General features: G+C 40.6%; 2 protein-coding genes across 6 annotated transcripts; one reads left to right on the top strand and one right to left on the bottom strand.

Annotated features, from left to right (window-relative positions):
• Positions 1–12053: 12053 nt before the first annotated feature.
• Positions 12054–39845, bottom strand: LOC111748125 (HLA class II histocompatibility antigen, DP beta 1 chain-like). Of its 4 annotated transcripts, none has more exons than XM_064284372.1 (6): positions 39665–39839; positions 34549–34812; positions 30292–30573; positions 29638–29748; positions 29278–29302; positions 12085–12314 (listed from the first exon to the last, which is right to left on the bottom strand). In XM_064284372.1, the coding sequence occupies exons 1-5, from the start codon at positions 39762–39764 to the stop codon at positions 29283–29285; spliced, it is 777 nt and encodes a 258-aa protein (XP_064140442.1). In that variant the 5' UTR covers positions 39765–39839; the 3' UTR covers positions 12085–12314; positions 29278–29282. The 4 variants fall into 4 exon arrangements, with proteins under 4 accessions (XP_064140457.1, XP_064140442.1, XP_064140462.1 ...); XM_064284392.1 differs by lacking the exon at positions 12085–12314 and adding an exon at positions 28250–28952 and having other exon boundaries at positions 39665–39836; XM_064284387.1 differs by lacking the exon at positions 29638–29748 and having other exon boundaries at positions 12054–12314; positions 39665–39845.
• Positions 39846–42264: 2419 nt separating this feature from the next.
• LOC100671798 (HLA class II histocompatibility antigen, DP alpha 1 chain) lies at positions 42265–53050 on the top strand. 2 transcript variants are annotated; one of them, XM_023540206.2, is made up of 5 exons: positions 42266–42440; positions 46541–46786; positions 47105–47395; positions 47615–47765; positions 52716–53050. In XM_023540206.2, the coding sequence occupies exons 1-5, from the start codon at positions 42359–42361 to the stop codon at positions 52717–52719; spliced, it is 774 nt and encodes a 257-aa protein (XP_023395974.2). In that variant the 5' UTR covers positions 42266–42358; the 3' UTR covers positions 52720–53050. The 2 variants fall into 2 exon arrangements, with proteins under 2 accessions (XP_064140474.1, XP_023395974.2); XM_064284404.1 differs by lacking the exon at positions 47615–47765 and having other exon boundaries at positions 42265–42440.
• The last annotated feature ends 15436 nt before the right edge of the window (positions 53051–68486 follow it).

The following is a 68486-nucleotide window of genomic DNA, read 5'->3' as shown; positions in this document are numbered from 1 at the left end:
GGCTGTGTAGTAGGTTTCGAGGTCAGGTAGTGTGAGGCTTCCTACTTTGTCCTTTTTCTTCAATAATGCTTTACTTATCCAGGGCCTCTTTCTTTTCAACATAAAGTTGGTGATTAGTTTCTCCATCTTGGTAAAGAATGCTGTTGATATTTGGATTGGGATTGCATTGTATCTGTTGATTGCTTTGGGTAGGATTGACATTTCACAGTGTTGAGACTTCCTATCCGTGTGCGTGGTATGTTTTTCCACTTATGTAGGTCTCTTTTGGTTTCTTGCAATAGTGTTTTGTAGTTTTCTTTGTGTAAGTCTTTTATGTCCCTGGTTAGATTTTTCATAAGTATTTTATCTTTTTGGGGGCTATTATGAATAGTATTTTCTTGATTTTCTTTTTGAAGTTCTCTTCATTGGGGCATAGGAATTCAACTGATTTTTTAGGTTAATCTTATATCCTGCTACTCTGCTAAGTTTTCCTATTATTTCCAATAGTTTTCTGGTGGAATCTTGGAGTTCTCCATGTATAGGATCATATTATCTGCAAATAAGAAGAGTTTTGCTTCTTCCTTTCCTATTTTGATGCCCTTTATTTCTTTTTCTTGTCTTATTGCTCTAGGTAGGACTTCCAGCAAAATGTTAAATAGGAATGGTGTTAAAAGACATCCTTGTCTTATTCCTGTTGTCAGGGGGAATGCTTTCATTCATTAAGTATGATGATAACTGTTGGTTTTATATAGATACCCTTTATCATGTTGAGGAATCTCCTTTCTATTCTTATTTTATTGAAAATTTTTATCAGGAGTGGTGTCAGACTTTATCAAATGGCCTTTCTGTGTTGATCGAGATGATCATGTGATTCTTTTCTTCTGTTCTATTATGTGGCGGATTACATTGATTGATTTTTCTAATATTGAATCATCCTTGCTCACCTGGTATGAACCCCACTTGATCATGGTGTATTATTATTATGTTTTTAATATGATGTTTAATTCTATTGGGCAGAATTTTGTTGAGAAGTTTTGCATCTATATTCACAAGAGATAATGGTCTGTAATTTTCTCTTTTTGAGGAATCTTTTCCTGGCTTTGGTATCAGGGTTATGCTGGCTTCATAGAATAAATCCGGAAGTATCCCTTCCTTTTCTATCCTCTGAAATAGTTTGAGTAGTACTAGGGTGAACTCTTCTCTGAATGTTTGGTGGAATTCTCTAGTGAAGCCATCTGGGCCATGGCTGTTTTTCTGTTTCTTTCCTTTTTTTTTTTAATTGCCTGTTCAATCTCTTCTCTTGTCATGGACCTGTTCAGATTTTCTATCTCAATTTGTGTTAGTTTAAGTAGTGTGTTTCTAGAAACAGTCATTTCCTATGGTATTTTCTAATTTTTTTCATAGTATTCTGTTATGATCCTTTTTATTTCATTTGGGTCTGTTTTGATACTGCCTATCTCATTTCTTATTCAGGATATTTGCTTCCTTTCCTGTTTTTCTTTTGTGAGTTTGGCCAGTGGTTTGTCAATTTTCTTGATCTTTTCAAAGAACCAACTTTAGGTCTTGTTGATTCTATTGTTTTTCTCTTCTCTATTTCATTTATTTCTGCTCTGATCTTTAATATTTCCTTTCTTCTGGTGGTGGTGGGTTTCTTTTACTGTTTCTGTTTGAGTTGCAGGGCTAACATTTTGATTATGGCTCTTTTTTTTTATGTATGCATTTATTACCATAAATTGACCTCTTAACGCTGCTTTTGCTGCGTCCCAAAGGTTTTGGTATGTTGTGTTTTCATTCTCATTTAATTCGAGGAATTTTTTATTTACTTTTTGATTTCTTCTATTACTGAGGGTTGCTTTGTGGCCTAAAATGGGGTCTATTGTAGAGGATGTTCCATGTGAATTGGAAAAGAATGTATATTTTGCTGCTGTTGGGTGGAGGGTTCTATATATGCCTGTCTTAGTTATCTAGTGCTGCTATAACAGAAATAGCACAAGTGAAGAATAAACAGAAATTTATTCTCTCACAGTCTAGGAGTTTAGAAGTCTGAATTCAGAGGGGATCCAGGGGAAGGTTTTCGCTCCCTATCAGTTCTGGGGAAGGATCCCTGTCATGCATCTTCCCCTGGTCTAGGAGCTTTTCAGCACAGGAACCCTGAGTCCAAAGGACACGCTCTGCTTCCGGTGGTGCTTTCTTATTGGTATGAGTTTCCTGTTTCTCTACTCCTTCTCTCAAATCTCAAAAGAAATTGACTCAAGATACAAATATGTAGATTGAGTCCTGCCTCATTAAAATAACTGCCTTTAATCCAGCCTCATTAACATCACAGAGGTAGGATTAACAACACACAGGAAAATCACGTCAGATGACAAAATGGTGGACAATCACCCAATCCTGGGAATCGTGGCCTAGCCAAGCTGACACACATATTTGAGGGACACAATTCAACCCATAACAATGCCCATGATGTCAAGTTGGTTGATTTTGGAATTTAGATCTTCCGTATCTTTATTTATTTTCTTTCTAAATGTTCTGTCCCTTACTGAGAGTGGTGTGTTGAAGTCTTCTGTAATTATCTTGAACTGTCTATTTCTCTTTTTAGTGCTGTTAGAGTTTGTTTTATGTATTTTGGAGCCCTGTCATTGGGTGTGTAGATAATTATAAAGGTTATGTCTTCTTGCTAGATTGTCCCTTTAATCATTATATAATGTCCTTTCTAGTCTTTTTTGGTTTATTTTGCCTTAAAGTCTATTTTATCTGAGACTAGTATTGCCACTTCTGCCCTTTTTTGTTTGCTGTTTGCTTGACTTATATTTTCCATCCTTTGATTCTTAATATATCTATGTGTTTGTTTCCAAGGTGTGCCTCTTTTAGACAGCTTATTGATGGGTTGTGCTTTTTCATCCATTCTGCCATTCTTTGTCTCTTTACAGATGCATTTAAGCCATTTACATTCAGTGTGATTATTGATACATAAACGTGTGAGTCTATTGCTGTCCTATTGTTGTGCTTTCTTTCATTTTTTTTTTTTTTGTAGTGCTAACATTTTTATTTGTTGTTACTTTCCTGTGCTGAGCTCCTTTTTTTTTTTTTTTTTGTGGACTTTCTTTTCTCTCATTACTATAGATTTTGTGTTTACTGAGACTTTGTTTTTCTTCTTTTTTATTCTAATGAGTAGGTTTGCTGGCTTTCTTTGGGGTTACCTTGAAATTCACCGTTATCTTCCTAAGTTTGAACCAGTCTTTTATTACTCGATATCACCTTGACGTCCTCATCAATTGAAAGCACTATACTTACACTATTTATTCCCACTTGTACTGTTTTGATGTTGTCATCATTTACAGATGGATGTCTTTTTTTCCCCTATTTTAATTAATTTAGCTGTCTTTTATTATTTAGAGTTCTTTACCTTGGCTGGTATCTGGCTGATGCTGTTCTGTGTTTTAGATTCCAGTTGTTGTCCTATGTTGTTGGTTCTCTAACTGAAGAACTCCCTTTAATATTTCCTGTAATTTAAAAAAATGAATTCCCTTCATTTCTGTTTATCTGTAAATTTCTTTGTTTGCCATTGTGTCTGAGACAGAATTTTGCAGGATCTATTATTCTTGGTTGGCAGTTTTTTTTCTTTGAAGGTTTTATATATGTCATCCTATAGCCTTCTTGCCTGCATAGTTTCTGCTGAGTAATCAGAACTTAGTCTTATTGTTCCCCCTTTATAAGTGACTCTTTGTTTTTCTCAGGCTTCTTTGTTTGTCTTTGATTTTAGCAAGTGTGGTTACGACATGTCTTGGTACCTTCATTTTGGGGTCTACCCTAAATGGGGTTGGTTGAGCTTCTTGGATGGTCAGCTTTTCTTCTTTCATAATATTTGGGAAGTTTTCTGCCTGCAAATCTTCAACCATCTTCTCTGTGTTTTCCATTTTCTCTCCTGGTTCTGGAACTCTAATCATGCAGAAATTTTTGCTCTTGATTGTGATGCACATAATTCTTAGGTTTTCTTCATTCCTTTCTCTGATTTTTTTGCAAAGTGGCATCCATGGATTTGTCTTCAATCACACTGATTCTGTCTTTCATTATTTCAGATTTGCTCCTAAAAGTTTCAATAGAGTTGTCCACTTCTGAAATTTTGTCATTTACCTTTTGGATTTTTAGTTGCTGTTTTTGTATGATTTCTAATTGTTTATTTATTCTGACAATCTGTTCTTGTATTATTTTCCTGAATTCTAATGTTGCTTTGTCTGTGTGTTTCTTGATTTTGGCTGTGTTTTCCACGATTTTGTCTATTTTTTTTCTTGGTTTTATCTGTTTTCCTTGACCTCTTTGCTAGTCTCTTGGAAAGCCCTAAACATTAGTCTTTTGAATTCCACATCAGGTAGCTCCACTGCCTTTTATTCTACCAGAAGGCCATCTGATTCTTTATTTTTGTCACTTGCTGGAGCCGTCTTGTCCTGCTTTTTTCCTGTATTTCTTTAGTCAGTCTAGCCAATGGTTTATCAATTTTGTTATTTTTTTCAAAGAACCAGCTTTTGGCTTTGTTAATTCTTTCAATTGTTTTTCTGTTCTCTAATTCATTTAGTTCAGCTCTAATTTTTAGTATTTGTTTTCTTCTGGTGCCTGGTGGATTCTTTTGTTGCTCAGTTTCTATTTGTTCAAGTTGTAGGGACAGTTCTCTGATTTTGGCTCTTTCTTCTTTTTGTATGTGTGCATTTATTGATATAAATTGGCCTCTGAGCACTGCTTTTGCTGTATCCCAGAGGTTTTGATAGGAAGTATTTTCATTCTCGTTGCTTTCTATGAATTTCCTTATTCCCTCCTTGATGTCTTCTATAACCCAGTCTTTTTTCAGGAGGGTATTGTTCAGTTCCCAAGTATTTGATTTCTTTTCCCTAGTTTTTCTGTTATTGATCTCTAGTTTTATTGCCTTGTGGTCTGAGAAGATGCTTTGTAATATTTTGATGTTTTGGACTCTGCAAAGGTTTGTTTTATGACCTAATATGTGGTCTATTCTAGAGAATGTTCCATGTGCGCTAGAAAAAAAAGTATATTTTGCAGCAGTTGGGTGGAGAGTTCTGTATAAGTCAATGAGGTCAAGTTGGTTGATTGTTGTAATTAGATCTTCCGTGTCTCTGTTGAGCTTCTTACTGGATGTCCTGTCCTTCTCCGAAAGTGGTGTGTTGAAGTCTCCTACTATAATTGTGGAGGTATCTATCTCGCTTTTCAATTCTGTTAAAATTTGATTTATGTATCTTGCAGCCCTGTAATTGGGTGCATAAATATTTAATATAGTTATGTCTTCCTGATCAATTGTCCCTTTTATCATTATATAGTGTCCTTCTTTATCCTTTGTGGTGGATTTAAGTCTAAAGTCTATTTTGTCAGAAATTAATATTGCTACTCCTCTTCTTTTTTGCTTATTGTTTGCTTGATATACTTTTTTCCATCCTTTGAGTTTTAGTTTGTTTGTGTCTCTAAGTCTAAGGTGTGTCTCTTGTAGGCAGCATATAGATGGATCGTGTTTCTTTATCCAGTCTGTGACTCTCTGTCTCTTTATTGGTGCATTTAGTCCATTTACATTCAGGGTAATTATAGATAAATAAGTTTTTAGTGCTGTCATTTTGATGCCTTTTTATGTATGTTGTTGACAATTTCATTTTTCCACATACTTTTTTGTACTGAGGCGTTTTTCTTAGTAAATTGTGAGATCCTCATTTTCATAGTGCTTGACTTTATGTTAGTTGAGTCGTTACGTTTTTCTTGGTTTTTATCTTGAGTTATACAGTTGTTATACCTTTTTGTGGTTACCTTATTGTTTACCCCTATTTTTCTAAGTAAAAACCTAACTTGTATTGTTCTATATCGCCTTGTATCACTCTCCATATGGCAGTTGAATGCCTCCTGTATTTAGTCCCTCTTTTTGATTATTGTGATCTTTTACCTATTGACTTCCATGATTCCCTGTTATGTGTATTTTTTTTTTTTAATTAATCTTAATTTGTTTTTGTGATTTCCCTATTTGCGTTGATATCAGGACGTTCTGTTTTGTGACCTTGTGTTGTGCTGATATCTGATATTATTGGTTCTCTGACCAAACAATATCCTTTAGTATTTCTTGTAGCTTTGGTTTGGTTTTTGCAAATTCTCTAAACTTGTGTTTGTCTGTAAATATCTTAATTTCGCCTTCATATTTCAGAGAGAGTTTTGCTGGATATATGATCCTTGGCTGGCAGTTTTTTTCCTTCAGTGTTCTGTATATGTCGTCCCATTCCCTTCTTGCCTGCATGGTTTCTGCTGAGTAGTCAGAACATATTCTTACTGATTCTCCCTTGAAGGAAACCTTTCTTTTCTCCCTGGCTGCTTTTAAAATTTTCTGTTTATCTTTGGTTTTGGTGAGTTTGATGATAATATGTCTTGGTGTTTTTCTTTTTGTATCAATCTTAAATGGGGTTCGATGAGCATCTTGGATAGATATCCTTTCGTCTTTCATGATGTCAGGGAAGTTTTGTGTCAGGAGTTCTTCAACTATTTTCTCTGTGTTTTCTGTCCCCCCTCCCTGTTCTGGGACTCCAATCACCCGCAGGTTATCCTTCTTGATAGAGTCCCACATAATTCTTAGGGTTTCTTCATTTTTTTAAATTCTTTTATCTGATTTTTTTTCAGCTATGTTGGTGTCGATTCCCTGGTCCTCCAGATGTCCCAGTCTACATTCTAATTGCTCGAGTCTGCTCCTCTGACTTCCTAGTGCATTGTCTAATTCTGTTATTTTATTGTTAATCTTTTGGATTTCTACATGTTGTCTCTCTATGGATTCTTGCAACTTATTAATTTTTCCAGTATGTTCTTGAATAATCTTTTTGAGTTCTTCAACAGTTTTATCAGTGTGTTCCTTGGCTTTTTCTGCAGTTATCCTAATTTCATTTGTGATATCATTAAGCATTCTGTAAATTAGTTTTTTATATTCTGTATCTGATAATTCCAAGATTGTATCTTCATTTCGGAAAGATTTTGATTCTTTTGTTTGGGGGGTTGGAGAAGCTGTCATGGTCTGCTTCTTTAAGTGGTTTGATATGGATTGTTGTCTCCGAGCCATCACTGGGAAACTAGTTTTTCCAGAAAATCTGCTAAAAAAAAATGCAGTCAGATCCCTATCAGAGTTCTCCCTCTGGCTCAGGCTATTCAGATGTTAATGAAGCTGCCTGGGGAGGGTGGGGGAGGGAACAGAGAGATAGGAGAGTAGCACCTCAGAATATAGCCAGAGTTGCTTGTCTTGCTTGGAATGACTATTATATCTGAGACTCCCGCGGGGCGCGTCGCCTATGTGTGCTGGCTGTGTGGAGATTGCCCCCGGGGGGTCTGGCCCGCTGGAGTCATGGTCAGATCCTCTGCTTCCAGCCCCACGCCCAGCGTCAAGGCTCCCCTACTGGGACGGTGCACTCTCGACTCCAAAATCAGTCGCTGCCTCCCGGGGACTTCTCGTCCCTCCAGCCGTGTGGCTGTGCCACCCCCGAGAACCAGTTGGGCCTCCTCCCGGGGTTAGTTCAGATGGGTGGAGCAGGTCCCCGTGCTTGTGCTGTGACCGAGTGCCCGGCTGGGACGCTGTTCTCCCTGCTCCAATACCAGTCGCTGCCTCCCGGGGACTTCTCCTACCGGCTGCGTCCCACGCCGCCCGTGGAACCGGCTGGTTCCCCTCCCGGGGTTAGTTCAGGGGGGTGGAGCCGCTCTCTGTGCTTGTGCCGTACCTGACTGGTACGCTGGCTCCATGCTCTGGAAACAATCGCTGCTTCCCCGTATTAGTTCGTTCTCCGTCTCTAAATCTGTGTTTGTTGTTCAGGGTTCGTAGGTTGTTATGTATGTGATCGATTCACTTGTTTTTCCGTGTCTTTGTTGTAAGAGGGATCCGAGGTAGCGTCTGCCTAGTCCGCCATCTTGGCTCCGCCCTTGTCCTGCTTTTTTATATGTTTTGATATTGTCTGCTGTCTCTGAGACATTAAGGTATTATTTTCTGTACTCATTGACTGTGTGTTCATATGTTTCATCCTGCTTCTTTGTTTTGTTTGATATGTTATGGTGGGTAGGCCAGGTATGCTTTGCTGCTTGCTCATCTGTGGGTATGGTAGCTCTCACCACCTTGTCCAGGTGGGCAGGGCAGCAGCAAGTTGGGTGAGCTTGCTTTGGTGTACACTAGTTTGGTAAATTGGTTGACGGTGACAAGGTGGGCACTGTCTCGCTTCTGATGTTGGTCCAGTGGTGTGGGAGCCTTCACAGCCCGTCACCAGATAGGTGGGGATGTTGGATAGAGACTGGCATGGGGTTGTTTCCCTCTGTTCAGTAACTGGTCAAGTGGAGAGGAGGGGCAGTTTAGGCCCAGTGTGGTGATAAGACTGAGCCAAAGATGGTCTAGCGATGGTGACACAAAGAAGGCTGGTGGGAAGCGGGAGTGGCATATGGGGCTGGTGCTCTGACTTCTGTTGGGAGAGCCGAGAAGTTATCTTCCTATACTCCCTGTCTGTTGCTGGCTGTGCTTCAAGATGGTGATACTGTGCCATGTTAGTTGGCAGGGAACCTCCACTCCATTTCTCTCTTCATTCTCTGTTTTCCGTCAGTTTCTTCATCCATTCAGTGTTTGATGTTGTTCTTTATTTCTTGATTTGAAGCTTATGGTTCCAGGATTGTCGTTTGTATCTGTTATACTTAATTTTTTGGGTCTTAGTTGCAGAGGGATGGCATGATGTGTCTGTCTAGGGAACCATGTTGGCTTTGCCTTGTAGGAAATGTCACTGGACAACAAAGAAATGATGAGTCTTTTTGGAAGGAATTCCTCTTATGTCTTTTTAAAGGCAACTCCCACAAGTTCAGTCCTGAAACCCAAAATCTTTCTCATCCATCTCTGTTAAACTTAATTCCATTTTGGAAAGGCATTACAGCTTTTACACTGAGGCATTTTAAGAAAGAAGAATGAAGGACTGTGGAAATCCACATCCCTTCATGGACCTTTTTATCAGCCAATGGGGATAGAGAATGAAGCAGCATCACTTGTCTCCAGCAGACATATCTATTAAGAAGGTCTGACCCCAGGACTTGGGGAGGAGGTGGTGGATCCATGGGATGATTAACATGTGGTAAGATGAACATCTGACAACCTCCTTTCATGTAAGGAAACAGATATGGTTGTGTGGAGCGCTAGAAGACCACATTTTGCAGTTGTGAAACAGATTAGGGAGTGAGGATCTAAGTATTTAGCGTTTGAGGGGAGGTACTCGAAATTTTTAATGCATCTTTGGGAGGTCCCTGGTCAGTTTTCAAAGAGCAGGAAATGGCTTTAACTCTAGACTCTCCCTGCTAGCGATGCACGAGTACCTGTAGCGGGAGGGTGGACATGGTGAAAAAGTTCATGATCTCATCTCCTGATTCTCACAGGACAATTTGAGAGAAAATCATATCATCATGTACTGATTTTTTTTCTCTCACCAGGCAAGACTTCCAGATTTAGAGTCTCATTTAACCATAATGAACTTGCATTTTTCTTAATTACTAAATCTTTAGCACCTAGAACAGTTAGAGGCACTCAGTAAAATTTGTCAAATTAATTAATAAATAGATAGGAGACTAATAAGTAGTGCTTTTAAGTGGCCCAAGGTAGTAATTATTAGCATATGTATTAGCATTAAATCCTAGTTATGCCTAAATCCAAAGCCCAGGAATTAAAAACATAAGTTTATCTGAGATTAGCAGAATACCTAGAATAAAGTTGAGTGAACCTTCATTCTATGAATTCCACATGCTTGAATTTACTGTTTTCCCTTCCAACACCCCCCAATATAAAACAATATTTCACTTTATCATATGTACTCTGAATCTCAGTTAATGGATATAGTTATGTGGTAGAGAGGAAAGAGCATTGTGTTCAGAGCCATGAGACACTTGCTCCATGGCTTGGTCAAATGATTTACTCTTTTGAGCTTCTCTTTCCTCAACCCTAGAATGAAGGGCTACATTACATAATCACTCACATTATCAACTAGTTGAGTTGCTGGAACATGATAAATGCTAGGAAATATTTACTTTTTCTTCCAATGTCATGGATATTTCAGTAGCTGGAAATAATTTAAAAATGGGAAGAGAATGATCTGAAAACTAACTGCAACAACAGAAAAAGAAAGATACATTTTTTTTTTTTTATCATACCAGAGGAAATTTCTTCCTAATAAAAATAATAGTCCTTTTTGGATTCTTATATAATCATTCCTTAGAGGCAAGACAAGGACATTATTTGTTGAAATTATTCTTGGAGTAACTGCACTCATTGGAATTTCGGAATTAGCCAGCACACTGTTAGTACTTTTTGCCATTTAATGTAGAATTAAGGGTGTAAAATGCAAGTCTCACCAATAGACAAGAAACTTTATAGCTTAGGTGCCATGGATTGATTTGTGTCCCCCCAGAATATGTGTCAACTTGGTTAGGCCACGAATCCCAATATTGTGTGGTTGTCCTCCATTTTGTGATTTTCCTATGTGTTAAAAAAATTTTTTTTTTTTTTTTATGTGTTACACATCATAATCTCTGCTTGTGGTTAAAGAGGATTAGGGTGGGACATAACACCCTTGCTCAAGTCACATCCTTGACTCAATGTAAAGGGAGTTTCCCTGGGGTTTGGCCTGTACCACCGTTTATAAGATAAAAGGAAAGGGAAGCAAGCAGAGAGTTGAGGACATCACACCACCAAGATAGCAGTGCTAGGAGCAAAGTGGGTCCTTTGGGCCTGGGGTTCCTGCTCAGAGAAGCTCCTAGTCCAGGGGAAGACTGATGACAAGGACCTTTCTCCAGAGCGGACAGAGACAGAAAGACTTCCCCTGTAGCCGGTGCCCTGAATTCGGACTTGTAGACTACTGGACTGTGAGAGAATAAACTTCTGTTTGTTAAAGCCATCCACTTGTGGTATTTCTGTTATAGCAGCACTAGATGACTAAGACATTAGGTTTCGTCATTATGTACTCAACATTCCAATTTACTCCTTGATTGACTGTATAAGTCAATTATTAGTCACCCTCTTGATAATTCCATGTAAATACTTCTCTGAAAGTCATAATATTCTAGCCTCCCCAGTTCTTAGGCAAGGGTGAAAAACTGGAAATCCTACTATTCTATATGAACTAGAGGTTGGAAATCTGGATTATACCACATGAAAAACCAGAGATCGCTTAGTAAGAGTATTTGAATGTTACTGCAGATCTCTCTAGAATATAGGGATTTCTGTCAAGGGAGAAGTGAAATGACCAAGTGGTCTGCCATCTTCAGTGTTGGGAAGAAAATACCAGATGCCATGTAATAGAGCTTTCTTTGTGACTTAAGTCTTGGCCCAGAATGAAACGTTCATAGGCATACAATGTAAGTAGGGATTGGACAGTACCTTCTTGGGTGACCTATCATGTACAACAGAGTATTTTGATGGCAACACTGCCTCACTGTTGTAGGAATCCAGCTTCCTCTCAGTTAGGCCACTGGATGCTGGAGGATTTCTGAAATTCAAGTGCAGAAAAGCAGTGGATCACATTCTTAATTATTTTAAAAAAATGATGAAAATTAAGACGTATTTTCTTATTATATCAGTGAAACCTGCTCAGTGAAGATTAGAAGTCTATAAATTTAGTAAAAAGACAAAGTAATCTCTTCTTGCCCCATCTTAAAAAAATGATTATGACCATTTCAGTGTATTTCTTTTTAGTCCTTTTTTTCCAAAACATTTACATCTTTTTCATTTTCTTTTATGAAGCAAATTTATCATATTGGAATCTTTTAATCTTGCATAGGTTGCTTAACACTATATATTTTAAGTAATTACCCAGGTTTTTATTATACTTTTATAAACACTACTTCCAAGGGCTAAATAATTACCCATGAAAGTATGTGCCATCATTTTGCTTGCTGTAATTTATTGCTATAGTGCAAATACTTTTTAAAATAACCTTTATATTTTTAAATGATCGCACATTCACTTACAGTTCAAGAAATAATATAGAGGTGGTGGGGCCAAGATGGCAAAATAACCAGACACTTTATTTTGTCTCTCTGACAAAAAGACATGAAAAAGCAAATGAATAGAATTTATACGATAATCTAGAAACCTTAATCATCAAAGACAAAGCTAAAGAATCAGACTGAGCGACAGGTGGAAGGAGAGACAATTCAAAAATAGTGGAAATGGGGAATTATGGATTGCAGGATCGCTGGCGTTCTGCTAGCTGAATGTGCACAGCGTGTACAGGTTGAGGGAAGCTGTAACATCCAAGCTGAAATTCATTCCATATGATGCATCGAAGTAGCAACGAATCTCCAGTCACCTACAGAACAAAACAGGAGTGATACCGGACCTGCGAAAGTTAGATGCAAGCTCCTAAACAACCGAACCTGCACCATAACCCTTTCCCCACCAGAACTCCATGGCCAGGGAGCACTCCCTTCTCCATATGCATACGCCCCTCCCCCTGCTCTGACACCAATCCAGCGGCATTCAACACTGCCATGCTCTCAAGTCAGAAATTCATGGCTTGTTTGGGAGGCACCTGCTCTGTTGCCCAGCCACTGACATAGGGGGTTCACGGACTTGCAGTGCCCTTCACCCTCACTGACCACCTGCACCGGTGCCTTGTGGGCCAACCCCACAAGACATGCCCTCATTAGGACAAAATGGGCAGGGTGTCCACCTGGAGCCTATTTTTACCTGTGGCAGCCAAGTGGGAGCTGCAGATTTGTAACATTCAACACTGCATCACTTCCTCAGATGGGGCCTCATCCACCCACACCAGAGGCCTGAAGGCCACAAGTACCATCTATTGCATCTAGCTGCCCACATTAGGGGCCTGAGAATTAGTGGGGACCCACAATCCCTCCAGCCAATGCACTGAGCACACAAAGACCGGCTCTACTACCTGCCCCCACTATGCACTCTAACAGACAGGGGCACCACTCCTATCTGTGCACCCTAGTGCAGTGGACAATCCCTGCGCCTTCCCCCATAGTGCCCCCCACTACCACCAGAGACCTGTGCCTGCTCTGAACACCTGCAGGCAGCCCTACCCACCCAGAACTGTAGCTGAGTCTCTGCACCACACACTTAATGACAACCCGGGCACCTGTGAACTGATCAACTGGTAAGCAGCAAAGCAGACACAAAATGCCCAACCCAACAACTAGGGAGACTATCCCCTGCACCCATGGCAAGGTGATCAACAGGACAGATTCATCACTTCACCAAAAACTTTCTGTACATCTTCAGCACACCCACAAGAATAGTGAACAGATTCCCAGGCTCACACACCTAGTAGCTGCTCTGATCATGACAAGTGAGACCTTAAATGATGCCGATGACAAGGGTAGCACACAAACCTAGCTTACTTGGTTGTATCAAAACTAAACAAAACAAAACAATAATTCAGGATGCAGTAAACAAAAATACAGTAAATAAATATAATAACATTGATGTCTTGGAGACAACAGTCAATATCAAATTACATAAAGAAATAGGACAAGGTGGTTCCAGCAAGCGACCGAAATAAAGAATCAGAAAACCTTCTGGAGGTAGATAAGGCAATGGAACTACCTGATAAAGAATTCAAAAGACTAATATATAGAGCTCTCCAGGACATCAAGGAGACCAGAGAAAACATAGACCAGCCCAAGGAACACACAGACAAAGAAATAGAAGAACTCAGTAAAGCAATAGAAAAAAAAGACAGAATAAACAGGCTGCTAAAAACCATAAAAAAAACAGCAACTGGAAATCCAGAAGATTAACAATAAAATTTCAGAATTAGACAACTCTCTGGAAGGTCATACGAGCAGAATTGAAACAATGGAATTCATAATTAGTGAGATGGAAGATAAATTCCTTGGCACCAATTTGTGTAAGGAAAAATCAGAAAAAAGAATGAAGAGAAATGGAGAAAGCCTAAGAGTAGTGTGGGATACTATCAAGAGGAGAAATCTACAAGTGATGGGAGTATCAGAATGGGGGGATAATGAAAAACACAGAGAGAATTGTTGAAGACTTGCTGGCAGAAAACTTCCCTAATATCATGAAAGACGAGAAAATATCTATCTGAGAAGTTTAATGAACCAGATAGATCCAAAAGGAAAGGCACCAACACATACCATAATCAAACTCATCAAAATCAAAGACAATGAAAATCCTGAGAGCAGCTAGGGATAAACAAAAAGTCAACTACAAAGGAGAACTAATAAGACTAAGCTCAGATTACTCAGCAGAAACCGTGCAGGCAAGAAGGCATTAGAATGACATATATAAAGCCTTGAAGGAAAAAATTGCCAGCCAAGTTTATATATTCTGCTAAGCTGCCTCTCAAACATTAAGGTGAAATTAGGTCATTTCCAGATAAACAGAAATTACGGGAATTTGTAAAATGCAGACGAAAATTACAAGAAATAGTAAAGGGAGTCCTCCAGTTAAAGAACCAACAACATCAGACAACAATCCAAGACGAGGACACAGGACAGATCAATCAGATAACAACCCAGATGAAGAAGTCACAAAAATAAAACAAAGCTAAAGTACTGAAAATAGGGAACCAGAGACATCAATGTGTAAACAATGACAACATCAAAACAAAGATGAGGGAATAAATGGTGTAGTCATAGAACTTTTACATGAAAAGGAAGTCAAGACGATGTCCAGAAATAAAAACCTGGTTAAAACGTAGAAAAATAAAGGTAAATTCAAGGTAACCACAAAGGAAGTTAACAAACCTACCTATCAAAATAAAAAAGAAGGAAAACATAAAGACTCAGCAAATACAAAATAAAAAATAATAAAACAGATGAAAAGAAAATACATAAATAAAATTAAGTGGAATGAAGAAATTGTCAATACCACACATACACACACACAAATACAACCAAATGACAGCAGTAAACTCATATCTATCTATAATTACACTGAATGTAAATGGCCTAAATGTACCACTAGAGAGAGAGAATGGCAGAATGGATTAAAAAAACACTATCTATATGCTGTGTAAAAGAGTCACGCCTTAGATACAAAGATATAAGCAAACTAAACTTAAAGGATGGAAAAAAATATATACCAAGCAAAAATAACCAAAAGAAAAAAAAGAGGAGTGGCAATATTAAAATAGCAAAAAATCCACCATAAAGGATAAGGAAGGGCACTATGTAATAATTAAAGGGTCAATACACCAGAAGGACATAACTACAATGAATATATATGTACCCAGTAACAGGGCTCCAAGATACATAAAATGACCTCTGACAGCATTGAAAAGAGAAATGAACAGTTCTACAATAATACTAGGAGACTTCGACACACCACTTTTGGTGAAGGATAGAACATCTAGAAAGAAACTCGATAAAGATGCAGAAGATCCAAATGCCACAGCCGAACAACTCGACCTCATAGACATAGAACACTTTGCCTAAGCGCAGCAAAGTATATATTATTTTCCAATGTACATGGAACATTCTCCAGAGTAGACCACATATTAGGCCACAAAGGAAGGCTTAACAAAATTCAAAACATCAAAATAATATGAAGTATCTTCTATAATCATAATGTCATTAAGTAGAAATCAATCACAGAAACAAGGAAAAAAAATCAAATAATTGAAACTGAACAACACCTTGCTTAAAAACTACTGGGTAACAGAAAAAATCAAGGATGGAATAAAAAAATTCGTAGAATCAAATGAGAATGAAAACGCATCTTACCAAAACCTTTGGGACACAGCAAAAGCAGTACTTACCAGCGAATTTATAGCAATAAACGCACACATCAAAAAAGAAGAAAAGGCCCAAATCAAAACATTAACTCTACAATTTGAACAAATAGAAAGAGACCGGCAAAAGAGCCCTCAGGTACCAGAAGAAAGAAATAATACAGACTAGAACAGAAGTAAATTAACCCACTGCAGTAAATTAGAGAATTAAAAAATAATAATAATAATGAAAGAATCAACAAGGCCAAAAGTTGGTTCTTTGAAAAGGTCAACAAATAGACAAACTGTTGGCCAAACTGACAAAAGAAAACCAGGAGAGGAAGCAAGTAACCGAAATAAGAAATGAACAACAACAAAACCCAAACCCACTGCCATTGAGTTGATGGCATAGCGACCCCATAGGGTTTCTAAGGCTGTAAATCTCTACAGAAGTAGACTGCCACATCTTTCTTCTGTAAAATGAGAAAAGAGACGAGTGATATCACAACAGATCCAAGTGAAATAAAAGGGTCACAACAGAACACCATGAAAAATTGTACTTCATCAAATTTGAAAACTACAGCAAATGGACAAATTTCTAGAAACACACTCCCTACCTAAATTAACACAGAGTTAGAAAAACTAAATAGACCCATAACAAAAGAGACTAAAGAGGTAAAACAAACAAAAAACCTCCCAATAACAACAAAAAAAGACGTGGCCCAGATGGCTTCACTGGAGAATTCTACCAAACTCTTAGAGAAGAGCTAATTTTTTAACACCAATACTACTCAAGCTATTTCAGAGCATAGAAAAGGAAGGAACTCCTGAGCTCATTCTATGAAGCCAGCATAATTCTGATACCAAAGCCAAGCAAAGACACCACAAAAAATAAAAACTACAGACCAATAACCCCCATGAATACAGGTGCAGTAATTCTCAACAAAATTCTAGCCAATAGATTTCAATAGCATATCAAAAAAAATAATACATCACGAACAAGTAGAATTCATATCAGGTATGCAGGAATTGTTCAACATTAGAAAAATCAATCAATGTAATCCACTGCATAAATATAACAAAAGAACCATATGATCTTATCAATTGATGCAGAAAAAGCTATTTTATAAAGTCCGACACCTACTCCTGATAAAAACTCTCAGTAAAATAGGAATAGATGGGAAATTCCTCACCATAATAAAGGGCATTTATACAAAGCCAGCAGCCAATATCATTCTGAATGAAGAGAAACTGAAAGCATTTTCCTTGAGAATGGGAACCATACAAGGATGCCTTTTATCACCGTTCTAATTCAACATTGTAACGGAAGTACTAGCTGAAGCAATAAGACAAGAAAAAAAAAGCGAAGGGCATCCAAACTGGCAAGGAACAGGTAAGATTACCCCTATTCGCAGACGGAATGATCTTATACATTGAAAACCCGAAAGATAACACAAGAAAGCTACTGAAACTAATAGAAGATTTCAACAAATTAGCAGGATACAAGATTAACATACAAAAATCAGTTGGATTCCTCTACGTCAAAAAAAAAAAAAAAAAAAAGAACCTTGAAAAGGAAATCACCAAATCAATACCATTTACAATAGCCCCCCAAGAAGATAAAGTACTTAGGAATAAATGTAACCAGGGATATAAAAGACCTATACAAAGAAAACAAAATACTATTGCAAGAAATCAAAGAGGCCTTGTGAGAATGTCAATACTACCCAAAGTGATCTGCAGATACAATGCAATCCGGATCCAAATTCCAACAGCGTTCTTTTTTTTTTTTTACTTTTTATTGTGCTTTGAGTTAAAGTTTACAAATCAAGTAAGTCTCTCATACAAAAATTTATAAACACCTTGCTATCTACTCCTAGTTGCTCTCCCCCTAATGAGACAGCACACTGCTTCTCTCCACTCTCTATTTTTGTGTCCATTCGCCCAGCTTCTGACCCCCTCTGCCTTCTCATCTCCCCTTCAGACAGGAGCTGCCCACATAGTCTCATGTGTCTACTTGATCCAAGAAGCTTATTCTTCACCACTATCATTTTCTATCCCATAGTCCAGTCCATCCCCTGTCTGAAGAGTTGGCTTTGGGAATGGTTCCTGTCTTGGGCTAAGAGAAGGTCTGGGGGCCATGACCTCCGGGGTCCTTCTAGTCTCAGTCAGACCACTAAGTCTGGTCTTTTTAAGAGAATTTGGAGTCTGCATCCCACTGCTCTCCTGCTCCCTCAGGGGTTCTCTGTTGTGTTTCCTGTCAGGGCAGTCATCGGTTGTAGCCAAGCACCATCTAGTTCTTCTGGTCTCAGGCTGATGTAGTCTCTGGTTTACGTGGCCCTTTCTGTCTCTTGGGCTCATAATTACCTTGTTTCTTTGGTGTTCTTCATTCCCCTTTGCTCCAGGTGGGTTGAGATCATTTGATGCATCTTAGATGGCTGCTTGCTAGTGTTTAAGACCCCAGACGCCACTCTCCACAGTGGGATGCAGAATGTTTTAATTTTATTATGCCAATTTCCTTAAGATGTCCCCTGAAACCATGGTCCCCAAACCCCTGCTCTTGCTACGCTGGCCTTCGAAGCATTCAGTTTATTCAGGAAACTTCTTTGCTTTTGGTTTAGTCCAGTTGTGCTGTCCTCTCCTGTATTGTGTGTTGTCTTTCCCTTCACCAAAATAGTTCTTATCTAGTATCTAATTGGTGAAAACCCCTCTCTCTCCTTCTCCCCCCCCACTCTCGTAACCATCAAAGAATATTTTCTTCTCTATTTAAACTATCTTGAGTTCTTATAAGAGTGGTCACATACAATATTTGTCCTTTTGCAACTGACTAATTTCACTCAGCATAATGCCTTCCAGATTCCTCCATGTTATGAAATGTTTCAAGGTTTCATCATTGGTCTTTACTGATACATAATATTCCATTGTATGAATACACCATAATTTATTTATCCATTCACCCATTGATGGGTATCTTCGTTGCTTCCATCTTTTTGCTATTGTAAACAGTGCTGCAACAAACATGGGTGTGCATATATCTGTTTGTGTAAAGGCTCTTATTTCTCTAGGATATATTCCAAGGAGTGGGATTGTGGGATCATATAGTAGTTCTATTTCTAGTTTTTTAAGGAAGTGCAAAACTGATTTCCAAAGCGGTTGTACTACTTTACGTTCCCACCAGCTGTGTGTGAGTGTTCCAGTCTGTCCACAACCTCTCCAACATTGATTATTTTGTGGTTTTGGGGTTAATGCCAGCCTTGTTGGAGTTAGATGGAATATTTTTGTAGTTTTGATATACATTTCTCTAATGGCTAATGATGGTGAGCATTTCCTCATGTATCTGTTAGCTACTTGAATGTCTTCTTTAGTGAAGTGCCTGTTCCTATCCTTTGCCCATTTTGAATTGAGTTATTTGTCTTTTTGTAGTTGAGATTTGCAGTATCATGTAGATTTTAGAGGTGAGACGCTGATCGGAAATGTCATAGCTAAAAACTTTTTCCCAGTCTGTAGGTAATCTTTTTACTCTTTTGGTGAAGTATTTGGATGAGCATAGGTGTTTGATTTTTAGGAGCTCCCAGTTGTCCAGTTCCTCTTCCCAACAGAATTCTTTAACGAGATGGAGAAACAAATCACTAGCTTTGTATGGAAAGGGAAGAGGCCCCAAATAAGTAAAGCATTCATGAAGAAGAAGAACAAAGTGGGAGGCCTCACACTATCTGATTTTAGAACCTATTATACAGCCACAGTAGTCAAAGTAGCTTGGTGGTACTGGTACAACAAATACCTAGACCAGTGGGACAAAATTGGAACCCAGATGTAACTCCATCCATCTACAAGCAGCTGATATTTGACAAAGGGTCGAAATCCATTAAGTGAGAAAAAGACAGTCCTTTTAGAAATGGTGCAGGCATAATTGGATGTCCATCTGTAAAAAAACGAAACGAGATCCTTGCCTCATGCCATACATAAAAACTAACTCAAAATGGATGAAAGACTTAAATATAAAATCTAAAAAGATAAAGATCATGGGAGAAAAAATAGAAAGCACACTAGGGGCTCTAATATAAGGCATAAAAAGGATACGAACCGTAACTAGCAATGCTCAAATACCAGAAGATAAACTAGATAACTGGGACCTCCTAAAAATTAAACACAAGCTCATCAAAGACTTCACCAAAAGAGTAAAAAGAACCTACAGACTGTGAAAAAATTTTTGGCTACAACATATCTGAAAAGAGTCTAATCTCTAAAATCTACAAGATACTGCAACACCTCAATAACAAAAAGACAAATAATCCAATTAAAAAATGGGCAAATGACATGAATAAACACTTCACCAAAGAAGACACCCTGGCAGCTAAAGACACATGAAGATCATTAGCCACTGTCGTTGTTGTCGTTAGGTGCGGGGGAGGGGGTGGGTTGGTTCCGACTCACAGCGTCCCAATGTACAACAGAATGAAACACTGCCCGGTCCTATGCCATTCCTTCAATTGTTTTTATGCTTGATTCCATTGTTGCAGCCACTGTTTCAATCCATCTCATGAAGGGTCTTCCTCTTTTTCAAGGACCTTCTACTTTACCAAGCATGATGTACCTCTGCAGGGACTGGTCCTTCCTGATAACACGTCCAAAGTACCTAAGAAAAAGTCTCGCTATCCTTGCTTCTAAGGAGCATTCTGGTGGTACTTCTTCCAAAACAATTGTTTATTTGTTCTTCTGGCAGTCCATGGTATTTGCCAACACCATAATTCAAAGGCATCAATTCTTCAGACTTCCTTATTCATTGTCCAGGTTTCACATGTACATGAAGCAATTGAAAACAGCATGCCTTGGATCAGGCATACCTTAGTCCTTAAAGTGATATCTTTGCTTTTTAACACTTTTAAGAGGTCTTTTGCAGCAGGTTGATTTCAACAATGGAATACTATGCAATGATAAAGAACAACGATGAATCCGAGAAGCATCTCACAACATGGATGAATCTGGAGGGCATTATGCTAAGTGAAATAAGTCAATCACAAAAGGACAAATATTGTATGAGACCACTATCAGAACTCTAGGAAAGGTTTATACACAGAGAAAAGAATTCCTTGATGGTTATGAGGGTAGTTTATGGAGGGGGAGGAGAAACCACTAACTAAATCATAGACAAATGTCAACTTTGGTGAAGGGAAGGACAAGACACAATATAGGGGAGGTCAGTACAACCAGACTAAAGTATAGGCATAAAAGTTTCCTAGACACATCCAAAAGCTTTGAGGGACTGAGTAGGTAGGGCTGGAGCCTGGGAATCATAGTCTTGGGGGACATCAAGGTCAATTGGCATAACGGTTCAAAAAGAAAATGTTCTACATCCCAGTTTGGTGAGTAGCAAGCATCTGGGGGTTTTATAAAAAAGCTTTCGAGTGGACGTCTAAGATATATCTGTTGGTAACATCCCATCCAGAGCAAAGGACAATAAAGAAGGATAAGGATAAGAATGAGAATAAAAAAATATGACACAAGAAAAACATTAGTCCAAAGGATGGAAGGACCACATGAACCACAGACTCCAGCAGTCTGAGACCAGAAGAACTAGATGGTGCCCAGCTACCACCAACGACCACTTTGACAGGGATTGCAACACACAGTCCTGACAAAGCAGGAGAAAAATCTAGAATAGAATTCAAATTCACGAAAAAAGACCATACTTACTGTCATGATTGAATTGTGTCCCCTAAAAATATCTGCGAACTTGGCTAGGTCATGATTCCCTTGTATGACTGTATAATTATCTGTCATTTTATCATCTGATGTGATTTTCCTATGTGTTGTAAATTCTATCACTATGATGTAATAAAATGGATTATCAGCAGTTATACTGATGAGATCTACAAGATTAGATAGTGTCTCAAGCCAATCTCTTTTGAGATACAAAAGAGAAGTGAGCAGAAAGACAGGGGGACTTCATACCACCAAGAAAGCAGTGCTGGGAGCAGAGAGCAGCCTTTGGACCTGAGGTTCCTGCACTGAGATGCTCCCAGATCAAAGGAAGACTGATGACAAGTACCTTCCTCCAGAGCCAATAGAGAGAGAAAGCTTTTCCCTGGAGCTGGCACCCTGAATTCGGATGTCGTGCATTGAATTATGCTAACCAAAAAGGTCAGCAGTTTAAATCTACCAGGCGTTCCTTGGAAACTATATGGGACAGTTCTACTCTGACCTATACTGTTGCTATGAGTCGGAATTGACTCAACAGCAACGGGTTCAGTTTTTTTTTCTTTTAATTTTATGTTGAAAGGATTAGGGTGGGATTATAACACTACCCTTACTCAGGTCACCTCCCTGATCAAGTGTAAAGGGAGTTTTCCTGAGGTGTGTCCATCACCACCTGTCATCTCTAAAGAGATAAAAGGAAAGGGAAGCAAGGAGACAGTTGGGGACCTCATACCACCAAGAAAGCAGCACCAGGAGCAGAGCACGTCCTTTGGACCTGGGGTCTCTCTGCCTGAGAAGCTCCTCAACCAGGGGAAGATTGAGGACAAGGACCTACCTTCAGAGCCAAGACAGAGAAATTCTTCCCCTGGAGCTGACGCCCTGAATTTGGACTTTTGGGCTACTTTACTGTGAGGAAATAAATTTCTCTTTGTTAAAGCCATCCACTTGTGGTATCGCTGTTACAGCAGCACTAGATGACTAAGACACTTACTCTCTGACAGAGGTTGGAAGAGCCCCCAAAACTATGGCTCCTGGACACTCTGCTAACTCAGAACTGAAACCATTTCCGAAGCCCACTTTTCAGACAAAGATTAGACAGGCCTATACAACACAAAATAACACACCTGAGGAACATGCATCTTAGTTCAATCAGATATAGCAGACCAAATGAGCAACTCCTGTCCAAAAGCAGGAAGGGACAGCAACAGGACAAAAGGGCATAGGGAACCCAGGGTGGATAGGGGAGCTTGCTGTTACATTATGGGGATTGCAACCGATGTCACAAAACAATGTGCGTATAAATTTTTGAATGATGAATTACCTTGGGCTGTAAGTTTTCACCTAAAGCACAATAAAAAAAAAAAAAAAGAAAAGAAACTATGGAAAACAAAATCCTAATCCTTATAGTTTTTATGCTACGTAAATGCTATCTCAGCTTTACCCACCAACCAGTACGGCCAAAGATGAAGAAATAGAAGATTTTTATCAGCTGCTGCAGTCTGAAATTGATCGAACATGCAATCAAGATGCATTGATAATTACTGGCGATTGGAACGCGAAAGTTGGAAACAAATAAGAAGGATCAGTAGTTGGAAAATATGGCCTTGGTGTTAGAAACAATGCCAGATATTGAATGATAGAATTTTGCAAGACCAACGACTTCTTCATTGCAAATACCTTCTTTCACCAACATAAACAGCGACTATACACATGGACCTTGCCAGATGGAACACACAGAAATCAAATTGACTATATCTGTGGAAAGAGACGATGGAAAAGCTCAATATCATCAGTCAGAACAAGGCCAGGGGCCGACTGTGGAACAGACCACCAATTGCTCATATGCAAGCTCAAGCTGAAACTGAAGAAAATCAGAGCAAGTCCACGAGAGCCAAAAATATGACCTTGAGTACATCCCACCTGAATTTAGAGACCATCTCAAGAATAGATTTGACGCATGGAACACTAGTGACCGAAGACCAGACGAGTTGTGGAATGACATCAAGGACATCATCGATGAAGAAAGCAAGAGGTCACTGAAAACACAGGAAAGAAAGAAAAGACCAAGATGGATGTCAGAGGAGACTCTGAAACTTGCTCTTGAGCGTCAAGTAGCTAAAGCAAAAGGAGGAATTGACGAAGTAAAAGAACTGAACAGAAGGTTTCAAAGGGTGTCTCGAGGAGACAAAGTAAGTTATTATAATGACATGTGCAAAGAGCTGGAGATGGAAAACCAAAAGGGAAGTACACGCTTGATGTTTTTCAAGCTGAAAGAACTGAAGAAAAAATTCAAGCCTCGAGTTGCAATAGTGAAGGACTCCATGCGGAAAATATTAAATGACGCAGGAAGCATCGCAAGAAGATAGAAGGAATACAGAGTCATTATACCAAAAAGGATTAGTGGATGTTCAACCATTTCAAGAGGTAGCATATGATCAGGAACTGATGGTACTGAAGGAAGCAGCCCAAGCTGCTCTGAAGGCATTGGCAAAAAAGAAGGCTCCAGGAATTGATGGAATATCAACTGAGATGTTTCAACAAACAGATGCGGCTCTGGAGGTGCTCACTCATCTATGCCAAGAAATATGGAAGACAGCTTCCTGGCCAACTGACTGGAAGAGATCCATATTTATGCCTATTCCCAAGAAAGGTGATCTAACTGATTGTGGAAATCATAGAACGATATCATTAATATCACACACAAGCAAAATTTTGCTGAAGATCATTCAAAAACGGCTGCAGCAGTAAATCGACAGAGAACTGCCAGAAATTCAGGCTGGTTTCAGAAGAGGATGTGGAACCAGGGATATCATTGCTGATGTCAGGTGGATCCTGGCTGAAAGCAGAGAATACCAGAGGGATGTTTACCTATGCTTGATTGACTATGCAAAGGCATTCGGCTGTGTGGGTCATAATAAATTATGGACAACATTGCGAAGAACGGGAGTTCCAGGACAGTTAATTGTGCTCAAGAGGAACCTTTACATAGATCAAGAGGCAGTTGTTCGGACAGAACAAGGGGATACTGATGGGTTTAAAGTCAGGAAAGGTGTGGGTCAGGGTTGTATTCTTTCACCATACCTATTTAATCTGTATGCTGAGCAAATAATCCAAGAAGCTGGACTATATGAAGAAGAATGGGGCATCAGGATTGGAGGAAGACTCATTAACAACCTGCATTATGCAGATGACACAACCTTCCTTGCTGAAAGTGAAGAGGACTTGAAGCACTTACTAATGAAGATCAAAGACCACAGCCTTCAGTGTGGATTGCACCTCAACATAAAGAAAACAAAAATCCTCACAACTGGACCAATAAGCAACATCACAATAAACGGAGTAAAGATTGAAGTTGTCGAGGATTTCATTTTACTTGGATCCACAATCAACAGGCATGGAAGCAGCAGTCAAGAAATCAAAAGACGCATTGCATTGGGTAAATTTGCTGCAAATGACCTCTTCAAAGTGTTGAAGAGCAAAGATGTCACCCTGAAGACTAAGGTGCACCTGACCCAAGCCATGGTATTTTCAATCACATCATATGCATGTGAAAGCTGGACAATGAATAAGGAAGACCCAAGAAGAGTTGACGCCTTTGAATTGTGGTGTTGGCGAAGAATATTGAACATACTATGGACCGCCAAAAGAACGAACAAATCTGTCTTGGAAGAAATGCAATCGGAATGCTCCCCAGAGAAGAGTATGGAGAGACTACATCTTACATACTTTGGACATGTTGTCAGGAGGGATCAGTCCCTGGAGAAGGATATCATGCTTGGCAGAGTACAAGGTCAGCGGAAAAGAGGGAGAGCCTCAATGAGGTGGATTGACACAGTGGCTGTAGCAATGAGCTCAAGCATTAACAACGATTGTAAGGATGGCGCAGGACCAGGCAGTGTTTCGTTCTGTTGTGCATAGGGTCGCTATGAGTCGGAGCCAACTTGACAGCACCTGAGAACAACAACAGCAAATGCTATTTCATTATTTAACTATATTTTCTAGTTAATGATGGCTGCACTATTGATCTTTGTGTTTCTGGTCTGAATTGAACGTGTTGAACTTTCCTAATAATTTGTTCATTCTTTAAAATTTCCTTTCTATTGTATCGTGTACACCCTTTTGAGCCTTGATTTTCTTCTGTCTCATAGTGACGTCCAGAAGCTTCGCTACTATCTTAAACAATTGCAACAAAGAAGCACATCTTATCTTTGTCCTAATCTGAAAGGTAATGCATCTAATTTCTCCATAAATATCATTGCCATAGGTTTTTTAGCTTATAATCTTTGTCATGTGGTGAAATTTATTACTTTATGCATTTGTTGAGGTGGATCAAGTCGAAATTGTTGAATTTTCCTTCTTTAGTGTACTGACATGTTAATTACATTATGGATTTTTCTGATTTAGAACCATCATTCCATCTCTAGGCTAAAATTTATTTGAGCAAAGTGAATCTCATCATGGATGAAATGAGCCCCTGTTTCTCTTGTACTTTATCCTTAGCTGCATCTGGAAATAAGGAGGCACTAGCCTCATAAAATGATCTAAAAAGCTTTTGTTCCTTTCTGTTTTCTAGATCAATATGTATAAAGGTAGGAATAATCTATTCCTTGGAAATGTGCTAGGACTCACTCACCTGTAATATTATCAGGACAGAGACCTTTTGGGGAGGCTACTTTTTGTGTGTGTGGTGCAAATGGTTAACAAAGCTCACTGCTAACCAAAAGGCTGGTGGTTCAAGTCCACCCAAAGGTGTCTCAGAAGAAAGGCCTCGTGATCTACTTTCGACAAATCAGCTATTGAAAACTCTATAAAGCCCAGCTCTACTGTGACACATGTGGAATCACCCTGAGTTGAACAGACTCAACAGCAACATTGAGGACAAGGACCTTCCTCCAGAGCCAACAGAGAGAGAAAGCCCTCTCCTGGAGCCAACGCCCTGAATTTGGACTTGTAATCCACTAGACTGTGAGAAAATAAATTTCTCTTTGTTAAAGCCATCCACTTGTGGTATTTCTGTTACGGTAGCACTAGATAACCAGGACACAATACTTAAGTGGAGTCCTAAACCTACTACATTCGTCCTACTGCAGGTGACCATCTTTCTATCATGGAAAAGGACACAGGGGAGAACCTAACTTCAGGTCTTCTTTAAAGCTTCAGTCCTAAGTTTCCTTTGAACCTCTGTGCTTCTCAATGACTAGGTACTGAGAAACTCCTCCAATTCTTGCCTGTCTTTATGATCTTACCAAACCTAGCACCTAGTAAGGGGGCCAAGCAGATAGAAAGTACTTGATAAACATTGAAATTTTGAAGAATGGTTTTGAGACTACACTGTACTTGCTGGTCTCCATGCCCTGGTCTCTTCTGGGAATGCTCCCTGTACTGTATCCTTCCTGAGGAATCCCGGAGACCAATAAACACCTGTGTATGTTTGGGTTAGATGTGTCTGATGCCTTCTTTCTGCTATTCTAGGGCCTATTCCAGCTCTCCTTATGCCATCAATTCCCTAACAGTATATATTTTGGACCTGTAATGTGGGAATTTCTGAATCTCCTAGGAGCTAGGGCCTAGAGAATGTTCACTGTGCCCTGGGTACTCTCTGGTTGATAGCACATGGAAGGAAGAGAGAATAAGAATGGCTGGGGAAGGCTGTGGTTGGATGTGGTTTGGAACACTCAGTGCGTGGAGGCTCTGGGTGAGGGATTTGTCTGCTCTGGGTCTGGGGAATTAATATTGATCTAGATTTTGAGAACTTCCTGTAAACCCTTGACCTCTCTCCTTTTTCGAATGGCTCATTTCCAATTGTATTAATTTCCCACTGAATAAATTTCTCAAGTGGTGGCTCTGAAGCCTGAAAGGGTAATGGGAGAGATAAACAGTCCACATTTATTTAAACTACCCTGGTCACCTCACTATGGGACAGCTGAAATTACTACACAAAAGGAAGCAACAGTGTTTTCATTTCCAGACTTAAAGAAAACGATGCTACTGAGGGATAATGGTGTCTCAACTGAGCAAGGGCCATGTATCTCTATAAATTCTCTCAGGTTGAGTAATAGCAGGAGCATGGATTTTGGAGTCAGATCTAAATTTTATTTGTGGCTGTGCCATGTGATAGCCATGTCACGTCAGCAAGGCCCCATTTCCATGTCTTTGAAAAGAAAATAAAACTGTATCCTCTTCCCTGGGTTATAAAAGTTAAATGAAGCATAGTGCATTAAGCACTTAGGTGATTACATCAGACATGGTTGATTCTCCATGTCCTTGGCTTCTCTTCCTGGACTCCCTCTATAACTCCTTCAATCCCATCCTTTCTGGAGACCCCAGTTTCCTTACTTCTGTGTCAATGACACCCACCTCTGTATCTCTCGACTTGACCTCTTTTTGAAATGGGTGAAGATGGTGCACACATGCCAGGCATGACTGAGGGGGTGGGGGGAAGCTGTATGAGAGGAACCAACCAGCTCACGAGAACTGAACAGGGGCAGGTGCTGAGAGGCAAACAAGATGCAGGAGCAGCTTGTAAGAAACCAACTTGGTGTGTCAGAGAGCTGCTGAGCACTCAGTACCTGCATTAGAAAGTAAATATGTTCTCTATCTTGAACTTAAAGGCAATTTAAGATTAAAGACAAAATCCATAATAATTTGATTTTAAATGTAGGCTTCTGTTTGGAAAAAGTGCTACATGTATTGCTTTGGGTCTTTTTAACATTGAGGATGCATTTCCCACTGCATGAATTACTAGGGCAGTAGGTCTGGGGACCTCTGATGGATACAGACTTAGAGCAGAAGTCTGTATCCTCTGTAACTTGATGCACTAAAAACGTTAAGCCACATTTGGTCAAGGACTATTTATTGTGGTCTTTTTTTTTTTTTTTTCAAAGAGAGGGATTAACGTTTATTACATTATATTCTTAAATTCTGATATTAATTTATTACTAGTAAAATGGTATAACATACTCATAAAGAATTATATGTTGAATCAGTGCTATGTGAACATGGGTTCTATAACCCCAGAATTCAGAGTCTGCTCATCCTTGAATAACTAAGGATGATGTTCTCAGACCTACTAGAAGGGAAGTACACCATGCGAATGTGGGGAAGCACAATGAAATACAACAAATTCAGAGGAGGTCCACTTTCAACTGGCCATTGTCTCAAATAATTAAGACATCCTCATTTTCACATTTTTCTTTTTACTTAAGTGTAAACAACAGTAACTTCTTCATTAACACCTACTCTTTATCGAAACCCTCAAGCAAAAACAATGGCAAAATCGACAGGGTACATACTCTTACAAGAAAACAGAGAATAACATTGGATTTTGATTATTTATGGCGTTAAGGACCGGTGAACATGGCTGAAGGCCCCATGAAAGAGGCTGTGCATAGAATCAGAGAGCAGGGCTACAGAAACTGGTTGAGATAAATTACATTTCATTAACATTCTCTTGGGAAGCTGAGGGTCTGTCCCAGAATCAGCCTTCTGGGGCTAAAGAAACAGACAGATACTTGTTCTGAGGCACACATAGTCTTTCAGGTCAGATCACGAACCCTGTGGGGGTAAAAGAGAAAGTTATTCCAGTTTGCTGACCCCTCTTTGTTTATGTCCCAGGAAAGAAAAATTACGGTGAGAGTCTGAGTCAGCCTGATTGGAAAACAAACAATTTTTCTGGGCTTCCTTCACCAATGGAGCAAAGTGTTTCTTGCTTCCTACCCTCACCCAAGAAGGGCTGAGTATGAAAGAGAAGTTCAGGCCCTGAGATTTCTCCCCAAAATGTCCTAAATACAGTGTATCCAGTCAGTGTTGCAATGCAATGAAAGGAGTTAATATCTGTTTGCAACCCACCCCCTGAAGAAAAACGAAGCAGAAATACTACCTGTTTTATCGAAGTCCTTGTTGAACTAGAAAGAAAGAAAGAAAGAGGATGTTTTCAGTCATTAAAAACACCTTAGATAATTAGATAAGCCGTCCCATCCTGTCCCCCATCGCCCTGATCCTAAATGACCCCCTTGCAAAAGCCAGAGTATTGGAGACCTCCTGCTTCTGGCTGAGATAAGATCCCAGCCTCGGGATTCCCCTCTCCCTAAACACCAGCTTAGTTCCTCAACCATCTGATTTCTGTGGTCTCCAGAATTCTCTGGAGTTGCTTTTGTGGCTCAGTCCCTTAGCATGGAAGATGGACGGATGAGTGAGACAGAGGCAGTTAAGTCTCAGTCATCTCCTGACGGTCCCTTACCTTTCTTGCTTCTCTTATGCATGAAGACACCCACTCCAAGGATGATGAATCCCAGCACAAAGCCCCCGACTCCCGTCAGCATTTTGTTTTTGGCAGAATGAGACTGCGCCTCTGGGAAGAACACACCCCTGGTCAGTCTCAGCTCCATCTGAGTACCCACTCAGGTCCTGTCTGAGATATTCGAGTCTGATGTAGAATGCTGTCGTGAGGACAGTGAGAGGGCTACACTTTGGAGAAGGACTAAGTTTGGACCACTAAAAGATCCCTAAGCTCTAGAGCTTAGGGTGGTGACTTCATCAAGGGAACAAACACTGATTTCTGGTAGCTGCCTCTCAAAATAACTCAGAATAAGCTAAAAGGCTGATGGAAGAGGACCATTCTCACGTGTGAGGGTCATGCAGGAAGGGGTCTGAGGTGCCTATATTTTCTGACAAGAGGGGAGAACTGTGAATCCTCAGGATCCCCCAGGTCAGGGACATGCAAGTCTCCACTTCCTCCAGCTCGGAACCACAGCCAGGGTTTGTACAGGAGAAAGATGCGGTAGGCATGACTCAGTACAGAGAGACAAGAGACATCATGAGGGGACCCCAAAGCCAGAGCATCCCCTGCTCTGTAGAACGTGGGACCCAGAAGAGCCATAGGGGAGTCACTCACTCCACTCCACGGTGACAGGACTGTCCAGACTGGGGTGTTCCACGTGGCAGGTGTAGACGTCGCCCTGCTGGGGGGTCATTTCCAGCATCACCAGGATCTGGAAAGTCCAGTCTCCATTACGGATCAGGTCAGTGGACACAATCCCAGCTGTTTCCTCCTGTCCATTCCGGAACCACCGGATTTCAATGCTGCCTGGATAGAAATCTGTCACGTGGCAGACAAGCAGGTTGTGGTGCTGCAGGGGCCCCTTCTTGGAGGGGGAGATGTTCACTTTAGGTTGGACTATAATCACGGAACAAAAACAAACAAACAAAAAGGCAATGGCACTTGAGGTTATTATTTCTTAGACATTTTCATTATGGAATTTAATTCTAGATATTTACAATATAATTGACATAATTCCAAAAAAATCCTTTGGTGTCAACTCGATTCTGTCTCATAGCAATCCTACAGGAAAGAGTAGAACTGCTCCCATAGGGTTCCGAAGGAGGGCCTGTTGGATTTGAACTGCCAACCTTTTTGTTAGTATTTAAACTCTTAACCACTATACCACCGGGGTTTCCGTAATTAGCCTAGTGAATAAGGGTAGTACTGAAAAGATAGAGGTAGTCCTTCAAATAGAATATGCATGACTTTGAATTACATAACAAAGACTGAGAAGAACCAAACCCAAAACCAAACCCACTGCCCTCAAGTTGATTCCAACGCATAGTGACCCTATAGGACAGAGTAGAACTGCCCCACAGAGTTCCCAAGGAGCACCTGGCAGATTTGAACTGCTGACCTCTTGGTTAGCAGCGGTAGCACTTAACCACTACACCACCAGGGTTTCTCTGAGAAGAAAAGGAGACAGATAAAGCCAGCACTCTGTGGCAGACTTAGCAGAAATTTTAACCATAAGCCAATAACTAATAGTTTTGGACAAAGAATGTTTAACCACCTGTGAAACTACCTGTCTTTTCTGAAAAAGATGAAAATAATTTGTTGAAGTTAAGATATGTTTGGATAATGATATTCTTTTGGTCTGTCAATTTAATAGCTTTATTTTAAAGGGAAATAAAAAGGAAATGAAGTAAGTCTGACATGACTTACTCTTTAAACAACCTATATATTTTCTATTACCATACCCCCGCCAAAAAAATAAAAAACCCACAAATTCTCTATATGTATAGTAATATCCCCTAATCCAATATTCTGAGCCCCTGGATCTCTGATTAGCAGGAATTCCAGCGCTTCACCAATTTCCTTCTCTGCAGTTATGTCTTCTTCAGTTCCTCAAGGGTTCTCACAAAGTCAAGTATACTTGTACCTATAACTCTCTCTCCTTGATGTCCTCTCTTCTCCTTATACAGCTCGGCTGTTCTTAGACCAATGTCCATACTGGTGTCTGCTTCCTGTGATCTCCTAACACCCAATGCAGTTACTTGTTTGGGGCCTCTGCCATCTCTAGGGACAGGAAAGTTCCATCCACCCCTAGAGAAACCCCATTCACAGAGATTTTCCCCATTAGAGCTTCTCTGTCCTTAATAAATTAGTTTTTTTCCTCTCTATCTCCCAGAGAACACAAATATCCTGAGGTGGGGCTGCGTCAGGTAATAGCATAGACTTGAACTAGTCACACACCCATTGCTTCCACTGATATTTTGCCCTGTACCTAGATTTGTCAAAACTGCCAGCCTTCTTCACTCAAAGTTATTTTCTTTTCCACCCTAGTGGTATAGTGGTTAAGAGCTACAGCTGCCAACCAAAAGATCGGCAGTTCGAATGCACCAGGTGCTCCTTAGCAACTCTATGGCACAGTTCTACTCTCTCCCATAGGGTCACTATCAGTCAGAATTGAATCGTCAGCAATAGGTTTCGTGTTTTGTGTGTGTGTGTGTGTGTGTTTCACCCTACTTCAATTGCCTTTATGAATTCACAGTCCACCAGACAGTTCAATGCTATCTGAATCCCAATTGTGGATCAGGTTTAAGTTTGCTCCCACGGGACTCGTGGCTCCATGCAAGTTAGGGGCTATTCCTGGGCGTCTCTTTTAAGGTCCCAGAACATTCCACCATAGGTACTTTGCCATGAGTACACAATCGACCTCTTGGGAGCGCTGAAGCTATCTAGAAGCCAAACGGTCTCAACTCTGACCCAGCTCAAAATACCTTCCACAAAAGCAAAAGATGCCTATTTACTCTAAGACCCCCTTGTCTAATACCCACAAACCATCTGCTCAATTACTTCCAGAACTTAATTGGGCATCCACATTAGAATTGCCACCAATCCCATCCCCTTTTCCTCATCCACCTCTCCATGTTCCTCCTCATTCTAATTCATGCCCTTATGACTATTTACAACAATAACACTTTCTGACCTGATATCCCTAACTTGTCTTTCCTCTCCCCAACTCATTTCCCATTGTTCTGAAAACTCAGCCCTGACCTTGTCATTTTCCTAGATAAAAAAAATCTTCAGTGCCTGGCAACACTTACATGGCCACATGGGAATAACTAATGAGATAATTCAAATTACACGTTTCCAGACCTCACCATCCCCTGAATCTGAATCTACAGACAGTAGGTTTGAGGAATCTGTGCTTAAAGAAGATCTCCAGGAGATTCTGGTGAGCAGAGCTAGGCTGGGGACCCACTGGCCTAGAAGATAAATCCAAACTCTGTAGGCTGGCAACCAGGGCTCTCTGCAATCTGGCAGCTGGTTATCATTGAAGACAATGGTGCCAGGTAGAATTTTTGTGTCCCTACAAATTATTGGTAAGGCCCTCAATCAAAACCAAAACCAAACCCAGTGCCATCGAGTCGATCCTGACTCATAGCCACCCTATAGGACAGAGTAGAACTACCCCATAGAGTTTCTAAGGAGCGCCTGGCGGATCTGAACTGCCAACCCTTTGCTTAGCAGCCATAGCACTTAACCACTACACCACCAGGGTTTCCCAAGGCCCTCAACAATTTTTGCCAATCCTATTGTTTTGGGTACTTCTCTCAGCTAAGTACCTCAGCAACTTCCCTAAACACATGTCACTCTCCTAATTCCTAATCAATTTGTCCCCCATCTCAGTCTTAGCAGATGACCTTGCCTTCCACTTTTCCAAGAAAAAAGTAGTCAGAAGGTGTAACCTCACACAGCTCCTACCTGCTCCCACCCTTCATCTTTTTCCTTTTCTCTGTGAGAAGGGTCCTTGTTTTTGTTCGGTTTCCCCAGGTTGGTGCACCCAGACTCCCCCTCTACAAGCTAACAGGAAGAAGTTAATATTCTTCTCTCCCGTCCTTGAAAGGTCTTTTTGACCCTGCAGGCACCTTCACACTCAGGTTTCCTGAAAGAACAGTACAATTCAGCTCCAAAGCTATTCTGTGCCAGTGCTGGGGAATCAAACAGGAATAAAATGTTATCTCAGCCTCTGAGAAGCTTATGCTCCACCCTCATCCTCATCCCCCCTAACTTCTCACCTCTCACTCACTTCTCAGCCCACTGTGGCCCAGCTCCTGCTCTCACTGCTGCAGTCAACCTGCCCTCCCCAAGGTCTCCCCAATTCCCAAACCCACATTGCAAGTTGTATTTACACGATCTTCCTAAGTTTTCTACCACTGTCTACTGTGCCATCTTGGTTAACTCTCTACCTCAGCTTCTGTGGTTGCTCTCTGTGTGGACTCTCCTAACACTCCTTCTTTACTTTTTGCTCTCCTTCACAGGCTTTTCTCTCCTAGCCAACATCACAAATGTCAACGTTCCTGGGATTCAATCCTTTGTTCTCTTTTCTTCTCACTGAATCTCCTCTTCCTACATAATCCTATCTGAAAATCTTCTCTCACCCAAACGCTTTTCACCAGTCCCAGACCCTTTACTATAACTCCGTTACACAGTCCACCTGGGTGTCCCTCAAGCATCTCAAACCCCGCAGACCCCAAAGGGAACGCACTGTCTCCCCCCACAAGCGTTTCTACATGGCCTGTTCTGCTTGGCAGTACCCGCACCATCTCCCACATCGCAAACCTGGACCACAGCCCTGTCTCCCCGCCCCAGCCTCCAACCAGCTGGTCCTGCCCTCTCTCCGCTGGACAAGTACTACGCCTCCGGGCTGGTTCTCCTCCCTCATCATCCCCAGCCCCAAATCCTCCTTCCTGCTTCACCTAGGACACCAAGCTTGTCCCGCTCGGCCCGCCGTCTCTCCGCTGACCCCGCGGCCCCCGTGAGCCAGGCCCGCGGACGGAGACCCGCCCGCCGCCGCCCTTCCGCGGCCGCCGCCTCACTCACCTCGGCGCTTCAGGGTGAAGCCCTCGTCCAGCTCGTAGTTGTATCTGCACAGCGTGTCCACCGCGGCCCGCGCATCATCCAGGACGTCCTTCTGGCTGTTCCAGTACTCGGCGTCCGGCCGCCCCAGCGGGGTCAGCGCCACGAACTCCCCCACGTCGCTGTCGAAGCGCACGATCTCCTCCAGGTTGTAGATGTCTCTGTACACGTAGCGCTGCGTCCCGTTAAACGCGTAGCAGTCGTCCCGTGTCTGATACAGGTAATTCTCTGCGGGGAGAGGGCGGCGCTGAGGCGGCGGCGCTCCAAGCCCGCCCCCGGGCCCGAGGCTCTCGGCCTGAGGAGAGCGGCCGCCCCCGGGCGGAGTCTTCTCGCCTCGCCGCCCCGCGCGCCTCGCGCCGCCCTCCCGCCGGCCTCAGACCCGAGGCCGCCCTGGGCCGGCGGCCTGAGAGCGCTGACCCTGCGCGCCACGGTCTCCCCGTCCGGCTGCCTCCGGGCCCAGTAGCCGTGTTTGTAGCCGTGGTGTTCCCCTCCTCTCTCTCTCTTACCTTTATTAACTGTACAAGTCCAAGGTGCTGACTGTCCTCCCCGAATCTCCCTGCCTCATGGTTGGATTTTAAAATCTTTTTTTCCCCCACTAATAGTGAGTTATGTGATGTTAGACAGGTGAGATCCTTTCTGGCCTCTGTCTTCTCACCCATAAAATGAGAGAATTTAATGAACATAAGGTGAGTGTATGATGAGAGCTGATTGATCAGGTGACGTTTAGAGAGGTGTGGACATACTGAGGAGAAAGCAGGCAATTCTGCTAGCAGCTGGAGGAGGAGAGGAAGATGAGGGCTTCTGAGGGAGGTGATAGGTCATCTGGGGTCACAGCAGAACCTCACCAGAGGGAGCAGTGGGAGAGGTTCTCAGGCAGAGGATCGGCAGGCAGGGCAGGAGGAGCTGGGGAAAACGGAGACTGGTGAGGTCTCTCTCCCTCAGCTTCTTCCCTGCCATTGTCATCCTGGTGGCAATCTTGGTTCAAATGTCACCTCCTCCACGAAGCCTTCCCTCATTTCTCTCTCTGTTCCACAGTTAGGTGCTCTCTCTTATGTACCGCTGTTACGTCTTGTATACACCTCAATTTTCCACTTGTGTTGTAAATACAGATATAAATTTTTTAAAGTTTGGCATAAGACTTCCTAGCCTGAATGTTAATGTATCTTTTCACTTTTCAAATGTGGCTGTAGGGAGAATGTGGAATGCACATTAACCAGTGAAAATCATCACAATGCCCAGAGACCTTGGGGGTAACTTCATCGTTCCTAGAGGTATCGGCGATGTCATTTTTAATAAAAAGAAATGTGCAGCCTTTACCACATGCTGGTCATCTTAAGGAGTCTTGCCAGCATTGTTTCAGCAGGTGCAAGTCTGCACAGAAGTAACAATGATCAAGAGCATTTGTATTTGCCTTTGTCTTAGTCTCTTTGGCCCTGGTCTGTTCTTGGACACATTAGGAAAATTAAGGTGCTGTGATTCTTGTCTGTTTCATCTTCTTCGAGTTAACTTAAGGCAAATACCTACTGTCGATTTTTCTATACCCAGGATTTATTACAGTGTTCAGTAAGTATTTGTGTATCAGTGACTAAATGAACAAACAAAATGAACTATGTGCCTGGAACATAAGAGGAAACTCTAAAATGTGTTTTTAACTAGAAAGCTCTGTTACTTCATTAAATAATATCACACATTTAAATACCAGATCCAATTTATCATACAACTTCTGAGACCACATTGGTGGGGCTGCAAATATGTTTTTAAACAGGATGTTCACCTGCTTTTACCATATCAGGGGAGTACTAAATTAGGGAAAGTGGGAAAGATTGAAGCCAAACATGAGGAGCCCAAACCCCCAGATGAAGCTCTGCAGCCAACTTTAGTCTTAAGTATTGGGGAGCCTTCCTGAGGATATTATTAGGCGTGGAGTTTCCAGGGGAAAGAAGAGGTGGTTGTAGAGTGACCTGGCTGCTACCACTGTCATCATAGTGATGGCTGGAATAAATGTGCCCCAACCCGAAGCTGCACAACTGGTGTGACTAGCCTCGGGGACCACCATAAAAGCCTGTAGTCTATACGGTCAGTGCTAAGGCGAGATTCCAATTCTTGGCTCAGACAGCCCGCCCTGCCTCCTCTCCTGGCGCCCTGTACCTTAGCCCCTTGAGTCCCCAACCCCCTCAGACTAAGAGCCTTTCTGTCTCTGCCAATCTGCTCCTTCCCACCCAACTGTCCCAGCTCTGAGTGTGTTTCCTGTAGTTTTAATAGGTTATTCCTTATTTTCCTTCCTCATTTATCAATCAGGAAACATTACTGTCAGTCTAGAAAAGTAAGTTTGAAACTTTTTTTATAAAAGAAACATTCATTTTAGTTTTCAGATGCAATTTTACCTGCAAAGTAGACATAAATGATGAGTGCGTTCTTTGGGCAATTTCAAGTTTTCATTTTTTACATTTGTATAAAGAGCCCTGGTGGCACAGTGGTTAAATGCTGAGCTGCTAACCAAAAGGTCAGTGGCTGGAACCCACCAGCCACTCCACAGGAGAAAGATGTGGCAGTCTGTTTCCACGAAGATTACAGCCTTGGGAACGCTATGGGGCAGTTTTGCTCTGTCCGATAGGGTCGCAATGGGCTGGAATCGATCCTACTGCAATGGGTTTTTTTTTGGAGGGGTATGTGTGTATAAGAAACTTACACTGTTTGTGGAACCCTTGAAGCAACTCTTGAGTTGCCCAGAGCACAGTTTGAAAGGACTGATCTAAGCAAAATCATCTCTCATTCACAGGGTATATTTTTAAAAATAATTATAGGAGAATATAATGGAGGCAGTATGATGTGAGAAAGAGAACACATCACAGGTATGGTTTCAAGTCCCAGCTCTACCACTTATTACTGTGTGATCAGAGACAGCAAGTGACAACCTCTCTAAGTCTCCGTTTCTGAAATGTAAAATAGCAATACTACTGTTTACTGCTCTGAGAATTAGATAAGTTAACTCAGGTAAAGCATGTAACATTGTATCTGACACTGCTCCATATACATTAATCCCTTCCCCTTTTCAATGTATGATCTGTTTTAATATGTGCAAAATTCTAAAGACACACTTAGGATGGAGGGACCAGTTCAGCCCACAGGCTGCTAGAAAATCGCCCCCCGGAGTTGCCATCTGGACCAGATCTTAGTGGTTGAAAAGCTTTTGTTGACTATCTGCTGGCTAGATCTTCCCACCTCTCCTTTTCCCCATGATTTTACTTGGGGGATAAAAATGACAAAAAGAGTAAGAATATAAAGATTCAAATCTACGATGAGCTTCTTCAACTGACCAGCTGGTGTGACAGGGAGGACTTGGGACTGTGGTTCTAAGACCCTGGGATAGTGAGTTTGGTGGTGAGAGAACCTCAGTCATAACAGCTCATTTTTAAAGTCTGCCAGAGCTAAAAAGATGTTGCCTCCCTAAGTTTGGTTTTTTTGAGCCCCCATCTGCTACATCATCACTTCATACTCAATAGGGGTCCTCTCAACCAAGCTTTTCTCTCCTGGTCCCTTTAAGCTAAAGGCTGTCCTCTCATGCTTTTCTTCTTCTGCCCGTTTGAGGCTGGGAGTTGGAACAGTGTGAAGGGAATTGTAGAAATTTCCCTGCCTACGCTATCTACATTCCCCTGTGACTCCAGCTCCTCCTGTAGGTTTTTACTGAGCATTTGTTCTGGTACCTACCCTCAATCCCTTTCACATACCTACACATTCTTGTCTCATTCTTCCTACAGATCTTAGTCCACCCTTTGCCTCTCCACTACTTCCCTCTCCCACCATCACAGGCACCACTCTGCTCTCTGTTCATTCCACCTATGGCATGACCATGACTCCCACCACTGCTCATTATTCTGCAGACCAGCCCTTCCTATGAGATCCAGGCGCTGCATCCCCTCATCTCCTGTTGAACATTATTCTCTATCATGTAACCACATCTTCAGGTTCCTCCTTTCCCAGCCTCATCCCTCTCTAATTTCCAGGATTCTGAAGGCACAGACTGCACAGCTGAGCTGTTCTGCTAGTTAGTTCCCAGCACCCCTCTGTGACTAACATCTGCTAGATTCCCTCCCATTTCAGCAAATACATCCAACCCAAAAGAGAGGGGCCTTGGAGCTTGAAGGCTGTATTCAGGAGAGTCAAATGAAGACAGTGTGTCTTAGGGAGGGGTGCAGAGGGTTCTAAAGGAGGATCTATGAAAGAAAAAGTAGGAGTTAGTGAGAAACCAAGATGATCCACTTGCTAGCCCTACTTCTCATAGTGTTGGGTGTAAATGAGGACTTAGAAAGTTAAGAAGCACCCTGAGAGATACAGAGTCCTGGCAGTTGTAATATTCAACTAGCCACAGTGAGGTAGTAGGAGGAAGAAGTCTCTCCCTTGCTACTCCTTCCTTGGCCCTCTGGTGGCCTACCCTCAATCCCTTTCATATATGTACAGAATCTCATTTCATTCTTCCTACAAATCTCAACCAGCCCTGAGAATATGCTGATCAAGTCCTGGGAAGTTTGAGAGAATGATCTTCAACTAGAATGTGGCCAGGGGCTGGAACCACAGCCTATCTCTCCACCTTCCTCCCCCTCTTGCCATCACTGTCCAAGGGGTGCAGGTTCCTGCTCTGTCCTAGAGAATGAAGGCCCTCTCCCTGAGCACTGAATTGGCAAGGGTTGGCCTGACAGCCTGGACATTTCAGCCAGTGGCTCTCTGTATGAGTCCCCTCAAGGTTGTGATGCAGAAGAGAGGATGCCTGAGAGGCTGACCTCCTTCTGGAAATCATGTCCCTCCAAATCCCAGAACTTTAGTCTCTATTTCCCACAACAGACAGCCATACTGACCCTTTGGCAGCATCTCCTCATCCCTGCTCACTGTGCCTGTGTTCCGGGGAGACCTCTCATAGGCCCACAGGAGAGTATCAAGGGGTGAGCCTGATTCCCTTGCTAGGAACCAAAGACCCTGCGCTATGGCAGGCGCCCCCGTAGCCTGTCTCAGAGTCTGTGCCCTTACAGGGAAAGGCCCCTGGGAGTTGAGTCAGGCTCTTCAGGAATTGCAGCTCTGCACTTACCTGGAGTGACTCTGCCCTGGACCACGGGATTGCTCAGCACCATAAGTAACACTGTCAGAGCCGCTATCCAGGGGGCCTCAGGAGGCAGCAGGACCATCATGGAGCTGGAAAAGGGTGGGGATGTGGAGAGTGTTGCCGCCAGGGAAAGACTCACTAAATGGAGCCCCTTTGTGAAATATCAGAGACCTTGAATCAAAATAGTTTCCTATGTCCCCTGGGATTGGACAGATTTTGAGAAAGAAGCCAGTGAGCACTAAGCTTGCTATGACTCACCACTCACTGGGCAGAACCTTAGTATGAAAGGTCTGACAACTTAAAGTGTATGATGCACTTAAGATGATAGATAGAGGGCAGTGATACTCATCTTGAGCAACTGGACAGGTCCCGAGGGTTTGGGAGATTATGTGTTTGCTTTGCTTTGAAGCAGATCTCAAATATTCTGGTGGCCCATCTATGGAGATTATCATTCCCCCTAGCCCTGTCACCCCTCTTTCCCACAGAAAGTGGCCTGGGGTGGAGCAAGTACAATCTCAGTTTGTAAAAGATCATTCTGTGGCATAATTTATGGAGATTAGACTGCCCACCCCAGAACTCAACGTGAGTCCTGGAGCCTGTCTACCTTCCCCTGCTCAAGGGGTTCTCTAGGATTAGCTCCCATGCATATTCTTTTTCTCCCAGAGGTCTCTTAGTGCTGAAAGGTGCACGGGATTCGGGGTCCTTATATAGGACTGTCATCAGGATCTGTGTGGCCCAGTCCAGCGACCTTGCATATGGGAGCAAGGACACGCCAGCTGTACTACCAAGTAAGCATGCAACTTCAAGGAAATTACTTACCTCTCTGGACATTGATTTCTTCTTCCATAAGAGGACGATAAAATCTGCCTTGCAGCAATGTTCAGAAAGTGAAATAAGATAAACAGATCAGAAAATGCTTTGGAAAAGTAAAGTTCATAGATAATATCACTATACCAGTAAATGAGGAAGAAAATGAAATTAAAAAATTCATCAGAGACTCCGCCATTGCTCTTGTTTGTTGTCACTGAGTCAGTTCTGAGGCACTTCCGGGTGGTTTGAACCACCAGCCTTTCTGTTAGTAGTCCAACGCTTAACGCTTTGCACCACCCAGGGACGCCTACCTCCTCCAAACTTCTGATTCTGATGTGTTTACAGTGAATACTTCGCAAACTTTCAAAGAACATTACTCTCTGTTTTATAAAGTTAGAAATGTGATCCTACAAGACCACAAAATCTCATAAAACGTCAAAGCAGCATCGTTTATTAATAGAGATATAAAGATGTGAATAAAATGGTGGCATATAGAAGAAGAATTGCATAGCACAGGGTGTCTGTTAAGATGAGGAATCAGCACAGCATTGAACAGGGAAAGAGCTCAGGTTCTGCAGGAAAACTGGCTGAGTTTGACTTCTCTGTATGTCACTGACTTGCCACAGATAATCTGACAAAGTCCTTAGCCCCTCAGTGTCTCAAGTGATTTGTTTTTTCAAATGGACATTAATAATGCTTACCTCTTAAGTTTGATGTGAGCAGTAAATGAGACAATACTTGTGAAGTACTAAAAACAGCATCTGGCACACACTAATTTGCTAATACTTATTATTTATTATTAATGTAAGGCTGCCATAAAACAAGAAAAATTGATAGAATATATTTCATTACAACATTACATTTTCTGTGGCCTTCTCTATGAATACCAAAGAAGTACTTCAAAGTAAAAAATATTTAAAATAAAAATATAAAAGTAATTCTTTCATTGTGGTAAGGAGAATATAAAACAAAGAACGAAAATTACATGTAATAGGAAGAGAAATTCCACTTAAAAACAAGATCAAAATAAGAGTGCCCATTGTTACCATATTTAATGCTGAATTGAACATTCTTACTGACAATGAAATAAAAGAAAATAGTAATTTTAAGAGAAAAATTAACATTTTCAGACAGTTTACATACTTGAAAAAACTTAAGTAATAACTATGAGTAAATAGTAATAAAGATTATCTAGAAATTCCATTAACAAAAATAACCAGGAATAGGAAGATACTCAAAGATTAACTTCATTCGAATTAATACCTCTAAATGAAAGTTTTACATAAAGAATTCAATAAAAACAAATATTTCAGGCAGTGGACAGAAAGATTGATTATATTCCTTGCTAGATAATGCATTTGTACCTGAATGCCAACAGAATATTTTTGTAAATATGATGAAATAATTTTAAAAATAATTTAGAACAAATAATGGATAAAATCTTCTAAAATAATCTGAATATCAACAATAGAAATGTGGAATGAAGGAAGATTAATTCTATCATATAACAGAACATAATATATAAAACAACTGCTGTCAGAAGAATGTATGACTTTTCAAGTCTCTTTCTCTAATCCTGAAAATAAACTGTGAATTGGAGATTCCTGGAACATGTTGGTCCTTAAAAATTCCATTTCCTGTCAGCCCCTTTCAGTGTTCTCTTTACCCAGCAACAGAGAATGTCAGCTCTATAATTTCTCTCATTGGTTGAGCCTAGCCAAGCTGTTTCCTCTCCACCCCTTTGGGCCATTTTAGAGTAATACAAGTCTACAATTTCAGAGCTCTTGCCACTCAACCCCAGTTCCTCATTACTATTCCTGTGCTTAGAGTGGTCATTGTAGACCTCACAACCTGCATCCTGAAGAGAGAATGTTCCAGATGAAAGATGTGATCCTGAGAGCCCTTGCCCTGGCTTCCCTGCTGAGTCTTCAGAGAGCTGGAGCTATCAAGGGTGAGTGCTCAGAAAATGAGAGAACAGGGGAGCAAGGGTGGGAACAGGTTACCACGTTTTGCTTTAGAAATTAGAGATTTCAGGAAACCATTGATCTGTTTTCCTTCCTGTTCCTTCTCTCTCTTCTTTATTCCCTTGAGTGAGGTCTCCTTTTGTTCCCTTTTACTCTAATGATAATAAAAATAACAATAATAGCAGCCGCTATTTATTAGATATCTACTTAGTATCTTTCCTCATGTACTGCTCACGAGACATTATTACCTCCATTTTAAAGATGAAAAACTAAATCTCAAAAAGATAAATACATTTTCCAAGGTTGCAAACCAAGTCAAGGAGCTAGGGTTTAAACCCAGACCCAATTCATATGATCATACCCTTTGCATTCCCCAGACTTCTGCACCGAGTGACTTTCTTACTGAACCCTTCGGGGATACCGTGCCACTCATAACTCTCCTGAATCCCTAGCCTCTGCCTCTTGTGGTCTATGAGGGACTCTCATCCAAGTGCTCTGTGTGTTGGGACCTAACGGGAAAACTCTAAGAGTAATCCTGTGTTCCTCCCTCTCTCCCAGGATTCTAGAACCTCCCCAAGATCTTTGAGGATGGTTCAAACACTTTCTTCTCCCATGACAGCTGTGGCTGTGTTTTTGTTAACCTTGTGTTTGTGTCCTGAGTGAACCAGGGGATTATTGCTGCATTGAGAGGCCTAGACTTCGGACAACCACCAAGCTTTATCCATGGACTGTAAATCATGGTGAATACTCTTTGTCTACACAGCCCTGACATCAGGGAGCATCAAGTCTGTGAGTCATATTGCCACCCAAAAATCTAGTGCTGTGAAGGATTAGGGTTCTTAATATAAAAGCAGATTCTCAGAAGATGCACTGTGTGATCCCTCTACAGTTTTACATAAGATATGGGGGCTGGAGGTGGGTAGAAGTGAAAGAGAGATGAGACTAGGGAGAAACAGAAGTACCTATTGTCCTGTTGATGGTCACTTAGGTTATTTCCAATGTTGTGTTATAATAAACACCATAATGAACATAACTTTGTATAGATGTGAATGTTTTTTAGGGCTATTGATAGATATTACCAGTTAACTGAGTTCTGTGTTTAGTGCCTTCCTCCCTACTGGCTCCTTCTTTATCAACATATAAGCATGTTCTCTACCTTAAAAACGCAAATATGAACCAACAAATAAAACCCAACTTAGCCTTACCTCTACATCCTACCCTAGAAATTTTCCCTATATTTCCTTACCTTCATAGCTAAGCTTCTTGAAGAGTTTATAATGTCTTTTGACTTGCTCTTATTTCAGTCAATCCTGAACCCCCTGCATTCTGACATTTGTTTCATATACACCACTGTACATACTCTCAGTCTGCCCTAACTGACCTCTGTATAAGACTAAACATTGTTGGTATGTTTCAGTGTCTATCTGACTTGTGTCCTTAAAAGCATTGGCACTGTAATCAGTTCTTTCTTATTTCTTTTTGGAACTTTTTTTAATCCTCCTTGAACCTACTCTGTCCTTATTTTTCCCTTGTTTCTCTGGATCCTCCTCATTCTCATTGTTTTATTTTTATTTAATCTTGGTGAAAAATATGTACAACAAAACATACCTCCATTCAACAATTTCCACATGTACAGCTCAATGACATTGGTTACATTCTTTATATTGTGTCACCATTCTTTCCATCTCTACTTAGACTCACTGCCCTCTAAACTTTTCATCTATGTTTTCTAGAGTTACTGTTGTCAATTTGATTTCATTAGATAATTCTTCAAAAGGTCTCAATGTTTAATGCAAAGGTTCTTTACTAATTTGGCTAAATTGTTGTTTAGAGATGACCTCAGGGGATAGTTTTGTTCAAAGTTTAATGTTTATCTCAGGGCAATAGATTCGGGGTTCCCCAGTCTCAGTGGATCCAGTAGGTCTGGTTTCGTAAGAATTTTAAACCCTGTTCCACATTTTTCCTTCTTTTGATCAAGATCCATGTATTGTGTCCTATATCAAAATGTTCAGTAACGGTAGACAGGCACTATTCAGCTTATTCTCTTTTGAAATTACATCTTAGTTTTCATGTTCCCCAGGTTATATCCTCAGATCTCAGCAATGGGCTCTTCCTGGACAATCTCATCTAAAGTTTAGTTACGAATGATGACTCCCAGTTCCCTGTCACTAGCCCAGACCTTTCTCCTAAGATCCCAACATCTTGTACAACCACCAAATGATCATTTCTACTTAGGTGCCTTTTAGATGTTGTCAGTATGCCCGAACTGAACTCAATGTCTTCTCCCAGTCAGACCCTCTTCCTAATGTTGCTTCCCTAGTGCCTTGTTTGATTTCAGTGTACATCCTCTTCATTCCTCATAGCACCGTGTACATACCAATATTTCTGTGTTTACCAAACTGTGCCTGTAGTTGTCTTTTTATTTGTCTGTCTCCGGATTGCAAGCATCTTGAGGACAAGAACTTTATCTTATTTTTGTTTGAATCTTTAGTGTCTAACAATTCTTGACATACAGTAGGCTTATAATATTTTTTTTTGTCTGAATTAAAAAAAAGTTGAAAAAAATTATTTGTCTCAATCTGGCTGATCTTTAGACCCCAGAATTTGTGAAGATGTTAAAAAATATAGCATCAAAAGACCTACAAACTACATGTAGACAACTTTGTTCTTAGCTTTTAGAGGATTTTGTCTATTTTTATCTTACCCTCTTTTCAGAAGGTAATTCCTCTAAACTTTTAAAACTGAGGAGGAACCTAGATGTCCTTGTCAAGGAATGATCTTTCTCGCCCTGGAAGTGTACAAACACAGGAGGGGACCCCAAATATTGAGGCTGCTACAGGGAAAATCCAAGAGTTAGGAGGTTTGACCAGATAATCCCTAAAGTCTCTTTTCACTCTTACGCAATAGGACATGCCATTGAGTCAGTTCTGACTCAGCAACCCTATAGGACCTAGTAGAACTGCTCTACAGGGCTTCTAATGAGCAGCTGGTGGATTTGAGCTACTGACCTTTTGGTTAGCAGCTGAGCTCTTAACTGCTGCACCCCCAGGCTCCCTTTTCAGTCTTATGTATCTATTATTCTAAACCCCCAAATTGTTCTGTTTTGATTGCTTTATTTAATGTCAGTTTCTTTTTTATCTTCTTGTTTTTTCTACTTCTTATAAACTGGTAAGATTAAGAAGGAAAATAACTTAAATCCCACAGGTATTTCAAATTCAGCAACAACTTGTAGTTCCACTTAGATTAAATATGAAAAATATAAATCCAAAGAGAAAGCTTAGAACTATTGCCAAAACAGTGGTACTACATGTTTGAATTTGATATGCCTAAAATGAAAACTTTTCTGAACAAAGGATGCATCCTGCGGTTTCAGGTTCATAAACCAAAACAGAAACTTAAAAATTATAAAAAGCACTCAAATTTGAAGGATGTTTTCTTCTCCCCCTCAGTTTTCTATTTTTCCCGTCTATTTTTTTTTTATTATTCTCAGTAAATAGAAAAAGTAAAATTCCCTCTCCCCATGACTTTAAAAATAATTTTACATCTGAAACCTTATGATGTAAATCTCTAGAATTCTGAGATCTTATGGGTAGAGAAAAATCTACTAGTTCCACCAATAGTTATGAGAGCTTGAGCAAGTTACTTAAACTCACTGCATTTTATAATCTGCTAAATGGTATTAATGTATTTGCTTCATAGGGTTACTGTCACCATTCAGTGAAAAAATATATGTAAAGCACTTAGTATGGTGCCTGGCTCATAGTATGTATTCAATAAATGTTACTTGTCATTATTATTATTGATATTTCTGAAGGGTCATGATACCTAGACTTTCAAAGACCAAGGAAGCCTCCTGACTCCTCAATAATACGCTTTTCTCATTTCGTTCCTCTGTCATTTCTTTTTGTAGCGGCTACTGTCTACTCTACATTATTGCCTTTTTGGTGTCACTCCTTTCCTTTTATGTTCTTCCTTTGCCCACTTCCCTCCTGCCTTTTTTATATTAATAAATCTTTATCCATTCTCTGATTTCTACCACTTACATATTCATATTTACATTTTGTCATCTTTTTCTCTCTTTATGCAGCGGATCATGTGTCAACTTATGCAGAGTTTGTACAGACACGTAGTCCATCAGGGGAGTATATGTTTGAGTTTGATGAGGATGAGATGTTCTACGTGGACCTGGACAAGAAGGAGACTGTCTGGCATCTGCCAGAGTTTGGCCGAGCCTTTTCCTTTGATGCTCAAGGCGGGTTGGCCGACATTGCTATAATGAAGAGCAGCTTGAAGATCTTGACTGAACGTTCCAACCACACCCAAGCCACCAGTGGTACTGTCTATCTCTGCTTCTTCCTCATTAGTTCTACTGGGAAGGGAGGAGAGTGTTCCTCTGCCACATACAGAATGGGAGACCCAGATGCCCACTACTGAGTGGTCATCTTTCCCTGGGTGACAGTGGGCTTAGTCCAGTATAGCCAAGGGCTTGGATCTTCCTTCTTGTCAAGAGAAAGATTGAGCTGAGTGAGGTTGATCAGTGGAATGAGACTCTTGGCTCTGAATCACGATCCTGAGAGAGATGATACCCCAAAGGTGGAGCTTTTTCATTCATCCCAGAACAGGGCACTCACCATGTCCCGTCTCCCCTCAGATGCCCCTGAGGTGACCGTGTTTCCTAAGGAGCCTGTGGAGCTGGGCCAGCCCAACACCCTCATCTGCCATGTCGACAGGTTCTTCCCTCCAGTGCTTAATGTCACGTGGCTACGCAATGGGCAGACGATCACTGAGGGTGTTGGTGAGAGCCTCTTCCTGCCCAGAACAGATTATAAATTCTACAAGTTCCACAAGTTCCACTACCTGACCTTCGTGCCCTCGGCAGAGGACGTCTATGACTGCAAGGTGGAGCACTGGGGCCTGGAGGAGCCTCTCCTCAAGCACTGGGGTATGGAGCCTCTTTCCCTCTCAATAATCTCCCTTGTGCCCTCTTTAGTCCCAGGACTTGGTGCCCTCCGCTCCTGGTTTCACCACTCACCAGGTCTCAGTCTTCTCTTTATCCTAACATGCCATCAGGTGGTCTATAACCTCCAAAGCCCATACACATCCTAGGCCAGTTCGACACCTCGTTGCAGCTTCTGACCCTATCTCTTCATTCTTCCCCCAGAGGCCCAGGAGCCAATCCAGGTGCCTGAGACGACGGAGAATGTGGTCTGTGCTCTAGGCCTGGTGGTGGGCCTGGTGAGCATCATTGCTGGCACTGTGCTCATCATAAAGGCTCTGCGTTCCAGTAGTGACCCTCGGGACCGGGGGCCTCTGTGAGTTATTCTGGGGTAGGGTTCTGAGGATACAGTCAGAAGAGAAGAGGGAACCTGGGATGTGTATTGTATAAGGAAGGGAGGAAGAATTCAATTTGATAGATGTACATTGATCTCTTAATGAGTTAAAAGCATTGAGCTGCATAACAGCAAGAACAATAGTAATAAATTATTGAGTATTTAATATGAGTCAGGGACTATTCTGAGTGCTTTACATTTAGTAACTAATTTTATCTTCACAAATACTCTATGAGGTAGGTGCTATTATTGTCACCATTTTACATGTGAGAGGTATAAGGCACAGAGATATTAAGCAACTTGACCAAGGTCACACAGCCAGGAAATATTGGAGCTAGCTTTCAAACCCAGGAAGCCAACCACTATCCTATGCTTCCTATTTTATGAAGAAAAAGAGCAAGTCCAAACTCTCAAGGAGCCCAGAGTCTGGTAGTGGAGCCACATACATCTTTCAGCACATAATTGCCACACAGTGTGATAGGTGCTTAGTAGAGAGTTTGTTTGCTATCACCACTGAATACCACTTGCATTCACTGAATGGCAAAGCTAATACACAGTGCTCTTTTTGGGGTTCCATATTTCCTATTTATCATGGTACAGAATGCATTTTATATATTTATCTGTTTTTATAGCTGTCTGCCCATTAGTGATCTTTTGATCTTTCTGTGATGATGACCACATTTTATTCATTATTGCTGTTAGTAATTTTTATGCTGCACCTCAGGTGAAGAGGGTTAAGTCAGTCATATTCCTCACACTATCATCATTGGTATCTGGTTCTCTTTCTTAATTTATTTGCCCCCTTCTATCCTCAGTCCCTACTGCCTTATCCTCAGTCCCTACTGCCATATTGACCCTCTTGCTCCAACCCTGTAGGTAAACATTCTAATGGATTTGATGAACGTCCTTTTACGTGCATATCTCCTTGTATAGCATATAGAATTATTTAGTGTACATGTATTTTTAATTAACCAAAGTCGTATTATATTACAGATCTAATTCTGTATTTTCATCTGTTGCTTCCAACTAGCCCATAATATCCTAGTGTGCATGACTTCCATTTATCTATATTCCCCCTGGGATATCTGTATTGCCTCTAGTTTTTCCCTATTGCAAACAATGCCACGTTTCCACATGGACCTGAATCTCTGGAGTGTATACACCCTAGAAAGGGGTTGCAGGGTCCCTGAGGATGCAGCTCCTTAATTTGACTAAGTACTGTCCAGCTGGTCACCAGAATGACTACACTAATGTGTATTTCCTCCAGCAGTACCTGAAATTTTCTGCAACTCCTAAGTCCACATTGACGTTGGACATTATCCTGTTTTCTAATTTTTGCCAATTTTGAATGCATAAAGGAATATATTACTGCTGTTTTAATTTGCGTTACTTTAATTACTTATAGTTGGACTATGTGTTGTTAGCTACTTGGGATTCTTGTTCTATAAATTGCTGGTTCATATCTTTTGCCCATTTTTCTACTGTGAGATCTTATCTTTTTGTTACTGGTTTTCAGGAGTTTCCTGTATAGTCTTGCTAGGAGGCCCTTGTCAATTTGAAGCATTGCAAATGCTTTCTCCTCATCTGAATTCTGGCACGCTCCTTCTTGGTCTCCTTTATGGAACAGAAATCCTTAATATTTTGTAATAAAATCCATCGATATTTTTATTTCATGCTTTTGTTCTTTCCACGATGAAGTCTCAGAGATATTCTCTTACAATATCTTTTGCAGTTTTAAATTTCACATTTCATTCTTCAATTCCTTTGTGATACACCTTTGTATTTAATGTTAAGTGGAGATCAAGTTTTATTTTTCTCTGTATAGTGGACCATTTTCCCCAACAACTACTAAATGGTTCATCCTTTCTCTATAGGTTTCTGGTGACCCTTTCATTATATATATATAAAGTTCCCATTATAATGGGTCTGTCTCTGCTTCATTCCATTGATCTATTTGTCTCTTCCTGTGCCACTATCCTAGTGTTTTGAGTACTGTGACTTTGTAGTATGTCTTAGTATCTAGTAGGACAAGTTTCTTCTCTTTTCTTTTTTGTTGTTGATTTAGCTTTTCAGTCTAACTTATTATTTCGTACAAATTTTAAATTGTTAATCAAGTTTCTCAAGAATTCTGTTTGGAATTTTTATTGCAATAGCATTGAAATTATAGATTAATTTGGGGAAAGTTTCACATATTTGTAATATTAAATATTAAGCATGTAATCTAAAGTTATTCAGATATTTTCTTATGTCTTTTAATGAATTTAAAAGTATCTTCCATATGAGTCCTGTGTATTCTTCATTCAGATAATTCCTAAGCTTTTATAGTGTTTGTTACTATTAAGGATATAAGATTCATAATGTTAGTGAATTTAAGGAGATGTGAGATAATGAGCTCAAGAGTGGAGGAGCCCTAGGTATCAGAAAACCACCCTTGACCACCCCACTAATCATTCTCATCAGCTTTTCATTCCACCACAGGTTTATAGTTAGCCTGATGTTATCCTGCTAACACCATGGAGCTTGGTTGGCTACTGATTTCTGTCTTACAAAGACACTAAGGCAGACAGTGATTCTCCCAAGGCAATGTTGGAGAGAGGAAAGAGGAAAAACTTAAAAACTCTACTAATAAGTTTTACCACTGCTGCATCTAGCCAGAAGCCAAACCAGCTTCCTGCTCCCATGTTCCACCCTCTTGCCCCATGCACACTAGTTCCCAATAACCTTTGACCTCTCCAGGTGTTCCTCATAGTTTTCATGTTGGTTCCTTAGATCCAGTATTTCTTTTATAATTTTCTCAGAGAGAATTGTGATGAGGGAGGAGAAAACCAGGAATTCTTGCTAGTTGGTCATCTTGTCATGAATCAGAAACACCCTGTTTATCATCTTTGTGCCTGTTCAGCTTAGCACATGCCCTTTGTTATATAGTAGTTCCTCAACAGATGTCTGTTGAGTTATTTAGTATATTATTAATTCATCTAATATATATTTGTTGAATAATTACTTTGTCCCAGGCTCTTTTCTGAGTGCAGATAATGTACTGATAAACATTTCCTGTGGTCAGGGAGTACAAGAAAAGAAAACGGGTATTAGAATACGGTATGGCAAATGTTGTAATAAAAGTGTTAACTGGAGCCTGGCAGCACAGAGAAGGTGCAATCAACAGGCATTGGGCAAGGTTGAAAAAGTCCTCTAGTAAGGGTAAATGCATACATCTCGTAGAATAAGTATAGTACAGCTAGGAAAAGAAAGGAAAGGCATTCCAGGCAGAAGGAAAAAGATAGAAACAGTGGTGTAAAACAACAAGATCCATTTAAGGAGTTCATCATGGCTGTAAATAGAAAGCATGCTGGGACATCACCAAAGGCTGAAAAGGTAGGCAGGGAACCTTTCATAAGACCTTATGTACCATGTGTGCTCTGCTTTGAATATTATGCTGTAAGTGACTGTAGAACCACTGAAGGATTTTAAGTAGGACAATGACACAATAATTAGTAACAGTTTTTGGAACACTTACTATGTACCTGGAATAGTTCCAAGTATTTTATATACACAGTGCCATTTGATTCTCTTGGTAATCCTTTTAGATAGGCACTAATGTTATTCCTTGTTCACAAAGAGGATATTGATTTTAAAACTTAAAAACTTCTACAAAATCACAGATCTAGTAATTGGTGAAGTTGGGACTGCTTAGCAGGCAATCAACAGTACAACTGTGGATATTTTGATCAGATATGATCAAATTTACACATAAAACGATGACTCTGGTGGTAATATAAAGACTAGTTCAAGTAAAAAATAATAAGACATTAATTATAGTAATAACAGAATGTATGTAAAGGAGAAGACAGATTTGAGGAGATATGTCAGAGATGGGATCAACAGGCTTGTTCACTGACTGGACACTGACTCTGTCCTGGGTGATAAACTGAGTCATAGTGACGTTTACTGAGATAGTAAGCATAAGACCAGAGGTGAGTTTAGGGGAAAAAATGAAGAGCTTAGTTTAGACATGTTGGGTTGGATGCCTGTTAGACAACTAAGTAGGGAGTCCTATAAACAGTTGAAAATGGGTGTATGAAGTTAAATGGAGAGGCCAAAGCTGGAGATAAATAACTTTGTCAGTGATCTACATGTATTTAGGTCACTGTTGAAGGTATGAGATTGCCCAAGGAGATTGTTCAGAATGAGAAGAAGAGAATGAGGAGAGCCCTGGAGAATGCTGGTCTTTAAGGGGAATTATAGAAAGTAGGGCTGTGACTGGTAAGCCACTTGCCTTTGCATACAAAACTTAAGGAAGCACCAAAACCTCAGTAATCAAGATAAATGATATTTTAACACAATATTCTTAAAAATCAAAATTAATTCAAGAATCCATTATTAACAAAATACAATAAGAGAAGTACTCAAAGAAAACTGAGAGAAAGCAGAGAGGCTGAAGAATTGGGAACATGTTATTATATAAGCCAAGGGAGTAAAGAATTTCAGGAACGACAAAGTACTCAGTCATATCAGATAGTCAACAGAGATCACCTGAGAAAATACACACTGTCTTAGGAATCCGTTCAAAGAGCAGTTTCACACAGTGTGACCAATTATCCTTCATTGCTATCATCTCAGCGTTGGGCTTATCCTGTGGCCTCAGTAATGTGGCCACTTTCCTTCTCAGGATATTTTGGAGACTTGAAGCATTTAGGCTGCCCCCAAAGTCAGCTTGAGATTGAGGCAAAATTCTATCACTTTAAGGTTCTCCTTGACTTCTCACTGCTGCTCACCTGGAAGACAATGGCAAGTGCAGGAATGACCGCCTAATGCCTGGGGCCGGGACAAGTCAGGGACAAGAGAGGGAGCAGATATAAAAAGATTGACGAAATTAGGCCTGAATTTGTAGTTCTGAACCCACAGATGACAGTAACGGTGTTTGTCTTGATACAGGTGACAATATTTATGTAAAAGAAGAGGACCTAAGAGACATCTGAATTCCAGTGCCCTACAAACTCCAATCTCAGCTTCCTTTCTCACTTGTTGTGCTCTCCACCCCAATGACTGACTTACTTGCTGAACCCTTAAGTCCTGTCCTCTTTTATGACCTTAAAGCTGCCAGCCCCAGCAAAGTTCCTGACACATAGATGGTAATTAATAAACATTGACATTTTTGCAGCACTAGTGTAGAGATAATTTCCTTGCTGGGCTTTCCATCCCCTTTGAAAAACCCCTCCCTGACCTCTTCTTGAGAATTCCCTGAGACCAATAAAGTCTTCAATATTTTAGAGCTGGGTGACTCTGTGTTCTTCTTGCTGGAAGTCTAGGAATAATTGAGATGAGAACAACTGCAGTGGCACCGCGGGCAGGGCTGAGGTGTCCTTGCTAAAATTAACTTTGTATATAGGCTATAAGCAAGCACAAACTACTCTGGTTGCCCTTTGAACCTTCCATGCCTCTGCTACCCTTATTTTTATCTAAACTTTGTGCCATCTATTTATGCGTGTATTTCCTTGGGTAACAAGAGGCTATATGGAAATGAAGTAGTTTTCCTTTACTTGCCCTAAACTCACCTTCCTGAAGTTTTCAAGAAGATCTTTCCCTTATTGGTTCAGAGCTAGTACATTTGGAGAATAAATTTGACCCTCCACATCTTTCATAATTTAAAAATGCTTTCATTATAGATCTTCCTTCACACCTGTTAGCTTTCATTTTTGCCCACAGCCTTGTAATCTTTTTATGTCCTGCCTCCAAGATCCTAATTATTTTATTTGTCCTTTTATGGCCCTTCTGCATTCAATTTGTCTTTTCCCTTAGACACAGGAATTTAGAGGTAAAATCAAGTGTTCCAAGTGTTCTACTCCAAGGTCTGTGTCTGCAATCCTTTTAGTATTTTAGTATTAATTTAAAAAAAAAGTCTGGGTCAGTGATTAGCAGGTGCATGGAAGGGAGAACTAATAAGAAAGAAAGAAGTAGTCCATGAGAAAGGAGTTAGAAAAGGTTCTTTTCTTGCTTCAGAAAAGCCTCTGAACAAACTACAACAACAAATAGCAACTGCAACAACACTGTGGAGGGGGGAGAATCTGATTTCCAGTGTTGGCACATAATATTTTAAGTGTCCAGTTTTCAACAGAATTTACAAGACATGCAAAGAAGTAAGAAAGCATGGCCCATTCACAGGAAAAAAAAAATGAAAAAATGTCATTTAAGAAGCACAGAAATTAAACTTATTAGACAAAGATGTTAAGTCATCATTCTAAATATGTTCAAAGAACTAAAGGAAGCCATGTTTAAAGAACTAAAAGAAAATATGAGGATGATGTCTCACCAAATAGAATACTTAGAAATCGCAACGAGAACCAAGTAGAAATTTTGGAGTTAAAAAATAAAATAGCTGAGATGAAAAATTCACTAGAGGGGCTAAGCAGCAAGTTTGAATGGCAAAAAGAAAGAATTTGCAAACTTGAGGATAGGTCAATTCGGATTATCTAGTTTGAGGAACAACAACAACAAAAAAGAATAAAGAAAAAATTAGCAGAGTCTCAGAGACTTGTGGGACCATCAAGTGCACTGACATACATATAATGGGAGTCTCAGAAGAAAGGAGAGAAAGTGGCAGAAATAATATTCAAAGAAATGATAACTAAAAACTCCACAAATTAGATGAAAAATGTTAATCTACAGATCTAAGAATCTCAATGGACTCTAAGTAGGATAAACTCAAAGAGACCCACATCTGCACACATTATAATCAAACTGTTGAAATTCAAAGACTAAGAGAGACTCTTGACAGCAGCGAAAGAAAAGTGACTAATGACATACAAAGGAGCCTCAACAAAATGAACAGCTGATTTTTCATCAGAAGCCATGGAGGCTAGAAGGCAGTGGGATGCCATATTCCAAGTTTTGGAAAACAAAACTGTCACCCAAGAATTCTATACCTGGCAAGACTATTCTTCAAAAATGAAGGAAAAATTAAGACATTTTCAGATAAACAAAAAGTGAGAGAATTAGCTGCTAGCAAACCTTCCCTATTAAAATGCTTTCAGGTTGAAATGAAAGGACAGTAGACAATAACTCAGATCCACACAAAGAAATAAAGAGCACTGGTAAAGGTAACTGCAATCAGTAAGTATAAAATATAGCATGAGTGTATTTTTTGTCTATGACTTTCCTCCTATCTTATTTAAAAGACAACTGCTTAAAACAATAATTATAAATATGTGTTGATGTGTAAACAATGTATAATGATGTAATTTGTATGAAAATAACAGCACAAAGGATGGAAGGAAATGGAGCTACATAAGAACAAAGTTTTTGTATGCTATTAAAATTAAGTTGGTACTAATCCAAACTAGATTGTTGTATGTGAAGATGTTAGTTGTAATTCCCAAGACAATCACTAAGAAAATAACTCAAAAACAAACAGTAAAAAAATGACAAGGGAATTACAACGGTGCACTAGAAAATACCTATTTAACACAACAGAGAGCAGTAATGGAGGAATAGAGGAACAAACAAGGCATAAGACAAATAGAAGATAAATAGAAAAAATGGCAGATGTAAAAATACCTTATCAGTCACCAGATTAAATGTAAATGGTTTAAACACTCCAAATAAAAGACAGAGATTGGCAAAATGGATAAAATAACCATGATCCAACTGTACATTGTCTATAAGAGACACACTTTAGATTCAAAGACACAAATAGATTGGAAGTAAAAGGTCAGAAAAAGATAATATGATGTAAACAGTAACCAAAAGAGAGCTGGAGTGGCTATACTAAAACCATACAAAATAGACTTTAAGACAAAGATTTTCATTAGCAATAAAAAATATTTATTTTTAAATGATAAAATGATCAATCAATAAGAAGATGACGCATTTATAAACATAAATGCACCCAGCAAAAGAATGCCAAAATACAGATGGCAAAAACTGACAGAACTGAAGGGAAAATAGGCAATTCAACAATAATAGCTGGTGACTTTTCAATATCCAACTTTCAATAATACATAGAACAATGGACAGAAAATCTGTATGGAAATAGAAGATTGGGACAACACAATAAAGCAAGGAGGCCTAACAGGCATCTACACAACACTCCACCCAATAACAGCAGAATACAGATTCTAATATGTACATGAATAATTCTCCAGGATAAATCATATGTTAGGCCATAGGACAAAGTCTCAATAAATATAAATGAATTTTAATCATACATGATATTTTTTCAGCCACAGTGGAATGAAGTTAGAAATCAGTAACGGGAGGAAGAAAACTGAAAATTCACAACTATGTGGAAATTAAACAACACACTCCTAAATAACCAATGATTAAAGAAGAAATTTGAAGGACATTACAAAATACTTGAGGATAAATGAAAATGAAAACACAATATACCAAAACTTTAGGGATACAGCAAAAGCAGTGCTCAGAGGGAAATTTATAGCTGTAAATGCCTACATTGAAAAAAAAAACTCAGATAATTAACCTAACTCTCCACCTGAAGAAGCTGGAGAAATAACAGTAAACTAAGCCTAAAGCAAACAGAAGAAAGGAAAAAATAAATATTGCAGTGAAAATGAATGAAATAGAGAATAGAAAGACAATAGAGAAAATCAACAAACCCCGGTTTGTCCTTTGAAAAAAGCAACAAAATTGATGAACCTTTAGCTAGACTGATCAAGAAAAAAAGAGACTCCTATTACTAAGATAAGGAATGAAAGAGGGGAGATTACTACCAACCTTACAGAAATAAAAAGGATTATAAGAGAATACTATGAACGATTGCATGTCAACAAGTTAGATAACCTAGATGAAATGGACAAATTCCTAGAAAGACACAAACTATCAAACTGACTCAAAGAAAATATGAATAGACCTATATGAGGATACAACAAATCCCCTCTTTTAATTTTTCAATTCTGAGACCAGCTTCCCATGCAGCACTTCTGTCTCTGACCGTAGCCATCAGAAGCTAGGTCAGATCTCAAAGTTCAAAGGACACCATCTTTCAGACTTCTAAGTCAGCCCAAGACCAGATGCCAGCCGAAAGCTTGGGAGTCCCTGAGGATCCCCTTTCTTCTGACCCACTGGCAATAAATTCAGTGTTCTCCAGCTACTCCTTCTGGATGCCAACCTCAGGCTTGGGGGCCCCCTTGGGCTCCCTCACTTATGATCTGCTGGCTATAAATCCTGGCATTTCCTTTACCTCCTCAGGATACCAACTGTAAGCTCAGGGGTTCCTGGCCCCCTCACTTCTGACCTGCTAGCTCCCACTACTCCTTTGGGTTTGATAATTTTCTGGAATGGCTCATAGAACTCATGGAAAGTGCTATAATTATGATGACAGCTTTATTAATGGGATACAAAGCAGGATCAGGATAAAGAAGAAATGCATCGGGTGAGGTCTGGGAGGGTTCCCAATGGGGAGCTTCCATGTTCCAAAACGTGACATGCTGTCATCCACGAAAGCAGATTTTTGCCAACTAGGAAGCCCAGGAAGATTCGGTGTCCAGAGCTATTATTGGGGGTCTCACTACATAACTAAAACTTCAGCCCCTCTCCCCTGAGGTCAGCTGATATCACAAGGTGATTATGAGGTATTACACAGTGAGTCTTTCTGGCCTGGTGGGCCCCCACCCCAGAGTCACCTCACCACCTCACCTAACCTGTTAGGTGTGGTCTGGAGTCCTTATTGAAGATGCTTAAATTCCAAGGTTTGTTGAGTGATTATTTCTCAGGAACTGAAGACAAAGACCAAATTCTTTGGGTAAAGTTAATGTAAGTCTCACAACCAATAGCAAGTAAAAAGATTAGTAATCAACATACGTCCCATAAAGAAATCCCAGAACAAGATGGGATGAATTCTATCAAACATTTAAAGAAGAATACCAATCCTTTAAAAACTCCTCCAAAAAATAAAAGAGGAGGGAACACTTCCCATCTCTCATTCTGTGAAGACAGTATTATTCTGATACTAAAACCAGAAAAAGATATCACACGAAAAAACCACAGACCAATATCCCTTGTAAACATAAATGCAAAAATTCTGAACAAAATGCTAGCAAACTGAACCCATCTACATATAAAAAGGATTATTCACCCTGACCAAGTGGGATTTGTTCCTGGATTGCAAGGTTGGTTCAGTGACAGACAATGTGCTCAAACCCTGCTCTGCTGTGCCATAACTGTGGTGCAGCATGGCAAATCTGTGATGTACTCTCAAGTTGTGCCCAATTTCAAGATAGCCAGGAGGCCATTAGAAAAAGTATAACAATAACTAATATGGATTGCTCCATTTCAATCACATCCTTATGATCAAAACCTGTACACAAATTAGCACATGGAAAGTAGTTTTTATTACTTACAATAACAATCAGACAGTATATAACAATCAGTTCCCCTGGCTGAAAAGTTTTCCAGGCAGAGATGATGACTTTTCCATGCATAACCCACTTTGTGTCATAGGTGATAGATTCAAATGGGATAGCTATATGACATACCAGCCCCTTCCCCCCGGCTTGTGGAAACTGTCCTAGTGGATATAGATTCTTCCACGCCTATCCTCCACCTGGCATCATGACTGAGAAATACAATCGGAGCGTACCTCCTGCCAATCTCTCCATAGCCAGGTAGGCCCACTTTGTTGGGCTATAAGCTTAATGCTACATATAGTTCCCATTAGCAACATAACGGAGGAGACAGAGAAAAATCCCTCCCCCAGCTATTTTATACCCCTAGCCTGTATGATCTATTACATTGAGATTTTTTCTACCTAACCGCCCAAGAAGGATTGTATCTCTTTTACTCGCCTTCCCCACCAGTTGACAAACTTAGGCTTTGGGGTGGGGGCGGGGATGAGGTGTAATGGTTTGTTCCTGAAGCTCAAAGACACTAGCAGGGGGAGGAATGGGGGAAGACCACAGCAGCCAGGCTCTTCTGTAGAACTGCCTCCTCACACTCAGCATCCTAAAATCAAGCAATGTAATACATTACATTAATAGAATCAAGACAAAACCCACACGGTAATCTCAATAGATGAAGAAAAAACATTTGACAAAATCTAGTACTCTTTCAAGGAGCCGTGATGGCACAATGGTTAAGTACTCAGCTACTAATCGAAAAGTTGGTTCAAAGCCACTGTGGCTCTGTGGGAGAAAAGACCTGGTGATCTGCTTTCGTAAAAATTATAGCCTTGGAAATCCTATGGGACAGTTTTACTCTGTCCTGTAGGATAGCTATGAGCCGGAATTGACTTAGCAGCAATGGTTTTTTTACTATAAAGCTACAGTACTCAGGACTGTGTGGTATAGGCATAAGAACAGACAATAGATCAACGAAACTGGATTGGAAATCCAGAAATAAACCCATCTGTTTATGGTCAATTGATTTTTGACAAGGATGCCAAGACTATTCAAAAAGAAGAGTCTATCCAACAAATGGTGCTGAGACAACTAGATATCTACAAAGTCAGATTAAGGGGTGGATTACACAGGTGGCCACCCAAGGTGCAAGGCTTAGTGGGGTGCCAAATTTGTATGTGTCAAAAAATTAATTTTGAGTAAACTATTATCAAAACAAACTAAATATCAAACACTTAACATAAGTTTATATAGCTGTTTCCAAACCATGTGCTGTCATGCAGTGGCATAAGCAAGGTGTGCAAAAACCCGCTGTAGGAAATACTACTTAAGAAACTAATTTCTGTTTTAATCTCAAATGAAAATTTCACTACTATGCTAGGATGGTTCCATACAACTTACAAGGCTCATTACAGGTGGAATCCAGTGAGGGGCCCTGAGAGCAACTTGGACAGAAGTAGGTGCATCACCAGACTGTTGCACCAGCCAGGTGGTGGAAGCTATCAGAAGGTGTTAATTGATAAGGGTCTGTGTGCTCCAAAGTCCATATTAGTCATCACCTCCAATGACAATAATGATCTACTGTTGAAGCGTCTCTGTCAATTCCAATTGCACAAAGCCATGGGAAATGAGCACGACCAAAGCAGCCCATCATATCGGTCTCCAGATTCATTTCCTCATCATCAGTTCCTCATGAACTTCATCTGTGAAATAAAGTAAATGAATAAGTAGGCTTTTTCTGGTGCTATTTTATTAAAAGGTGCCACCAACACCTGAGTCATGATATTATCTTCATACTACCCTAGATATTCACATGTGAAAGAATGAAGTTAAGCCTTTACCTCACATCATATACAAAAATTAACTTAAAAGGGATCAAAGACTGAAATATAAGAGCTAAAAAATAAAACTCTTAGAAGAAAATATATGAGAAAAGCTTCATGACCTGGGATGTGGCAATGCATTCTTAGATACGACACATAAAGCACAAGCAACAAAAGAAAATAGATATATTGAACTTTATCAAAACTGAAATAATTTTTGAATCAAAGAACTCTATCAAAAAAGTAAAAAAAGACAACCTACAGAATTGAAGGAAATACTTGCAAAACATATATCAGATAAGGGTCTAGTATCCAGAATATGTAAAAAATAATTACAACTCAACAATAACAAGACAAATAATTCAATTTAAAATTACTTTAGTTAGACATCCAAATTATATTCTATTCCCCATGTGAGGGACTTAAGCATAATATTGTAATTGCTTTCTTTATTTGTGTGCCTCCCCTATCAAAACTGTAACATCCTTGAAAGGAGAAAACTTACTGTATTCACAGTATCCTCAGCACTTTGCAGTTGTATATATACAGAGCAATTTGTTCAGTGCAAGGATAGGGTTATAGTGTGCTAGCGGTATGTTATGGATTGAATTGTGTCCCCCAAAACTATGTGTTGTAAATCCTAACCTCTATGCTTGTGGTTATAATCCCATTTAGGAATGTGTTGTCTTTGTTATGTTAATGAGACAGAATTAGTGTAGGGTGTGTATTAAGTCAATCTCTTTTGGGATATAAAAGAGATTAAACAAGCAAGGAAAAGAAGCAGAGATGGGGGAAGAGAGATGCCAAGACACATGAAGACTGTCCAATTGCAGAAGCTAAAAGAAACAAGGATCTTCCTCTGGAACCGACTGAGAGAGAAAGCCTTCCCCTAGAGCCCACACCCTGAATTTGGACTTCTAGCCTCCGAAACTGTGAAAAAATAAATTTCTGTTTGTTAAAGCTACTTGCTTGTGGTATTTTTGTTATAGCAGCACTAGATAATGAAGAGTATTTTAGAGTATGCTAGGAATTTGTAGCATAAACTGCTAGAAGACACTGAGATGTGCATTGATTCTGACTGCAGGGAAAGCCTTCAGTGAACAGGCAGAACTGAACTCACCCTTCAGGGTAAGCAGGATCTTGTAACATGCATTCCACTAAATTACATGAATGGAAGAACACCTGCCCACCAAATTAACTGGTATAAAAAGAAAAAAGACTGGTATAGGGAGTCTTTAGTCTTGGTGATGAAGAGTTCTTCATTGAAAATTCATTCAATGGTGAATATTCTGGAGGCCATTTTTATGCATTTTATGTAATTAAAGGCAATAGAAAATAAAATATGATGGGATAGAAGAAATATATAGTGCTTAAGCCACCATACCAGAGACTAGCTAAACTAAAGTCAATTTGGGGGAGAGAAAAATTCTTCAGTGAAAAAATAAGAGTTTGGAATGATGTTAAGTTGGCAAGAGTAAGTTCCTGGTTACCAACAGTGATTAGTTACTTTTAGGGGCCCATGAAAATATTTTAATTCCTTTTTAAAACCAGAAGAAAATGTCTTCTATTTGCAGGAGGGCAGTGCTAGAGAATGTGGATTTGGAAGTTACTTGTGTAGATGTGAGGAACCCTGATGGCACAGCGGTTAAGAGCTTAGCTGTTAACCAAAAGATCAGCAGTTTGAATCCACCAGCTGCTCTTTGGAAACCCTATGGAGCAGTTCTACTCTGTCCTACAGGGTCACTATGAGCCGGAATCGACTCCATGGCAACAGGTTTGGTTTCTTGGTTTGTGTAGACATAAATGAAGCCATGGACATGCATGAGTTCTCCAGATCAGTGAGTGTAGAGGGAATAGCAGAGGCTTAAAGACTTAGCTTTAGGTGTATAATTATAGGGCATAAAAAGAACAGAATGGACCAAAAATCATTCCTGCTGTGGCACTGTGGGGCAAATACGTAGAGTCTGAAGGCCTGTTGGAGATAAACATTCTCCCTTCCTCCATAGCCTCCACAGTATTTTCATAAATTCCTTGGTTACCTTCACCTCGAATAGTCCTCTAGATTTGAGATTCCAGTCATGATGACATACTTCCCCAGCTGGATAGACAGGGAGGGGCTTCAGGCTTCTGAGCCGGGTTGGGAGTAGGGAGAAGAAGGGAAAGTACCAAGAAAAAGGATGAAGATCAATGCATGTGGAAGGTATGAAGAAGTTCTGTTTCTGGGAAATTCTGGTAGACTTGCTTCTCTGTCCAATAGAGAGTGGGTGAGAGGCAATGTCACTAGTTTCTGGCAGACTAAGCCTCTGAGAAGGTCCTGCTGCAAGAATGCGTGTAAAAGAAGCTGTGAGTCAGGGTGCTTGGGATCTATAAGGAAGTTGTGAGTGACAAAAGCAACGAGACAGATTCAGAGGCACTAGCGTCAAGTGGAGAGGCTGTGGGTGGGGAAATCCCAAGTACAGTTGCCTTTGTTCCTCTGTGCTTACCTGGAAAGACCCTGGCTGGCTCCCAAAAAGTAGGATATGGCTGGACTCTAGATCTGTACATCAGAATTGAAAAGGAAACTCATTCAGATTTGTCATTTATGAGGAGGAAGCAAAGAAAGCCTCAGTGAAGTAAGAGATGCCAAGGCTAACCTCTTGTGAAACCTTCAAATTTCTTAAGGGAAGGAGGTGAGATGGGCAGCTGCTGGATGGCAAATGGGAGGAGCTAAGCCGCCATTTTCCCTCCATCACGGCCCCAGTGCCACTGTTTCGACCTGAAGACATTGGCATCATCACAAGAGCTGTCCACCAATCCTGATGGACCACACCCCTGAGCAACCCCCTGAATAAGAGCCCACCCTTACTCTGTTTCCTCCCCATGTAAACCCCTATGCCTGCTGATCAAGAAGCCATCTTGGCGGTCACAGGTCCCAGTGTGCTCCTTTGCTTGACCAACCAAATGAAGTTTTCTTCTTTCACTTTTACCTGATCCCTGCCTCAGTGTCCCACCCAGTAAGACCTGGAGGTCTGGTAACAGTGGGGAGTATTACGTATCTCTGTACAATAGTCCCCCTTATTTGTGGTTTCATTTTTCTCGGTTTCAGTTACTGATGGTCAACCATAATGGGAAGATAGTTAAATTGTGTGAGGTTCCGAGTAGCACAATGAAATCTCTTGCCTTGCTGCACTCTCTCACTTCATCTTGCTTCTTCCTGGGGCCAGCTTCCTCCTCCTCTGCTGGCACAAGCCTGAGAAACACAGTTGGGTGAGCATGCCCTGCTAGTGTTCCATGGGTTAACATTGCCTGCCCAGGGCACCCTGGGTACCTGTCATATGTATATACAGGAAAGAATATAGCATAGATAGGGTTTGGTACTATTCAGGGTTTCAGGAATCCACTAGGGGTCTTCGAGTGTATCCCCTGTGGATACTGATGGTGGGCAAGGCCTGGACCTGGAGAAGACTTCAAAAGATAAAGACACATGGGACATTAAAGACTACTGAACAAGGTCTCAAGGCCCACCTTTCACTTCCTTCTCACAGAACAGTCGTCTACTGTTCTTCCCTCGCTTATTACCACTGCCCACACTATCACAAAATGGAGGATTGTGAATACACTTTACGAAAAAGAAGTGGGAAAACTTATCTTTTACATCAAAACTCCCTGTAGCTGCCACTCCTTCACTCATTTAAGACACCTTTCTTCTTCCTTATCACTTTTCCTCCCATTGTGGTGAAATGGGTTACTTGATCTGGGCTTTTGTCTTGGTTCTTCGGAAAAACAATTTGAGAAGTTTTCCCCCTAAACCCTGAGGAGTTACCCTTGCCCCAGTTTTCTACCCCAGAGGGTTTGTTACTTTTGTCCAGGTTGATTGACATTTCCTGGGTAAACTGTAAATAACTTAGTTTGATACTTTTTGTCTCGGCCTGGGCTGTAGCATGCCCTGTGATTGGTGTGCACTTTGCAGGGACTGGCCAATAAACTATGCAAATAAAGTAACTAAAGGCTATACAAATGAAGTGTCTGTGGCCTACTGAGAGGGGATTGGTCAGTTTGTGGCCCCCTCTGGGAGGGACCATGCCTTGAAATTGACAAGGAGTTGTAAATATAAGCAGCCAACCGCACAGAGATTTTTCAGATGAGACAGAAAGAAGCAGGAAGAGAAGCTGCAGGAAGAAAGAAGAGGGAAGTGAGGAGAGAGTAGAGGAGGCAAGGAACCTCCTAAAAGAGCTGTAACACGGGTTGAGGGCTGTAACACTGAAGAGAGTGAGAGGCCAAGAAGGGGCCTGAGCAGCAGAGCTGACAGCAATAGGAAGCGGGACCAAGAGGAGCCTGTCCTAAGGAAGCTGAGAGGAAACCACCCTGAGGGTCCAAGAGGAGGTCCATCCTCAGGGGGCCAAGAGGAGGCCTGTCCTGAGAGAGAGAAAGAAAGAGAGGACTGCATGATTAAGAGGTGCTGAGAGAGCTGTCTTGCACTGAAGAAGGGAGACTTTGCTTATATGCTTCCTGATCCTGATCCTAAGAATAGCCTGTTGATTCTGATTCCTAGTTGTACCCTGTTCCTTAATAAACCACTGAACTGTAAGTATGGTCTGTGAGTTCTGTGTGGGCACTGCAATGGATTATTAAACCCAGAAGAGAAGAGAGAGTGCCATGGCAGAGATGGCTGGTGTCAGAATTGGTAAAAAGATTGAAGAGTGGAGGTATGTTTGATCTCCACCTCATAGGGATCAGCCTTGGGCTGGTCTTGATTTGTATCATCACCCCTGAAGTTAGACAGGTTCTGATACTGCTATTACTACTACCTCCATTTTACACCCATCAATTGCACTTGGATTCTTGAGCACTGTTAAACCCTTGGTTTCCAGAGAACAGATGTTTGTCCTAGAGCAGTTATAAAAGTTGTCAGGGCAGTGTTGATGGAGAGAAAGCTCCATATCACCCTTTTATTTAGAGCTAAATTCTATATAAGGAATAAAAAGACTATGAGGAGGGAATAGTAATAGAGACATTATTCTCTCTTTATGCCATTGATCAAGTCAGAATCCAGGGAAGAGGTGGGTGCTTTGAAGGAAGGGCCTGGGCTTTATAAAGTAGACATTACCAGTGATAAATTCGAGTTTGTGTGAAAATATAGATGGAAATGTAGTGAAGTGGTCAGATCCTTGAAGAATCAATATTTCTCCTTCTACTTGATCTCTTTTAAAAATTCACTTTATTTTTTATGAAATTATACATAACAAAACATACATGCATTCAACAATTTTTATATGTATGGCTCAATGACATTGGTTACATTCTTCACATTGTGTTGCCATTGTCATTATCTCTACCTATATTTTTTCACCACCCTTAACTTGAACTCTCTGCCCCCTATACTTCTCAGCCGTGTTGTAGAGTGATTGTTGTCAATTTGATCTCATACAGATAATTCTTTAAAAGAGCTCAATGCTCAAGGCAAGCATTCTTTACTTATTGAGCTAAACTGTTGTTTAAAGATGACTTTGTGGGATACTTTCAGTTCGAGGTTTAAAGATCATCTCAGGGTAATAGATTCAGGGATTCCTCCAGTCTCAGTGGGTCCAGTAAGTCTGGATTCTATAAGAATTTGAAATTCTGCTCCACATTTTTCCTCCTTTTGATCAGGATCCATCTACTGGGTCCTTGATCAAAATATGATCAAATATAAATAAATGTTTACTGTAAAAAAAAAAACAAACCCATTGCTGTCAAGTCAATTCCAACTCATAGCAACCCTATAGGACAGAGTAGAACTGCCCCACAGGGTTTCCAAGGAGTGCCTGGTAGATTCAAACTGCCTACCTTTTTGTTAGCAACCAAATCTCTTAACCACTATGCCACCAGGGTTTAGTGTAAGGAAAGAGAAAAAGAGAGACAAGGTAATGTGAAGATATGATGTCTGATATAGGTGGAAAGGCAACATCAGAGGTTAGGAAGAAGGATGTGGTACTGCTAACATCTCCCTGATGGCCTGATGACAACATTTGTGGTTAGGGAGGTGAGAAATGAAAGCAAAACCCATGCTTAAAGGGACCATACATATATATATTTTTGCTAGCTATTCTCAGTAACAAAAGGCTGTTTTTTTTTTTTTATTGTGCTTTAAGTGAAAGTTTACAAATCAAGTAAGTCTCTCAAACAAAAATTTATATACACCTTGCTATATACTCCAGGAAACCCTGGTGGCGTAGTGGTTAAGTGCTACAGCTGCTAACCAAAGGGTCGGCAGTTTGAATCCGCCCGGTGCTCCGTGGAAACTCTATGGGGCAGTTCTACACTGCCCAATAGGGTCGGTATGAGTTGGAATCGACTCAACGGCACTGGGTTTGGTTTATATACTCCTAATTGCTCTCCCCCTAATGAGACAGCCTGCTCCTTCCCTCCACTCTCTCTTTCCGTGTCAGTTCTGCCAGCTTCTGACCTCCTCTGCCCTCTCACCTCCCGACCAGATAGGAGGTGCCAACATAGTCTCAAGCGTCTACTTGATCCAAGAAGCTCATTCTTCACTAGCATCTTTTTCTATCCCATTGTCCAGTCTAATCCCTGTCTGAACAGTTGGCTTTGGGAATGGTTCCTGTCCTGGGCTAACAGAAGATCTGGGGGCCATGACCACCGGGGTCCTTCTAGTCTCAGTCAGGCCATTAAGTCTGATCTTTTTATGAGAATTTGGAGTCTGCATCCCTCTGCTCTCCTGCTCCCTCAGGGGTTCTCTGTTGTGTTCCCTGTCACGGCAGTCATCGGTTGTAGCTGGGCACCATCTAGTTCTTCTGGTGTCAGGATGATGTAGTCTCTGGTTCATGTGGCCCTTTCTGTGTCTTGGGCTCATGGTTATCGTGTGACCTTGGCGTTCTTCATTCTCCTTTGCTCCCAGCGGGTTGAGACTGATTGATACATCTTAGATGGCCGCTTGCTAGCATTTAAGACCCCAGATGCCACTCTTCAAAGTGGGATGCAGAATGTTTTCTTAAGAGATTTTATTATGCCAATTGACTTGGATGTCCCCTGAAACCATGGTCCTTAGACCCCCGCCCCTGCTACACTGGCCTTTGAAGCATTCAGTTTATTCAGGAATCTTCTTTGCTTTTGGTTCAGTCTGGTTTTGCTGACCTCTCCTGTATTGTGTGTTGTCTTTCCCTTCACCTAAAGTAGTTCTCGTCTACTATCTAATAGTGAATGCCCCTCTCTCTCCCTCTCTCCCTCCCCCCTCGCGTAACCATCAAAGAATATTTTCTTCTCTGTTTAAACTATTTCTCCAGTTCTTATAATAGTGGTCTTATACAGTATTTGTCCTTTTGCAACGGACTAATTTCACTCATCATAATGCCTTCCAGATTCCCCCATGTTATGAGATGTTTCACGGATTCATCATTGTTCTTCATCGATGGGTAGTATTCCATTGTGTGACTATACCATAATTTATTTATCCATTCATCCGTTGATGGGCACCTTGGTTGCTTCTATCTTTTTGCTGTTGTAAACAGTGCTGCAGTGAACATGGGTATGCATATATCTGTTTGTGTAAAGGCTCATAATAGGGTATATTCCAAGGAGTGGGATTGCTGGTTCGTATGGTAGTTCTATTTCTAGCTTTTTAAGGAAGCGCCAAATTGATTTCCAAAGGGGATGTACCATTTTACATTCTCACCAGCAGTGTATAAGTGTTCCAGTCTCTCCATAACCTCTCCAACATTTATTATTTTGTGTTTTTTGGATTAATGCCAGCCTTGTTACAGTGAGATGGAATCTCATTGTAGTTTTGATTTGCATTTCTCTAATGCCTAATGATCATGATCATTTCCTCATGTATCTGTTGGCTACCTGAATGTCTTCTTTAGTGAAGTGTTTGTTCTTATCCTTTGCCCATTTTTTAATTAGATTATATGTCTTTTTGTAGTTGAGATTTGCAGTATCATGTAGATTTTAGAGATCAGGTGCTGATCAGAAATGTCATAGCTAAGAACCTTCTCTCAGTCTGTGGGAAATCTTTTTACTCTTTTGGTGAAGTCTTTGGATGAGCGTAGGTGTTTGATTTTTTGGAGCTCCCAGTTACCTAGTTTTTCTTCTGCATTGTTAGTAATGTTTTGTATACAGTTTATGGCATGTATTAGGGCTCCTAACGTTGTTCCTATTTTTTATTCTATGATCTTTATCATTTTATGTTTTGTATTTAGGTCTTTGATCCATTTTGAGTTAGTTTTTGTGCATGGAGTGAGGTATGGGTCTTGTTTCATTTTTTGCAGATTGATATCCAGTTATGCCAGCACCATGTGTTAAAAAGACTGTCTTTTCCCCATTTAACTGGTTTGGGGCCTTTGTCAAATATCAACTGCTCATATGTGGATGGATTTATGTCTGAATTCTCAATTCTGTTCCAGTGGTCTATGTATCTGTTGTTGTACCAGTACCAGGCTATTTTGATGACTGTGGCGGCATAATAGTTTCTAAAATCAGGTAGAGTGAGGCCTCTCACTTTGTTCTTCTTTTTCAGTACTGCTTTACTTATCCAGGGCTTCTTTCCCTTCGATATGAAA

This window comes from Loxodonta africana, chromosome 1, assembly GCF_030014295.1.
Source record: "Loxodonta africana isolate mLoxAfr1 chromosome 1, mLoxAfr1.hap2, whole genome shotgun sequence".
NCBI lineage: Eukaryota > Metazoa > Chordata > Mammalia > Proboscidea > Elephantidae > Loxodonta > Loxodonta africana.
The sequence above is the reverse complement of the archived record's forward strand: the minus strand, read 5'-3'. Positions and strand labels throughout refer to the sequence as shown.

Bases quoted from the DNA above. Each gene is read 5' to 3' on its own strand.
- LOC111748125 (XM_064284372.1), bottom strand. From the start codon at position 39,764: ATGATGGTCCTGCTGCCTCCTGAGGCCCCCTGGATAGCGGCTCTGACA. The intron at 34,813-39,664 runs GTAAGTGCAGAG...CTCTCCCCGCAG, and splicing joins CCAGGGCAGAGTCACTCCAG to AGAATTACCTGTATCAGACA. The intron at 29,303-29,637 runs GTAAGGGACCGT...CTTTCTTTCTAG, and splicing joins GCATAAGAGAAGCAAGAAAG to TTCAACAAGGACTTCGATAA.
- LOC100671798 (XM_023540206.2), top strand. From the start codon at position 42,359: ATGTTCCAGATGAAAGATGTGATCCTGAGAGCCCTTGCCCTGGCTTCC. The intron at 46,787-47,104 runs GTACTGTCTATC...GTCTCCCCTCAG, and splicing joins CCACACCCAAGCCACCAGTG to ATGCCCCTGAGGTGACCGTG. The intron at 47,396-47,614 runs GTATGGAGCCTC...TTCTTCCCCCAG, and splicing joins GCCTCTCCTCAAGCACTGGG to AGGCCCAGGAGCCAATCCAG.